The sequence below is a fragment of the Candoia aspera genome, chromosome 3 (genome assembly GCF_035149785.1).
Source record: "Candoia aspera isolate rCanAsp1 chromosome 3, rCanAsp1.hap2, whole genome shotgun sequence".
NCBI lineage: Eukaryota > Metazoa > Chordata > Lepidosauria > Squamata > Boidae > Candoia > Candoia aspera.
In genome coordinates this window covers 136815422-136886365 of record NC_086155.1, presented here as the reverse complement: position 1 = coordinate 136886365, position 70944 = coordinate 136815422, and the positions used below count along the sequence as shown (strand labels likewise).

The 70944-nt window shown below is 41.8% G+C and overlaps 4 protein-coding genes across 4 annotated transcripts in view; 2 read left to right on the top strand and 2 right to left on the bottom strand.

Annotated features, from left to right (window-relative positions):
- Window positions 1-4602, top strand: part of LOC134493975 (tubulin beta-2 chain) — a 4790-nt gene extending 188 nt beyond the window's left edge. Inside the window, exons 2-4 of the mRNA XM_063298827.1 lie at window positions 1572-1680; window positions 2005-2115; window positions 3316-4602. Of these exons, the coding sequence (XP_063154897.1) occupies window positions 1572-1680; window positions 2005-2115; window positions 3316-4376 (1281 nt within the window). The 3' untranslated portion in view covers window positions 4377-4602. The remainder of the gene's footprint in view (window positions 1-1571; window positions 1681-2004; window positions 2116-3315) is intronic.
- Window positions 4603-12107: 7505 nt separating this feature from the next.
- TUBB2A (tubulin beta 2A class IIa) lies at window positions 12108-18948 on the top strand. Its single transcript, XM_063298828.1, has 4 exons — window positions 12108-12242; window positions 13232-13340; window positions 15697-15807; window positions 16501-18948. Exons 1-4 carry the CDS (start codon window positions 12186-12188, stop codon window positions 17559-17561), a joined length of 1338 nt encoding a protein of 445 aa, XP_063154898.1. The 5' UTR covers window positions 12108-12185; the 3' UTR covers window positions 17562-18948.
- A 100-nt stretch (window positions 18949-19048) lies between these two features.
- On the bottom strand, window positions 19049-36891 carry BPHL (biphenyl hydrolase like). The gene is made up of 7 exons (XM_063298826.1): window positions 36763-36891; window positions 32715-32818; window positions 30938-31104; window positions 28226-28379; window positions 24392-24523; window positions 20400-20523; window positions 19049-19236 (listed from the first exon to the last, which is right to left on the bottom strand). The coding sequence occupies exons 1-7, from the start codon at window positions 36867-36869 to the stop codon at window positions 19149-19151; spliced, it is 876 nt and encodes a 291-aa protein (XP_063154896.1). The 5' UTR covers window positions 36870-36891; the 3' UTR covers window positions 19049-19148.
- A 2410-nt stretch (window positions 36892-39301) lies between these two features.
- RIPK1 (receptor interacting serine/threonine kinase 1) lies at window positions 39302-65307 on the bottom strand. The gene is made up of 12 exons (XM_063298825.1): window positions 65208-65307; window positions 54502-54699; window positions 53125-53278; window positions 52057-52197; window positions 48215-48440; window positions 47965-48114; window positions 46882-46958; window positions 46659-46749; window positions 44273-44854; window positions 43139-43204; window positions 42160-42306; window positions 39302-41181 (listed from the first exon to the last, which is right to left on the bottom strand). Exons 2-12 carry the CDS (start codon window positions 54651-54653, stop codon window positions 40877-40879), a joined length of 2091 nt encoding a protein of 696 aa, XP_063154895.1. The 5' UTR covers window positions 54654-54699; window positions 65208-65307; the 3' UTR covers window positions 39302-40876.
- Between the last annotated feature and the right edge of the window lie 5637 nt (window positions 65308-70944).

Here is a 70944-nt window from a genome sequence, read left to right as displayed (position 1 = left end):
CGAGGCGGGGAAGGGGCTCCCTCCGCTGTCGGAGGCTTCGCGGCGGCTGGGAGACAACAAGTGCCCTCGGGTGCTTCTGCAGCTGCGGGCGGGGGAATAGTTTCCCTCGACATACAGCAAACGGGGCAAAGCCGCTCGGAAATCCAAGATTTCTCTCTCTGAATAATGAAAAAAGTGAGGGCGTTCGCCATCAGTTGCACCCTTTTCCTTTGTTCTTCACACGGAGGGGAGGGAAGACCACTTGCTGGCTTTCATAGCCAGATTCACCGCTTTGGCGAAAAAAGGCGTGTCTGTTCCCGCTGCCTCGTTGCGCGCGGTGGAAAAGTGATGCCGGCTTTGGGCGTCTGAAGCGAGAGAGCCGCCGCCGCATCTCATGGTCAGGATTCTGTTTGAACCAAGTACGGAGAACTTGGCCACACCCTTCCCCCCTCCCATTAGTGCATACATTTTATTGTATATTAATGTGGAGGTAGACTCGATAAGCTAAAGGACTAACTACATCGAGTTTAGTTGGAACCGAACTCCGGAATTTATTGTTTTGGTTTCAGATAAAGACACGGGATTTTGCTTCTGCAGTCACGTAGGTGGAACCCTGCATTTCTAATATTTTGGCTTTTCATAAGGCTGGTAAGATGATCAGGTTAGAACGGCGAAAATCCGGATAGCTCTTGGAGGCAGCGAAGCGATAGAAAAAAATCTAACTCTTCGCTGCCATCTAGGCAGATCTGGTTGGTGGAACCCATTGTTGGTGCTTTGACACCATGCCGAGGCAGAGTCAGTAGCCTCCTGGGAACTCTCGGACCCGAATATTAGCTGCTCTGAAGGTTGGAAATACGATCAATCCAGCCAGGGCGGTGTTAAGCCTTCTGCAGCCCCACCCATCTAAGACAGTCAGAAAATGTTCAGCAAACATTCCGTAGATATGAAATATACTAAAGATCACTTAGGAGGGTTCCTCTGTTTAGGAACCTCAATCAGATGAAGTCAAATGTGGACTTAGAATTTGTTTTATATCTCAGAGAAGGAAGATGATTCTTTTGTAACCGAGTGTGGGAACCTCACAATCCTACCTCTTCCATTATTCTAATGTGGAGGACAGAGTACATAATGGGCAAAATATTTTTTTCTCTTCCTAGAAACAGCTGTAGTAAAGCCTCTTTTCTAATGTAAATTTTATTTTCATAGAGAACATTGAACATAAGAAAAACACTTTCACAAGACTGTAGTTTTAATTAAAACATATGTGAAAATAATAACAAGCAGGAACAGTTGCTGTCTTTCATTTATGGCCCCCACTCCCTTCCTCTGCAAGAATACAGAGAAATATTTTTAGAATTACTGACAAGTCATTTGCAGATAGAACCTCTTTCTGCCTTATTGTGTTGCATTGTAACTGTACCATTTCTTATACTTTAAGCACCTTGCTTTGACAGAGCTGCCTTGATTTTTGTTGGGACAGTGGCAGCTCTGACAGCAGAATTAGACAGGGTGTGCCTGCAGAAGCACGTGCTAGTGCAGCTTCCTGGCATTTTGAAAGCAGTTGCTAACAGCTCTCAAAATTCCCATTCCAGTTCTGGGAGGTCATCAGCGATGAGCATGGCATTGACCCCACCGGCAGCTACCACGGAGACAGTGACCTGCAGCTGGAGAGGATCAATGTCTACTACAATGAAGCAACTGGTAACTGAAAAGAAAAATCTGTAATATCTTGTGCCTGAATTTTACACTAGAGGAATACAGCCACTGAGAGCAGAGTGTGACAAATCATTGATAAGCCAGTCTGGTTAAATCCTTGGCAAAGCATTAATGCCTACTTGAAATTCCAGTCCTTGTTTCATTGGACTGGCCCTTTTAAATCTACACCCCTTCTATCTGTCTGGAGAGTAGCTGTGTTTCTCCAATGAATAGCAATGAGTTACAAAAGGCATGGGAGCAGCTTTGTATTTCTTTTTTAAAAATTTGCTGATGGCAGGTCAGTAATGCTGGGTTTTGTCTTTTCTACAGGTAACAAGTATGTTCCCCGCGCAATCCTGGTTGACTTGGAGCCTGGCACAATGGACTCGGTCAGATCTGGACCTTTTGGCCAGATCTTTAGGCCTGATAATTTTGTCTTTGGTGTGTAGCCGTTCTACCATGGCTTCTCTAAAATAATCAATTGTGGCTGAAAAGCAGATTGGAAACTGCCAGTGGAGAATAATTGGGTGTTCTTTTCCTTTGCACAAAAACAGGAATTGGCATTCAGTGGTCCTCCAAAAATCTTTGAATAATGACTTCCCACAGTCCTGAGCAGCATGGCCAATGATGAGGGATGCCAGGTGCTGTAGCTTCCATGAACTGCAAAGAACTAGCCTAGTTGTAAATCATTTGAATTCAGCATGTATAAAGAATATATGTAAAGGACATACTACTGACCCTTTTAAATCAACTCCACCTGCCTGGGACAAAGCCTTTGTCACTCTTTATTGAAGGTAGACCAAAAAAGAGTCAAGAATCTCTAGGCAAGAAAAACTTGGGGCTAAAAAAAAATGGTGCTTTAGTCTTGTAGCCTTGGAGAAATTAGTTTCCTAGACTAGGCTGCAGTAGAGAAATCAGTAGAGATATCTATCCTACTTACTTATAATAGATGGTGACTGGGTTCAGACATAGTCTATTGAATAAACCACAGGGGCTGGATTTGTATCATATGCCAAGCTAAGAACAAAAGACAGTACATTTTGACTTAGTATTATGTGTGAACCATATTTAAACCATAACCATATTTAAATGATACAGCTATGGAATGCTCAAATTCAAGGGAGATAAAATGGTTTGGTATGTGCAAGGGCACTCACATTGTATATGTGGGTAGCTCCTTAAAATGGCTGCATTTTTTCCTCTGATCACAGGGGTATACAGGCAATCCTCATTTAGACTGATTGGGACCAGCAATTTAGTCATTAAGTGAAGTGGTCGCTAAGCAAAACATCACAATTTTACTATTTACTATTATACTTCAGCTTTCCTTTGCTTTACAGGCCTGCAAAGGTCTGTATATGTGATGATTGGTCACGAAGTTACTAGTTCATCACTGTCATAACTGCAAATGGTCACTAAACAAGGACTACCTGTAAAATATTAATATGTAATACATCTCCTGCATGTATAACAGGGGGCATGGTCATTTAAAGAGCTGTTTTCAGAATTGATGAGAGTATAGCTGAAATATGTATTACTTTGCACCATGCATGTGTTTCTAGACATGCATGGTGCAAAGTAATACTTGTAAAATAGTTGTTAACTAATCTATTTTCTTCTGGGTATTTTTTTTTCTTTTAGGCCAGAGTGGTGCTGGGAACAACTGGGCCAAGGGCCACTACACAGAGGGAGCAGAGCTAGTGGACTCTGTGCTGGATGTAGTAAGGAAGGAGTCTGAAAGCTGCGATTGCTTGCAGGGCTTCCAACTCACCCACTCGTTGGGTGGTGGCACTGGATCTGGCATGGGAACGCTTCTCATCAGCAAGATTAGGGAGGAATATCCTGATAGGATCATGAACACCTTCAGTGTAATGCCATCACCAAAGGTCTCAGACACAGTGGTTGAGCCATACAACGCCACCCTCTCTGTCCACCAACTGGTGGAGAACACGGATGAAACCTACTGTATTGACAATGAGGCTCTATATGACATCTGCTTCCGCACACTGAAACTCACAACTCCAACCTACGGGGATCTCAACCACTTGGTGTCTGCCACCATGAGTGGTGTGACCACCTGCCTCCGGTTCCCTGGCCAACTGAATGCAGACCTTCGCAAGCTGGCGGTCAACATGGTGCCTTTCCCTCGCCTGCACTTCTTCATGCCTGGCTTTGCTCCCTTGACGAGCCGTGGCAGCCAACAGTATCGTGCCCTGACCGTCCCGGAGCTGACTCAGCAGATGTTTGATTCCAAAAACATGATGGCGGCCTGTGACCCCCGCCACGGCCGATACCTGACGGTGGCAGCCATCTTCCGGGGCAGAATGTCCATGAAGGAGGTGGATGAGCAGATGCTGAACGTCCAGAACAAGAACAGCAGCTACTTTGTGGAATGGATTCCCAACAACGTGAAGACGGCGGTGTGTGACATTCCACCCCGAGGCCTGAAGATGTCTGCCACCTTCATCGGCAACAGCACCGCCATCCAGGAGCTGTTCAAGAGAATCTCCGAGCAGTTCACGGCCATGTTCCGGCGGAAGGCCTTCTTGCACTGGTACACCGGCGAAGGCATGGATGAGATGGAGTTCACGGAAGCCGAGAGCAATATGAATGACCTGGTGTCTGAGTACCAGCAATATCAAGATGCTACAGCAGATGAGCAAGGGGAGTTTGAGGAGGAAGGAGAGGAGGATGAGGCTTAGAGGTTGAGTAGGGTTAGTCCATAGGCAAGTGTCCAAGGTGAGAGCTGTTCAGCTGTACCAGTGCATGCTTTTCCAGTTATTCTTGGTGCTTTTCACTGTTGCCTCTGTCAGCAGTTTTTGTAACTTCACCCTTTATGTAACACTAGTTGCAAAAGACTTCTGGAAAAAAAAAAGTCTTCTGTTTCAATGTCTGATCTCAAACATAAAAGGCATTTGTGTTTCTCAATGGTGTCTTGATTCTTTTCTTACAAAATGGCAGAAAGCATTTACAGCTAATTTAAGGAATATGGCAAGCTGATAATTTATTTTTTGCTCCTTCAGTGTGAACTGCCAGTAAAGAGAGTATGAATATTGTTTATTAAAAGACATTGTAGAAATCCATATTTTTCCCTGTTAATAACAATGGCTGTTGGTAAGGAATTTTGAACAAGTAATCATTAATTCTTCACTGGGGTAGCCCTTCACTGGGGTAGCATAATATTGGGAAAATAAATTTATGGGGCTTTGTCATGATTGTTTGAAAAATTGTAGCTTGCCAGCCAGGTTTTAATGCTGCCCTCCTGTCCCGGCACCCCGCAGTCAATAGGACCAACAATTCCAGCCCTTTTTTTGCATTGTGGAGCCTTGTAAGAGTTAAAAAGCAAAATGAATGCCTTAAACTGCAAAAAGGTAATTGGAGAGGGATTTGTGACATGCTATTCAAATCCTGGGGTGGTCCATAAGTCATTAGAAGTTGGATACCCTTCTTGTAAGGCAAAAGACGGGTGGGGGAAGCATAATTTTTGAAATGAAGAGATTTGAAATGGCATGGTTGAAAATTGTGCATCTAGCAATTAAATTCCCCTGCTATCTTCCCTCCAAAGTGAAATCTAAGGGCAATAACTATTTTTAACTTGTCCCAATGCACAGCAGTGCAGTTATAGCAAAATCATTCATGCATACTGACTTGAAACAACTGGTATTTCCCTACTCCTTCCATGTTCATTTCATGAGCATTCAAGTTCCATTTTAAAAACCACATTAACTTTGCCTTCAAAGTGAAGAGCCAAGAACTCAGCCTGAAGCCAACTGGTGTTAAGAGAAGGGTGGATGTTGAGCCAAATCCAGAAGACAAGACTGAGCTTGCTCCTCAACTTCACAGTGAGAAAGAATATTTAAGGTATGGTTTGGATCTTCCATTAAATCACTACAAATATTTTGAAATCATGGCGTGAAAGAGGATGTTTTGCTAGGGTAAAATGTGACAACTAGTGATGAAGATACAGGAGACTAAATCCCTGTTTAACTGAAACTTGCTCAATTACTTTAGCCAGTAATTCTCTCAGCCCTACCTTATTTATTTATGCTTTGAAATAAAATAGGGACAAAGGCCAACTTGAGTTTTTGAAGAACAATAATATATCCAATTAAATAGGAATAATTCTCCTCCATAGAGAGTTTGTTCTTAATTTATTGTAGGGTTAACCAGCTTCTAAGGAAAATACTTCATGTGATTACCTTATCCCAGGGCCTCTGTTATAGAAAACAAGATCTAAGATTGAAGAAATTCAGTTGATTCCAAATCATAATTTAAGTGTTTTTAAGGTAGAAAGAATACAGTTGTTTTCAGGAACAGTATTAGACTTATTGAATATATTCATTTGAGGAAAATGTACCATGATTGTAGCTTAAGCTACAAAGTCCTTGGTAGTTTCAGGGCTCTAATAATGGAGTATTCTCCTGACCCTTTGTAGTTACAACAGCCTCTCCCTGTTTAGGTATAGGGAGAAAGGCATATTAAGGCAAATCCATTTGGCAGACAGACTTGATACAAGAAAAAGCTTTGCAGCTGACATGAATGCTTATGAGGATACTTCAAATGACCTCATACCACATTTTGCATTTGCGTCCAAATAATCTGAATGACATCTGTCATGCATTGTGTGAAGGGACATCAAGCACAGAACTGGGTTGTACAAATGCATCCCTGCCCTCCCAGTGTCCACATATTTGGAAATCCTCAAAAGAAAACCCACAGGCTTTTTTTCTGAAGCATCCATGCTTGACTTCTAGGTTCAGGCTAGAAGCCCAGCCCTGTTCTGTGAATAATGCATTTTCATATGATATATGGATGAGGGAATGGATTTAAGTGATGTGAATTTGTGCTGCAGACAGTTCTGTTGCTTTACCCCAGCAAGAATATTATAGAACTGGAAGACAGCAGAAAAGAAGAAACAAAATGAACAGCTAATGGGAGTACTTTCTCTGTTTGCTGATGAGAAAGGAGATAGAGTACATCTACCTTCTGTCCTAGTACTGGGCCTCACACTTCCAGAGAAATGGACTGTCTTTCCCCTAAGTTAAATTAAAAGAGAGGTACTGAACATAATCAGAATGTTCACAGCAACAGGCAAGTGCTCTGAGCTGGGGGTATGGCACCTGTACAGTAAATACTGTACATACCAGGCATCCATAGTGGGGCATGAGAGGGCAAATGATGAAATGCGTGTTGTGATATAACAGCACAAACCATATGATTTATGTATGTGTGATGGCTGCAAAATACAAGTGCAAAAGCCTGAAGTTTGCAATGTGATATTGTGATGTACATTTCATTATTTTTCATCATCGTGGTTTGTACCAGATGCCTAAAGCCAGATGTTTCCCCAATCCTGTTTTTGTCCCCAGAGGTTGGTAAAAATAAACAGGGAGGACTCTGCCTTAACTACAGTTTGATTCCTGATATGGGTTTGGATAATAAGCTAGGTCAAACCATAACATGGCTCAGTGTGTCAGGCTAATAAAGTCAATCATTAATGATGATGTAGTAAGTTGGCTTCTGCATTCAGCCTAACTCACCACACAGGGTTGTTGTTGGAAAAACAGGAGGAGGAAGGGATATTAGGTATGTTCCCCGCCTTGAGTTATTTATAAAAATAATAAAGGCAGGATAAAAAAATCTGGAAAAAAAAACACCAATCTGGTTGGCCACCCTAGACAGCAATAGGTATGTGAGGTAGGGTCCAATCCAGTTCTTGTGTTCAGAGAGGAAGAGATTGAGGTTTGTTTTCTTTGAATGGTAGATTCCCATGCCATATTAGAAACTATTTTTAATGTGCCTAAGTAGTGTTTGGAGCCAGTTTGCTGTAGGTACCAGGCTAGAAACTGGGAAACTGAGAATTCTTGTCCTGCCTTAGGCATGAAGCCAGCTGGGTGACCTTGGGCCAGTTACACTCTCTCAGCCCTAGGAAGGAGGCAATGGCAAACCACTTCTGAAATCTTGCCAAGAAAACTGCAGGGACTAGTTCAGGCAGTTGCCAGGAATCAACACTGACTTGAAGGCACCAAAAAAAAAAAAAGCGGTGTTAAATGGGAAAGGGCTGCTCTTTGAGACAAACAAGTACAAAGCCGCCTCAAGTCTGTACAATGTATTTTTAGGGGGGATTTTTTGGTGGGTGGAGTGCAAAATAGTGACTGTCCAGAATAGAACCAAAATGGTGGCTCAGGTGGGAGACAATGCCTATCATTTGCCAGCTATTGTTGCATAATTGACTAATCCTTGGTTAATTGAACCAAGATACGCAACACAGGACTCTGGATTCACACAATACAGTGAACCATAAGCTAACTATACTGGCTAGGTTAGCACCACCTCCAGGATCAGACGTTGGCTACTTCATGGTTCAGGATGCTGTGAACATCACCATTGTACGTCAGGCCACTGGGCAGTCTGAGACAAAGCAGAAATAATGGCAACCCTTTCTGCTGGCCAACAGAGCCAACGTGCACTGCAAGGTCACGTTGCACCACTCAGAACACTCTTCCTAGTTTTGCCTGGGAAGAAAGGAGAAAACATCCCATCATGAAATACTTGGACTTCAACAGGAAACAAAATTGGACTGCTTCTGGAACATTTAAAAGGGACTTGCCTCAAGGTCAGACCACTGCCAGCACACTCAAATTGATTTTAAGGTTCAACCACTTCTGCAACACTCAGAACGGCCTTTTTTGAGATCAGAATACTCTATGGAAGAAGTTTTTGCATATCTAATACCCCCACCCCCCTTTTCCAATATCTCAACATCTCTAACACATGTGTTCTAGCACCAATTATTTTGTGGGAGCATGTGGGTGGGTGTTCATTTATTTATATTAATTCCTCATGAGGGTAATCAAAATCTGTGCTACCTCTGACATGCATCTATTTATGAAGGCACAGTATTGCAGTGTGGACAGAGTGCAATCAATTACAGATAGTCCTCATTTAGCAACCACAATTGGGACTGGCAACTCAGTTGTTAAGCAAAGCAGCCGCTAAGTGAAACCATGACTGCTTACAATCTTATTTCAGCTTTCCTTTGCTTTACAGACCTGTGAAGGTCGTAAATGAAAGGATTGGTTGAAAAGTTACTTTTTCATCACCGTTGTAACTGCAGTCACTAAATGAGGCAGTTGTTAAATGAGGACTACCTGTACTAGATCACCAATTGGAAGAAACTGGGAAACTAGGTGCAAGGAGATATGAATGTTGCATTGTCATAAAGAGATATCTGAGTAAACTGCCTTACTTGTGTAGATGCTCAGAATGCAGACAACACTGTATTTTTGGTTGCGAGTCACATGGCAAAGCCCATTAGTATGAATAAAGAAGTCAGGATCCTTGCAACAGTTGCCTTGGCCTTTATTGCTAGACCTGCCCCCTTCATTTATGGAAAGACTCCAGAAGGCATGCTGAATGTCACATGCTAAATAGCTTTGGAATACAACTGATTGAATTGCCATGTATAAGATCAAGATGGAATCTCCCTCCCTTATGTTTGAAGAGCTCTGAAAACCAGTTAACAATCCTTTAGCTGGTTCACTTATGCAAATTTGCTTCACTAATTTATTCCTGAGAAGCAGCTGAACTGGATTGTGTTCTTTGTCTCTCCCTCTTATACACACTCCCCACTTTCTGCAGAATAACACTATGCACTATACTTATTTTAAATTTGGCCTTTTTTTGGCCACTGAATCAAGTTAACAATTCAATAACAAACGATCTTAGAAGTGTTTGGTGCTCTCTTTAATGAGCTGTTTGGCTTTAATGATTTGTTAGGCTTTTTGTTTGCTGAAATTGCCAGGAGATGAAATGCTCCTGGGAGAGATCACCCCACAGTCCCTTCTACCCAAGGGGCATTACTTTGAAGATCTGTTTGTATTTTTGCATTATCCTCTCCTGGATATTGTGTGCATTTTTCCCCATTTTGGACCGAAGGACAAGAATGTCACCATTCTTTGCACCAATAAGTACACCTCATTTCTCACAGTAATCAGTATCATTTAGGGTACATAGGTTTTTTTCCCCATACATTTGCTTTCTGATCAAGTAGGTCTTTTTTCAAAGTTAGCTTACTGAGAACATACATTTTAAAATGTGAAGTAGAGATGTTTTCATTATTTCAAATAGTCTCTTTTGCAATCAATGTATTATTTCTTTATTGCATATCTGAATAGGCCAGATTTGCCTAGAAACCTTGTTCTGGCACAAGGCTAGTAATTGCCACATAGAGCTCACCTAATTAACTGAAACTTTGCATACTAACCGGGGTAAAACATTCACATCACTCAGATGTGTTAGGCCAGAACTGGGAAAATGGAGATGGAAATCCCACAAACTTTATCTTCATCCAGTTTTTCTGTCCAGTTCTGCAAGGTTGTTATGAAAATGAAAGGGTAAGGTGGAATTGAAAGAATATATAAATAAATGAATATAAATAAATACGTAACATAGACATTAAGTGTGGCAATAGAAAGTTGTTTGCCTGAGTTGCACTTTGGGCCCCAGCTCATGGCTTTTGGGTAGATGTTTATCTTAGGAGGAAAGACAAGGAATACATGCCCTGGATGTATTCATCATAAAATATTTTCCCTCCACCATCGCCACCGATGACAATGCATTTAATTAACCAGCCAGGTTGTAAACCAGTTCAGCAAGGGCTCTATAAACCTTAGGTTTATAAGGACTGCTAATGAGCAAAAATTCTGAGATTGAAAACAGTAGTTCTAATAAATCTGTGAGAAAAAACTTTTAGTACCCTGCAAGCCTGTAGCCCACTGATCCAAAATACTCATTCATCAAGAAAAAATTGAAATGACATTCCAGAATGGAATTATTCAATGAAGCTGTTTGTTGGACACACCAAACCACAAACCAACTAACTGCAGTTTAGCTCAGTTTGTTATGCAAGCTCAGCCCACATACCTAGTTAATGATTTGTTCATAAACCTGGGTTGTAAACCATGATTCAGTAAACTATGGGTTAAAGCATCCTATGTATACAGTCTTAAGATTTGTCAATAAGCTTTAATGCGATCAGTCAAGACTCAATCAAGACATTTGGCTATTCTACATGATGATAAATTAGCAGAGCAAAGCTGTGATTGACAATTACTGTTGCTCTTACCTGTACCCTTGTGAACTTGTAAAGAAATGTTGCAGAATCTATGGCTCTGTTGTTTACCATGTTCTCTATACTAATGATTATCCTTGTGCAACTCTGTGTCTGTGTCTGTATATTGTAATATAATGACATACTGAGGATAACCTTTGATGAAGCAGGATGTAATCTACAAATTATGTCACAATTAATGCTAAAGAAGATCCTATCCCTCCTCTCTCTGAGAACTGGAGTAGAAGAGGCCAACCAGAAGCGGCCTCTTACAGAACGTGTGAGACAGTTCAGACCGAATTTGACCAGTGCCCCAAACTGAAAAGCCAGCCATTCTAGACCTCTACCAAGCAGCAGGTAGAGGATCCCTAGTACTGCCTGCTAGTAAAAAAAACAAAAAAAGGTGTACTTTTATTCCTTTTGTTCTCAATCGATGTCGTATGGGGAGGAATGATTGCAAATGAAAGACAGGAATGCACCCGGATAGAGGCAGGGCACTGGCACAATTGTCTTATTTTTAATCACGGGGTCTTTAAATTTTAAAAATACCAACATCACTTGCATATGAAACGGCTGCTTTCTTAGGACCTAGGACTGAATTCACCCATTTATTCCCGAGATCGTTTTGGGGTGCTGTGAATTACTGGGACACCTTACACAGGCCATTCTCAGTCACTGAGAGAATGTGCGTGTGAATAATCGCCCGAGCAGTAATTTACTGAACCGAATTAATTTCTCGGGCCTTCCCTGCTTGCCTAACAATTCAGCGTTCCGTACTGACGGGGCTGAAAGCTTGTGAGCCACGAAGAACCGGCGGGGGAGGAAAGGGGCATCTCATGGAGAAAGCCGGGAGCCGCAGCGGACTTCCCCAATTGCAGGTCCTCCCTTCAGCTCTCACGCTCTTTCTATCGGGGCTTCCGACTTTGCACAGGAGGGTGGTGCAACGTGTATCAAAATGGTCTCTGTTTCAGGCAGATCCAAGTGAAGAGGAGCGAATGGGGGCTGAGAAGCCAGCCAGCGCTGCCTGGGCCCCTCTAGAAAATGTAAATCGCGTGCCGGATCGCCCCCAAAGGATAATCTTCCTGGTGGGCGGGCTCCTGCTGCAGCTTCCCCGCCCTCTTTCTCCTGGGAGGACAGGTTGGGGTAGGACTGCGAATTTTCCTCCTCACTTTGCAAGAGAGAATGAACTCGTGCGACTCCTTTAATCCCGCCCCGTTCCGACTAGGCCAGGAGACCTGTGGCGGCGCCCTTTGTGAATGGAAGGGGCGGAGCCACGCGGAGCCCAGTATAAGAAAGCCGCAGGAGAGGCGCGCCCCGTTGCCAGCTGCTGATGCTCGGAAGGTAGAGTTGCTGTCCTGAAGGTAGTCAGTGGGTGGGAGCCCGAAGCGAAGCCGCAGCCATGCGTGAGATCGTGCATATCCAAGCCGGCCAATGCGGGAACCAGATCGGAGCCAAGGTATCAGATGGCGCGGGGCGAACTTCCATTGTTGTCAGATTGCCTTCTCTAACCTGGTGCTTTTAAGATGTGCTGAGTAATAGCCCTGTTGTCATTAGCCAGTGAGCTGGGGGTGATGGGAGTTGTAGTCCAACGCTTCTGGAGTGAAATAGGTTGGAGGTCGCCTTGTCAATTCTGGGCGTGGGACCCAGTAGGTCTCTCTCCCTTTTCGGAAACGAGACAGACGGGGGGGGGGGGGGGCGCTTCTAATAAAATCCTGTCGAGTGCCACCTTTAACCCAGAGAATGAGAAAAAAATTTAATCCGAAAAACAAGCTAATCCAACCACCACCCCATCAGGGCCGTGGTGATGCTTCTTTATGATTTTTGCAAAATCTCGGAGGCTCCTGTCCTGCTCGCCTCTCTCCCTCCCTGCCACCTCTTAGTGCAAGTGCGTCTGCTTGGAAACAAAGAGGGCCCCCATTTCTCCCACACCGGAAAAAAGCAATCCTTTTATTAGTGAAATTCTCTACTCTCCCTCTCACCCCCTGGTTCTAGTAATTCATGCCTTAGCTGGTAGCCTGATTCAATTTTAATAGCAGCCTTTGATTGCCTCACCCATTTGCAGAGGATGAAACCTGGATAAGAGGCGGCCTGCACGATGGGTGTGGGTTTGCAGACAAATGGTATTGCCAGATTCTCTCCTCCATAAAGGAAGAAAACAAAAAAGCCAAACCACCCAAGTATAGCCTTAATTCCTTGGTCAGGGTTAATGATGCAGTTCTCCAGTGGCTTCTAGCCATTGCCACAACTGTAGTGCTGCAAATACCTGTTGTAACAGCCAGCTTTAGTAAGGTTAGGGCTTCACTTATACATCTGACCAAGGCAACCTCAGCAGGGAGGTGGGCACGGCTGCAGAATGCAGCTAAGGCGTGGCTGTAGCATGTGCTGGTGCAGCCTTCTTGGTGTTTCAAAGGAAGTGGCTAACAGCTCTCAAAATTCCCATTCCAGTTCTGGGAGGTCATCAGCGACGAGCATGGCATTGACCCCACCGGCAGCTACCACGGAGACAGTGACCTGCAGCTGGAGAGGATCAACGTCTACTACAATGAAGCGGCTGGTAACCCCTTCAGTCACTTGCTATATAAGGCGGTAGAAATCAAGAAAGCAAACCTACATGGGGTGGTTCCAGAGCAGAAAAACCACCTTATCTGAATTGTATACCTTGGGAAGAAGAAAGGGCAGAATTGTGATTCTGCTTTTAGATTACTCTTCTTTTAAGTTATCACTGCTTCTGGATGTATTGGGGGAAATAGGGATATGAAGCTTTTGGGATGGGAATAGGGGTAGGTTAAAACTGATGAATTAATGGAAAGAGAATTACCTTGTCAACCATTATGGGAAAGCCAAAACTATATTGGGCATTGATGGGCAGAAGTCCCTTTGACTTCCTCCTTTTAAAAGCTTTAAAATCCTATTTCTGTATCACTGCCTCTTGTCTGCCTTCAACATATTTGCCAATCCTTTTCTGCTTGTCTCTATGTTTATCTTAGATGTTGGTGCAGAGGGTGGTAATGGGCATTCTGGATTACCCCTCTCTCTGAAGAGCCGTAGGATTGCAGTTTCACTAGAGCCAGTTTGGTCTAGTGGTTAAGGCAATGGGCTAGAAACCAGGAGGCTGTGGGTTCTAGTCCCACCTTAGGCATGAAAGCCGGCTGGGTGACCTTGGACCAGTCACTCCCTCTCAGCCCAACTCACCTCACAGGGCTGTTGTTGTGGGGAAAATAGGAGGAAGATTAGGTATGATCCCCGCCTTGAGCTATATGGTGTATGCATTATGGATGTTCTGTTTTATGTATCTAAATGGTAATAAGCTCTAGGATATTTTAAAACTAGACTAGGCTTTAGTATAGCCAGAATTCCAGATGCATCTCCAGAGCACCAGGCTGGGCAAACATGATATTTTTGTGTGTGCTTTTGAGTCAGTGTTGACTCCTAGCAACTGCCTGGACAAGTCCCTGCAGTTTTCTTGGCAAGATTTCAGAAGTGGTTTGCCATTGCCTTATTCCAAGGGCTGAGAAAGGGTGACTGGCCCAGGGTCACCCAGCTGGCTTTCCTCCTAAGGAAAGACTAGAACTCAGTCTCCCGGTTTCTAGCCTGGTGCCTTAACCACTAGACCACACTGGCTCTCAAAGTTGACTTAGCAGTTTTAATAATGTTAGCTGTTCCATGCAGACACTGAAAATTATGTGGTAGTGGAGTTAGAAATTCTAAAAGAATTCTTGGCAACTTGGTGAATGTTTGTTCATAGAGTTCCATAAAAATTTAGAAGCATGAGATATTGCATTTCTGTATGCATCAAGGGAAAAATGTGGATGTTATTATTTGACTGGGTTGTGGACAAAGGCCAAACCTCAGCAGTACAGCACATGGTTAGTTTAAGACTTTCCTTCACATCTCCTCTTGTGAAGTTGAGGTAATAGGGACAAAGAATGCTGTTTGAGTCTCTGGAGAGCTATAGCTAGCTAGCCAGTACTCAGCTGTTGTAACAGATTGCCTGAATTAATATGAAACAGCTTCCTTTGTATTGTGTGAGCCCCCAGTTGGAGAGCTTATTATAGAACTAGTTCGTCCATTAAACTATGAGCCACCAGTCAAACCATGTGAATATGTCCCAAGATCTGTCTTTAAATAGGGCCTAGTTATCTTGCACATTGGATAAAGCAGTATTATCTGTGTCTGGTCTAGGCCATTTTAGATGAGAGATGAGGACTTGGATAAAAGGAACATTTATTTATTTATTCAAATTTGATTACTGCCCATCTCCCCCAAAAGAGGGACTCTGGGTGGGGGAGAGGGCATTATTTCATACCAGAAAACACGAAGTTCATAGGGAAAATTATCACCAAGAATAATTTTAGCCTTCTAGGTCTTCTATACAGTATGTCAGCATTTTCATGGAGGAGGATTTAATCACTGTCTATGTGCTTCAACCCTTGTACGCGAGACTGGGATCTGCTGAACCTGTCCTTCCAGACTGTCACACTTCTGCCAGCATTTGAGATTTCACCATTGTGAATAAGCAGCTCTTTTGAACCCACCTGCCTTCCTTTCCCAGTCAAGTAGGAGCTTTTTCTCCCTTTTCCAATGGAGAGGGAGAAGGTGAAAGATTCTCCCATTTCAAGCACTCTGGAGATGCAGTTTTGCTTCTCTGCATGTACAGATATCCATCTGAGTCAAGACACAGAGGCCATAGCATGATGCAAGCTGGTGCAGGAAACTTAAGAGAATATTAATCATGCCTGATCTGTTTCAGACATGCTATTTGTTGTACTTTCAGAGTGAGTTTTAAAAACTCTGTTCCAGAAAGGATTATTTAATGCCATCCTTTAAAAGGTTGAGGTTGCCAAGGGCACTGTAGTCAGGAGGTACTTTATAAAGCTATTAGGTAAGGCTAGCTTTTGTTCTTCCCACAGGAAATAAGTATGTTCCCCGTGCAATCCTCGTTGACCTGGAGCCGGGCACAATGGACTCAGTCAGGTCTGGACCTTTCGGACAGATCTTTAGACCTGATAACTTTGTCTTTGGTATGTAATACTGATTCTATTGTTCTCTGATTGTATTGTAAATAACTATGGCATAATTACTGCTATTTAACTCATTCCAAATCAACGGTAGGTAATATCTGGACTTAGATGTTGCAAAATTACAAATTCCAGCAGTCCCCATCATTGCCCACAGCTGCTGGGAACTATAGTTCAGCAGCGCCTGGAGGCTTACCCTTCCATTACATACCTCTTACAGTTCTACATGAAGTATAAAAAATTGTACTGTTTGTAAGATCCTATTGATCAGCTCAGCCTCTGTATGACCATAACTGAAATGAGAGTTAAGAATAGTTAAGCATCACTGCCTACGTAACAAGAAGATGGCATAGCTACAGGCTGACTTAACATGATCTCCACATTTGCTATCTGGCTGAAAAATCTCCCTGATCCATCTCTAATCTTCTTGCCTCAAATTACTGAATGGGGGAGGTCTCCAGAATCTTGTCTTTTGGACCAATGGCCTCCACTCTATTCTCTTTGATTGGGATGCAGTCATTTCCCATCTCTCCATGCTATAGATGTAGGGACAAATAACTGTTATTAGGACAGATGACAAATTTACTTGGATTGAATTTGGATTCGGTCTATAGATCAAATATGAAAATAATTTTAGAATTACTGGCATGTAAATGACTTTGTGAGTATCTCCTGTCTTTCTAATTATTCCTTTAGGCCAGAGTGGTGCTGGGAACAACTGGGCCAAGGGCCACTACACAGAGGGAGCAGAGCTAGTGGACTCTGTGCTGGATGTAGTAAGGAAGGAGTCTGAAAGCTGCGATTGCTTGCAGGGCTTCCAACTCACCCACTCGTTGGGTGGTGGCACTGGATCTGGCATGGGAACGCTTCTCATCAGCAAGATTAGGGAGGAATATCCTGATAGGATCATGAACACCTTCAGTGTAATGCCATCACCAAAGGTCTCAGACACAGTGGTTGAGCCATACAACGCCACCCTCTCTGTCCACCAGCTGGTGGAGAACACGGATGAAACCTACTCTATTGACAATGAGGCTCTATATGACATCTGCTTCCGCACACTGAAACTCACAACTCCAACCTACGGGGATCTCAACCACTTGGTGTCTGCCACCATGAGTGGTGTGACCACCTGCCTCCGGTTCCCTGGCCAACTGAATGCAGACCTTCGCAAGCTGGCGGTCAACATGGTGCCTTTCCCTCGCCTGCACTTCTTCATGCCTGGCTTTGCTCCCTTGACGAGCCGTGGCAGCCAACAGTATCGTGCCCTGACCGTCCCGGAGCTGACTCAGCAGATGTTTGATTCCAAAAACATGATGGCGGCCTGTGACCCCCGCCACGGCCGATACCTGACGGTGGCAGCCATCTTCCGGGGCAGAATGTCCATGAAGGAGGTGGATGAGCAGATGCTGAACGTCCAGAACAAGAACAGCAGCTACTTTGTGGAATGGATTCCCAACAACGTGAAGACGGCGGTGTGTGACATTCCACCCCGAGGCCTGAAGATGTCTGCCACCTTCATCGGCAACAGCACCGCCATCCAGGAGCTGTTCAAGAGAATCTCCGAGCAGTTCACAGCCATGTTCCGGCGGAAGGCCTTCTTGCACTGGTACACCGGTGAAGGCATGGATGAGATGGAGTTCACGGAAGCCGAGAGCAATATGAATGACCTGGTGTCTGAGTACCAGCAATATCAAGATGCTACAGCAGATGAGCAAGGGGAGTTTGAGGAGGAAGGAGAGGAGGATGAGGCTTAGAGGTTGAGTAGGGTTAGTCCATAGGCAAGTGTCCAAGGTGAGAGCTGTTCAGCTGTACCAGTGCATGCTTTTCCAGTTATTCTTGGTGCTTTTCACTGTTGCCTCTGTCAGCAGTTTTTGTGACCCTGCTCTATTACTTCAATATTTATAAATTGGCAAAATTATTTAATTAGGGAGATCCAAGTCATACAAATCCCATTAAAATTCAAGTGCTATGAAGCTGAACTGTTCATCAACTGTGCTGGTGGTAGGACCAGCTTTACATTGTGTATTGAAATCTTAAGAATAACTTGCTTCTAAGTTTATGCAGCTATAGGTTCTGCACCTCTAATTGGTACTTAAGATAATTCTCAAGGAAAATTACTGCAGGGATTAAAGTTTTATTAAAGAGATGTTAATAGTTTATCTAAACCAAGGAGGAGATTTATTGAGTGCTGTACAAACAAAGCTTCTCTAGGTTTGTACTTTTTAGATATGTTGTAACTTGCAACTCCCAGATTTTCCAGCCAGCACAGATTTTTCTTTCCTGGAAACAGTTGGCGCTACAGCCCCAACACTTCTGGAGGGTGTTACATTGGAGAAGACTTGTGTTCCCATCATTACTGACCATTGATCTTGATTCCACTGGAAAGGCAGTAACCAAGAAATACTGGCTTACAGAGCCCAATTAGAGTAAGCAGAAATCTTTTTTCTTCTACCCCATGAAATAATTTTGCACATGCTAAAGAATATTCTACACAATTGCAGAGGCATATGGCAAACTTATTTTGATTACTTTTTCCTCATCTTGTGTTATCACAATACACAAGGTAGAAATGTGTATAGTTGTGATTAGAATTCCATGTGTAGCTTAGAACATTTTAGTTGTGATTTGAACTGATCATTTCCAACTGTTGGGATTGGGCTCCTGAAAACATGCAGGTATTGCAACAACTGGATTCTAAAACTATTTTTTAATAGAGGAGAGGATTGTTATCATTGGCTTGTATAGTTAGGAGCTTATTCCCTCTTACTCTAATAACTAAGATGTATTTTTTAATATTCAGAGTCATTGTTCAAAATCAAGTCTGCCAGCATTTCTTAAAAAAAATAACCCTTAAGACTGTTGGGCAGAAATGGGCACAATCGCAACTAGAACACTAGTAGAGCAGGCATGAATTCAAACAGCTGGTATTGAGCATGTTTTCTGTGGCACTGTCTTACGTTGGCTTTCTTTTGTGTGTTGTGTAAACTCATCAAAGATGTCTGCTGTACAATTAAATTCTACAATGGCTTTTGTGTGGTGTTTAATGTTGAGGACTCTGTATCAAGGCATGCATTCTGGATAACGGCTTCTGTTTGTGCTTTTCAAGATGAATCTGGGCAATAAAGTATTTATTGAAACTTATGTGGCTCCCTTAACATTTGTACAAAGCTGTTGAGCAACAAAACATTCCTGCACTTAGTTCTTTTTTTCATCTTTATTAAATGATTAAAGACTGCTATGTCAAACTATGTCCCTTGTCACACCTTCCCCCTTAAGAGTACAGTTCACTATTGCCAGTTTCAGCTAAATGATACCAGTCTCTCAGCAAAGAAGTAGGTGCTTCACAGAAGAAAGTCTTCTACCATTTTGTTAAACTCTCCTGCAAACCGTAGGTGCAAATTATGTTTCCCTTCAGGCATAAAACGCAACCTGCAATGACAAAGGTTGAATAGGTTAAAGTATGCAAGGAACTGGTATCAGTCTTCCTTAACTTACTGTCCTCCAAGTGATATTGGGACTAGAAATGGCAGCCCACACAGCCAATGGAAATCCTGCTTTTTCATTCTAGGGCAGTTTTCTCAACCTTGGCAACTTTAAGAATTCTGTGAATTGAAGTTCACCCATCTTAAAGTTGCCACAGTTGAGAAACACCGTTCTAGGGGTTGGAGTTCCAGCACATCAAGGGAACATTGGGTTGGTAAAGACTACTGTACTACTGTTTAGGGAGGGAGAAATATGCTGATGCAATAGAAATAAATCAGTAGAAGAACGGAAATATATGACCTGAAGCCAAATCAGCCATATTATAATTGTATGCTCTTTGCACTAAGACAAGATAATTTCTTTAGGCCTTTGTAAGTACAGGCATAGTAATAGAACTGATCTGTTTATTTGAAGGACCTAAATGAGATGTGCTTCTTACTGATTTTAGCTCCTTCCAAAGGAAACACTGAATGAAAAAAATGTTGCCTTCTCTTTGGTTATGCTGGCTGGGGCATTATGGAAGCTGAAATCTAAAGCATCTACAAGCAACATAAATGGAGGCATGGCTTGGTCCTACAAAAGTTTTCTTGGAAATGTGTCTGTGTTCAGTGAAAGAAGGCTTTGCCTTGTCACTACCAAAAGCACACGGTCTGCTTCCTAAGAAACAATCCTTGAAGTTTCTTCCTGCAGATACCTGTCTTGGAACATAAGTGCCAACCTTTTGACTAGTGAGACATAAAGGTTTTCCAATGAATGACCTGGCCCTGGCAGTGTCTGTGTTGCCTGAATAAGAGTTAACCTGGTTAACATTTCATCTTAATGCTGCTGACTCCAAATGCATTCCCAAGCAGAATAATAGAAATTTGTGCTTCAGGGAAACTGCAAGGTGAACCTAATGTGCAAATCTGCTTAATTCCTTAGGAATTGTGGACACATTTGTGTATCTCTGTAGTAAGGCTACATGTGGAAGAACTCTTACCAACTTCATAGCACCTGAAGTCACCTATAACAAAAGCATGACATGGGAAGTGGTTAATCCTTTTACAAATTGATAAATATTCATTGCAGCAGACCATCTTCTTACCTCACCAGTAAAGTATGAGACTTACTGTGACCCTTTGATATGCTTGTGGAGGTATTCTGGATGAAAACGGGGTACCAATGGATCTTTCTCACCATGTATTATTAGTGTTGGGCATTTAATATTAGGCAGCAGAGGCCGACAGATGCTACCTGGGGAGGAACAAAATGAACTAAAACCAATATTTTTGTTTTTGAAAGAAACATACAGAAATACAGAAAGCTGTATTTCTTGAACATAAACATCATTGACAGGAGCAATTTGGAATAGCAAATGAGAGCAGTTGGCCAAGAACAAAATTTTGCATGGTTTCAATCACAGCTGCAACATTTTTTCTTTTTTGTTCCCTCCACATCCCCCCCCTCCTAATGAACACTCCAGTTAATCAAATGCAGATAATGTTGTATGAGAGAGCCCATTCCATTTAATGCAATGGCATTTTATATCAATAGGGTGATCTTCATTTTTCTTCTTTTGCTACCTACCCAAAGCTTTAATAAATCTAGGAGAGAAATGCAAACAAAATATATTGCAGTTGATATAGGCATGGCATTGCATCGCCTGCACATAAAGACAAATCCTGCTATTGCACTCATGTCCTGTTTATGGGTTGTCCAAAGACATCTGGTTGATCTTCATGGAAACTGAAGGTTAGATTATTCAGGCTTCAGGATGATTCAGTGCAGCTCTTAGTTCCTTAAAGTAACCCACATTCATCTGATAGAGTAACTGAGCTCTGTGATCAGCATAAATATAATTTGCAAAAAGTTAAATAAACCCAAGTAAACTACTATTGTTTCATTCTGTATATCTTATTTCACTATTTCTATATATGAGAAGGGAAAATAAGCAGCACCTCTGGTTTGTATATCATTAAACATTGCCTGCACAATTAAAAGATACGCTTGTAATATGGTTCATGCTGCATCTGCCACCCCTCCCCAGGAATATATCCTGAAGATTAAATCTTGACTGTGCTCTTTCTTCATACATGGAATAACAGTATCCACATCTATGTCCTGATCTAAGCACAGGAACAAAAAGAAATACCTACATGAGACACTGCATGGGTTTTTGAACAAGACAAGTATGCCATGACCATAATGAAGAATCTGTTAGGTAAACCCAAAGATTTCATCTGATCTTTGAAATCACTGCAGATTAGTATTTCAAGTGGAACTACCATTCAAAGGTGTTCTTGTTGGGCATATATGAAAACTGGAAGTTATCAAAACATTAAACAGAGGGTAGTAATTAAGTCTGCTGAGTTCATTTCCTACCCTAGATGCTAATTCTGTACCCTTCCCCTAATTTAACCTTTCTGTCCTTGGTACATTGAACAACAGTTACAATGCAGAAAGTACTTACTGGAAAAACCCAACCAGGTGGTAATTAGTTTTAAACAATTATTGCTTTTAAACTCCAACTGGCAATGATTGACTTGGCTCGAGAATCAAAAGTGGGTAAAGTTAATATGTACTGTATTTAGAATGGAAGCAGAACAACAGAAACGCAATAAAGTAATTTCTTGTTCTCCGCTGCATTCCAATCAAAGGTCATGGGGGCAGGTTATTTTAGGATGTTTAAAAATGAAGTTTTCTTTTAAACCAACACACTTCTGTAAGTAAACAGAATATTGCTACAGGTTAAGAATGAATTAGAATAATTAGAACCACACCTGTGTTGTTCTTACAGTCCAGCCTGGAATTAAGAAGCAGAAACCAATTCTGGGCTTATATCATGTGCTTTGCCAAATATAGTTGACCCAACAGAGGAGGAGTGAAATAGGAGCATTTCAACTACTGTTTGCTGGCCTCCAAAACTCTTTTGTTCCATTCAGGTAACATGACACATTACTATCCTTGGCAATTTTTAAAAAAAATTAATCTTTAAGGGAAGGTAAGATGTTAGTCTGTGAAAAATGCTGTCCTTCAGAGAACTGTTTACACAGCTGAGCCCTACTATCTGCCATGGAAGGCAACCATTGTGTGTGAAAGCTAATCCATCGTCAGTAAAAGGAAAACCTCATCTGCGCTCTGTGAATTTACTTGGAAGATTGAGTTGAATAATCTATTTCACTAAAGGTTGGGTTTCCTCTGCTAGAGCCTGGCCCCCCAGAACCATCAGAATGAAGTAATTTTGATTGCAGGGATTTTCTTTTAGAGTTCCAGAACTGTAATGAGCTCAAAATCTTTCCATACAAAAATCTATTTCTGGATGTCCTAAGTTTTCTTTATTTTAGCAATGCAACGAGGCAGGAGAAAACTTATTTTGGTGCTGCCAGTATCAAGTATTTGGCAGTCAGAAACACTTGTGAAGATCTGCTAGAAATCATCCAGAGATCTCCCAGTATATCTACATCTCCTTTCTGACTTCTAATTTTCTGCATAATGGAACACATTCATAATTACTGTATCACGTCAGACATCACATTTATGCAGGCCTGCAACTAGGGTCTGTGTCACCTGGGGCACACATGGATTTCGCCCCCACCCCATAGGTTGGTGAGGGAGGTGTTAGCCGCCCCCCACCGCAGCACCCAGGGCACGTGCCCCGCTTGCCCCCCCCCGTTGTGGCCCAGTATTTATGATAACTTCGGTTAGATCCCACAAACATCAAAAAGCTATCACATCCTTCTTCCAACAAGTCCAGGGTGGTACGATGATGTTTAACAGTACGTCATTCTGAGAAGCAGGTTCTCAATTGAAGGAGACTATCTGCTAAGTTTCACGTCAGAGTGAACATTTGAACTGAATCTTGCCAATATAAATCCAGCAGTATTAATATTCTGTTCTGTGTGAAGATATATTAAATCAATAATAACTCTCCTCCTCCACCCTATAATCCAAGGGTTTTTGTGCTTTGGATGGCTATACAAAGAGGGAATATCAATAGATATTGAACCTTGAATTTTATAATATAACTTTATATATATATATATATATATATATATATATAATATTTTGTATATATATTTTATGTAGAGAATATATATATTTAGAATTTTATATATATTATATTATAATTTTATATTATAACATTGCCATCTTGAATTTTATATATTTTACATTTTTACATTTATATATTTACATTGATACTGTATTGTTTTGATTGTATTTTATTCTTCTATTTTCACTGTAAACTGCTCAGAGTCGTTGTAATACGAGATGGGTGGTAAAGAAGTGTGGCAAATAGATAGATAAATAAATAAATAAAATAAACCCAAAGAGCTGGGAAAAAATGCATTTACCCCAGTTCCTTCAGCTGTGCTACTGGCAAAGGCCCAAGAGGTTTCAGGATGAAAGATGATAGTACGCTCTGAAGACCCACACCCACTACTCCCCACCCAAAAAAAGTTATCTACTTTTTTTTTTTTTTAAATTGAGTATTCCTCCCTTCCTATCTCTTGTCTCTACTCTGTATTTTCAGCAGAACTTTTCACAAGCCACCCAGATTGTGCCTTCCTTACACTGGACATCAGTAAGTACTCCACTCTTTCCCACTTCACATTGTCCACTCAGAGAAAAGGAGGACAAAGAAGGGTTAATTACAAGGTTACAAGGCTTTACTGTTAAGGGCAGCTCCTCTAATCTGATGGCCTCCAGGGACATTAAACTGCGACACCATAACTCAGCTAGTGCGGGTGGAGGGCATGCTCACTGAGGATGATGGAATTTATAGTTTAACACCTCTTGAAGACATCAGGCTGGAGGACACTTTTCTATTCATTCCCAGCCTCTACAGCTGGGTCCATCTGTCCCTCATTTATGGATGTAAAGTACTTGACTGAGCTCGTTCAACTTCATCAAGCATAGCAGTATGATCTTATGAAAGCAACTATGATGCAGATCCCCCCCCCTTTCATATAGATCTCTTTATGAAAATGGCATCAAGAGAAAGTTAGCAAGAAGAAGTTGCAGCAAACCCAAGAGAGAATGTATTTGGGGTATGGGAAACACATGATTATTACTTTTTTAATGAATGAGACAAAACAAAGTGGGGGCAGTTCCAGGTCCTTACCATCTGACTTGTGCATGAACTGGGAGATTCCATCCACCCAAGCTGAACAGGTTTTGCTGAAATATTCATGTCCATACATTTCTTCCATTGGCTTTCTCGCTCTTTCACTCCATTTTGAAACATCACGGATAGCTGCATGTAATGATAAAATGAATATAGTACCCCCTTCCAATTCTATCTCTGACCTTGTATGCAATTTTTAAATGCCTGTCTGAGCATTCTGAAACCAAGTTAACACAGGGACATTTTTCAAATGATTTGAGTTGCTGGAAAATAATCAGAGATTCTTTCAATGCACCTCACTATATTCCTATGTTGGCTACAAAGCTGCAGAAGCAAGATTTTTATATTATTCTTAAAGTATATATTCTGCTCCATTCACCTCTGAGGAACTGAGTCAATCTATGAATCATTTGAAGGGGTTTGATGCAAAGATCTCCTTATTCAATTTGGATTATCCAATTAATATACTTTATGGCCTTCAGGATATCATCTGATCACATGGGTTTGATCCATAAAAGCTTATAATATACTTTAGTAAGACTTTGGCTAGTCTCAAAGTTGCTACAAATCTCTCTGGAGGTTATTGCTGCTGCTGCTGCAAAACATGACTACCTCTTTGGAAATACTTGCATTGGAAATGTGTTCATAATAGGCAGAAAGGTTTAACAAACTTCTAGATTATCGAGAACCATGATAAGGCAACTTTTCTGATGAACTGAGTTGGATGAACTCAATTGCCACTGTATATCTTCTAGGTAAATATGCAATGGAAGCACAGAGATGGTGGACCTGTAATGCAAGCCCCTAACATCCTTCACACATATGTATTATAGGTTAGAAGAGGGCTTTGGATTTTATACTTTTAAAAATGAGGGATCAATTACTGTATGTTTTCTCATAACAGAAATCCTGGGTACAAAATGAAATCTACCTATTGGAATGTATGTTGCCTCCTGTCACTTTCTACCTTAAGACTGTAAATGAACATGTAACTGTCTTTTTCTTTCCACCCATAAGCATCTGCAAGGGAACACTAAAACATGCATTGTGACATCACAATGGAAACCATGTGACCTACTTATGTCTGACTTCAGGGTTAGCATTGTGATATTTCATTATTTTTGGATCATTGTGGTTTGTACAGATGCCTATACAGTATTCTCATCCATACCCCATTTTATTCATTTCATCTAATGAATAGTTCTAAGGAACTCAAAAGCTGCTTTTACACTTTTTTATGATAGTTTGGTTGGTGGTGTAATATATTGTCCAAATCTAGATGTAACTTTTTTCAGGATTCCATACTGAAAGCATTAGGCAGCTTCAGAAAAGATGTTTGGATCCCTTTGCTTTAACTCTTTGACCTGGAAAATGTTGCCTAGATCCTTCCCAGCCATCCAGTAAATTGTGAGAAAATGTCCTTACATATAACAGTGTTGAACAGAATGTACACAGGAAACTATATGAAACTCATGTTCTCCAAGTGCGTCTGAATCATCACAAGAACAAGTCAGTTTGGTCTAGTGGTTAAGGTTCTGGGCTAGAAACCAGGAGTCTGTGAGTTCTAGTCCCACCTTAGGCATGAAAGCCAGCTGGATGACCTTGGGCCAGTCACTCTCTCTCAGCCCAACTCGGTGCAATGTAGACTAGCCTCCTCGTGGTGCACCCTGGGCAACGTGACTTGTCACGGCTAAATATATACTTCTGGCTGCTGGACCTCACAAGGATTTCCCAGCAAGAAAAAGCAGCACGAACACCAAACTGCTATGCCATACGATTAAAAAAAATAAAAAATCACAAGGACACATTTGAACTCAAAGGATGCATAATAGGGTAGTTGTTCAAACTGAACACTTCCTCAGAGAATGTAATCAACATTTGGGCTGTTCTCACACCCAGTGTCTTTAGCAGCTACTGCAGCCCATTAACTCATCACCTTCAGATGCTCTAAGCAATACTGGAACTTTGTCTTACGATTCCATTTCAGAAATCTTAGCTCCTATACTTCCCTTTTTACCAAGAAAGGAATATGTTCTATTTAAGTGGCATTTGCTGGGGGGGAGCGGGGAGCAGAAAATGTACAATTATTCTTGTGTTTAATCGGATTCTTTTCTTCTGCAATGTTAACTGTTATTTAAAGATTGTAGCTGCTTGTATTCCTTCTGCCTACTAACCTCTTTCTCATTAAGTGAATCTCTTTTTTTTTTAACACAAAGCTTTAATGGTTGTTTTTGTATGCCATTTGTTAACCATATACCAGGCCACTTAATTAAGTGAAAGTATCTGTTTGGTTTGCTGGGTCTAATCTAGCTAAGTCTGGAACAAGGACCAAATGAAAATTTCTCATTCAGTTAAATGCAGCTGAGAGTCAAAGCAAAAAGGCAAAATAGATAATTTATTTTTGATTATGTTTTCAATCAAAAATTTTTCAATTTCTTTAAAAATATACTCATAACATATGACAATAATAAATATTTATATATGCCTATTTTTATATGTATAAAAGAGAGTTGAAGCCCAGGACACTGCATATTGTGCCTTCAAGCTCACAAATGGTGTAGCTCATCTCACAGAGAATGTCTACTTCATCATCATCTAAGACTCAAATGCCTCCCAGGTGACACTGCAGGATATTACCCCTATCCACTCTTCTAATCTGACCAGTTGGCTGCCAACGCTAAACAAATGTGAATAATTTTATCCGCCAAATGCCTTGCTAAAAGGTTGCACCGCCCTCTAGTGGTTCTTCCACCTTATTCTTCCCTGATAGGGTCCTGGTCGTTCTAAAAAGGGTTGCTGGATAGCACTCACTGGATAAGTGCAGAGAAGTTACAATGTAACAGAGCAACCCTCCAAAAACCCATGAGAACCATCACTTGTTTAGGGTGGACCGCTCTAACTGATCTTCCCTTTCTGCAGAGATTGGTGGTGCCAGTTAACCCCATGGGTGATCATTCCACAGCAATGTACTGACTTCAACGTCCTCCACTTCTGAGTTGCTCCAGAACATGAATTAGATCTGACATGTGGCCTCCTCTGTGTGTAGGGCCTATGATGACCTCAGACAGGCCCATGGTTGTCATAGTAACCATGAAATCTGAAGCCTCTTCACTCCATCATCCCCAGGGAAGGAAGACTGAAATCACCAAAGTACTAACAGTCTGGGAGACTCAACCACCAGCCCACCATAATATGTTTCAGTTGAAAATGCTGAAATCTCACAAGATTTTGGCAGTTTTGTGTGAAATCACACAAGATCTAGGGCAATTTTTACTTATTTATTTATTAATGCTAGTGCCCAGACCATTGCACAAGATCACACAAATACTGGGTGATATACCACCAGTGGTATAAATTATGGTATTATACTAACATATTATAATAGTGTGAAATGTTGTAATTTAAATGCTGTATGGACATAATGCATTAATATCATATTGGTGCATCTAGCACCTGAATATGCTTTCTTTCAGTGTCTATATGCTTTAATGTAACTTCTCATTATTATTAATTTAAATTTATTATGGCTGCCCAACTCCAGTGGACTCAGCAACAACACCCCACCCCACAAAAAAATATCCATAAAAACAGATGAAACCTAAAACCACACAGACAGCCCAGAGTAGGTCAGACAAGAGATATCTCACCCCACAGAAGGAATGGGGTGGAGAAGGGGCCCTCCCCAGTTCTCTGGAAAGCAAAAGCAAGGCAGGGGGAGCTGCTTTCAGACTTGCAAGATTCTGTTGCTGTGACCTCCCAATAAAGGTAGCTTTACTACTCATGGTTTTGGTTGCCTGTCTGGACTACCTCGAAGGGCTGACAGATACATACCATTGTAAAGTTTCAAATCCTCCTCTGTAACGCTGGCATTGGTTCCCCACACCACCATTTTGTGGATCAGATCTGGGTGTTTTGCAGCGGCAACGAGTGCGATTATTCCACCATCACTCCATCCCAGCAAAGAGAACTTTTGAAACTTCAGTGCCTGGTTTAGCATAAGGAAACAGATTGGAAATAATTCATTTTCATGGATGAGGGGCTTGGCCTAAAGTTAGCTGATTCTTCTGAAGCAACACCTTCTTACTGAAATCAAAAGGATTTAAAGTGGCTAAGTTGTGGCTGCAATGAGGCCCACTAAATTTATTAAATAATAATATTAAATTATATTATATAGTAATATATAATAATATTAAATAATAATAACAACCACAGCAAGGACTAGCAGTGTTGTTTAGGTTGCAATGACCACTGGGCATTGAAATAATGTGTGAGATCCACTATATTCAGGCCCCAGCAACAGAAACTTGGTAACAATCCATTACAGGAAAGAAAAGTTCTTTAATTGGTTACAGCAGTAAGCGTCTCCAGATTGAAGTTGTGAATGCAAATTTTGGTGCGCAGGTGCTAATTAGAGCATTCCTCAGGCAATGGGTGAAAACCCTGCTTCAGTCAAATGCAACCCTTCCCCCTCCCCGCTAGTCTCCACCATCTCCAGCTGGCAGCATTCCTTGTGATGACCTTGGCTCTCCCGCTCCCGCTGCTGTCTTGGAATGCACCGCTCCCTTACTGCTTCGCAGCCACCTTGGCACACATCGACCATCCTGAGGACTCTGTCAGGTCACAGCAGTCAGCTGCACTATGTCCATCTGATTGCAGGGATCTGACATAATGGCAGGAGCCTTGTACCTAAATAAGTCTGCCCAGTTTGCACAAGAATGCAATTTGAAATGGTCACTTGATGCTAGTATTTACAGCAGTTCCTCAGCAAGGCTAAGAGGTCAGAAAGAAGTCTGTCTGGAAGCAGCAGTGAAAGGGAGGACCACGCGTAAGAAGAGAGCATCACCTCTTTCACTGCCCTTGCAATAATTCTCTTGCCACGCTTCGGTCCATGTGAATCGGTAGAACAATGCCAATCGTTACCAATGCAGTAGCATATCCTCTAGAGAGCCAGTTTGGTGTACAGGTAGTCCTCGACTCACAACAGCTATTGGGGCCGTAATTTCTGTCACTAAGCGATGCAGTTGTAAAGTGCGACTGCATCGCTTAGCAATGGCAATCCCTGCAGTCCCAGTTGCCATTGTTAACTGAATCCCATGGTCGTTAGGCAAGGCAACTTCCTGCCAGCTTCCCACAACCAAAGTCAATGGGGAAGCCGGCAGGAACTTGCAAGTCCCAGATGGCAGGCAGGTAACTGGCTGCTGCTGGGTGGGGAAGCGAGGAGATGTGAGAGGGTGCATGAGAGGCGCAGGTGCATGAGGGTGCGGCGTGGGTCAGGGAGGGTGAGCAAGGGTGCGAAGGGGTGTGTGAGAGGCGTGGTGCGGGGAGGGTGCGCAGAAGTGTGGCACAGGTCGGGGAGGGTACACAAATGGCTGGCGCGGCACAAGAGCAGAGGGGCTAAGGATGGTGCATCAGTGAGGGAGACTTATCTCAGGGACTTGCCACCTTCGACTTTCCGGGGAAGCTGGCAGGGAAGGTTGCAAATAGGGATCGCATGATTGTGGGGTGCTGCAACAGGTCATAAGTGCAAACTGGTCACCAAACTCCCAGATCGTGATCACGTGACCGCAGGGGTGCTAAGATGTTGGAACTCTGAGGACTGGTCATAATCCCCATTCGTTCAGCACTGTCGTAGGATAAGGTAGCAGGCTAGAAACCAGGAGACCATGAGTTCTAGTCCTGCCTTAGACACAAAGCCAGCTGGGTGACCTTGGGCCAGTCACTCTCTCTCAGCCCTAGGAAGGAGGTAATGGCAAGACACTTCTGAAATATAGGTGGTCCTCTCTTAATGACTACTTGTTCAGAGACCATTCAAACTTGCAACAGTGCTGAATGAGTGGTGCTTATGACTGGTCCTTGGAGTTCTGGCCGTCACAGCGGTCATGCAATTGTGATCCGGGTGCTTGGTGCCCAGCTCGTGATCACAACATTGGAGTGTTCCGCAATCATGTGGTTGCTATTTGTGACTTTCTTTGCTGGCTTCCAACAAGCAAAGTCAATGGGGATGCTGGCAGGAGGTCGCAAATGGCAACCACGTGATGTCCTTGCTTAATGACCCTCAGTGATTTGCTTAATGATGGCAACCGGGACTACTGGAATTGCCATTGCTAAGCGGTGCAGTCACGTGACATTGCTCTTTATGACCATGTTGCTTAGCAACAGCAATTCCAGTCCCAGTTGCCATCGTTAACCAAGGACTACCTGTATTGCCAAGAAAACTGCAGGGACTTGTTCAGGCAGTTGCCAGGAGTCAACACTGTCAAAGGCACTTAAAAAAATGTCCTCTAGGTTGCAACACTTCATTCTTCTTTTTATTTCTGAATAAGAATGATGAGGACTTTTACCTGAATGGAATCAGGTAAGCAAAAACTGGAAAAGGCTACTATAGAAACATTCTGCTTCTGAGTGGGTGCAGGTCTTCCTTCTCATAAAGTTTCAAAGGCACAAACTTGGAGGTTTGACTTGCTTGTTTATTCCCAAAACCCTCAGAAGTCAAAGGTAAGCATTTCTCAGAACTGGGTTTCACAGAAGCCAGAATGTATTTACCTGCATCAAGTCAACAGCATCTTTTGCATCTCTTTCAAAACAGTCTGGAGGAAAATCTCGAACTGGGGGGATTGATTTTCCATATCCTCGAGGATCCCAGGCAACAACAGTAAAAATCTGTTTGTTCATATACTTCAGCTGTGGTTCAAAATCAGTCTGACCACTGCCTAAACCAACACACAAAAACAAGCTACAAATCATCATTCCAAGAGAGAAACTTATTTTACACATGTTCATATATGTAAAAGAAAAACTCAGTCTGAAAAGCATTATCAAATTCATTATCTTTATGTCTCTTTTTAAACTATTAACAATACTAACAGATCTTCCTCTTCTGTCGCACCATGATCAATTTCATTTGCAAGCTATTCCCCAAGCATTGTAAAACTAACCAATTTTTCCTTGGCTTTCTCCTCACCAACTCACTACCACTGGCTGAGTGACTATAAAACATCAGTCTCTCCAGAGGAAAATTAAGCAATGTTCTGCCTGATGCACCTGGTATGAGAGCAGGAGGGAAAATGCTGGTTTCTTGAGCTGGATGCCGGGAGAACCATTGGAGGGGTGTTTTTGATGCTTGCAATGTGCAATTGATGGAAGTGGAGGACAGTACTAGATGAGGGAAGATTTCATACACCATGCTTGTTTGGGTTATCCAAAATCTTACAGAACCCTGTGAACACTTTCAAACTAATCAAGACTCTTTGATTAAATGGTAAAGTAAAGGGGGTGGTATTGAAATCATCCGATTTGCATATAAAGACAGTATCTCCCTTAAATCAAGTTCACTTCTAGTCAAAGCATAAATGTGTCCAAGTTGTTTAAACATGATTTGAAATCTGAACCACTGAAAGTTGCCATCTGGAAAGAGTTGCTGAAAGGATTGTAGGTTGCCTATTCCTGGTGCAGAGGATTTTTCATTCCTTTGCTGAGTATTATTTCCCCAAAAGTCCCCTCCAATGTTAGAATTCTATGATCTCCAGCTAGTTCAGTGGGAGTTGCAGTCAAGCACATTTTGAGGATCCTAGATTGGGAAATCTAGGATTTAATCTAATCTAATGAAAACTATCTAATCTAATGAGATCTATCGAGCATCGTGTGGCACAGAATGGTAGGTGGCAGCATTGCAACCGAAACTCTCCCCACGACCTGAGTTCGATCCCAGTGGAAGCTGGATTCTCAGGTAGCCGGCTCAAGTCGACTCAGCCTTCCATCCTCCCGAGGTCGGTAAAATGAGGACCCAGCTTGCTGGGGAAGGTGACAACTGGGGAAGGCAATGGCAAACCACCCCGCTATAGTCTGCCAAGAAAACATCATGAAAGCGGCATCCCCGCCAAAGGGTCAGACATGACTCGGTGCTTGCACAGGGGACCTTTCACCTTTCACTTTCACTGCCTGGGAAAGGCTGATTCTGGGTCAAACGTAACCACAGTAATTAATATTTCTACTTTATAGATGAAGAACACCAAGGCTGAGATTTAAGCAATAACTCCAAGGTCAATCAAGGCAGGTAGAATTTTTTTTACAATTTTACTTGCCCTCATTTAGGAAATAGTAGCCAGAAATCCTTGGAGATCTCCTGCTAATCATCCAGAAGTAAACCAATAAATCTTAACTCACTTTCTGTCTAATTTGGATAGTTAATTAGTCTCCTACACAATTATTTTAGAATGATGCACTACTATAAAACTCCTCCAACAAATGTATTAATATACTCATTTTGCATATACTGTACAGTCCAATTCAGTAGCAGTGTACAAAGAGAATAGATCCACACCTAACATGCCAGGGAGTAGCAGGACAACATGATTCCCATTTCCAGTTTTTTGGTAGTGCAGGTGGACGCCATTCACTTTTACTTTAGCTGAGGTCACTGCAGTGCTAGAAGAAAAAGCTTAAGTTGTTCAATATATTCATATTCTATCTTTTCTCCCAATAGCATACCTAGTTCTCCCCTCTTCCCATTATATCTGCACGATAAGGCAACGTACGTGGCTCTTCTCCCTCCTAATGATATCCTCACAAAAATCTAGTGAGGTAGGTTCAACTGAGCTATAGTTTCGTGACTAAGTTCTAGTCCAACTTTCCAACTCAGTTTTTTCCAAAAAGGTAGATGTCAGATGTGTTTCAACTATGCTTCCCAAAATTCCCAATCAGCAAACCCAACAGGAATTTTTGAGTTGCAATTCCAACACATTTTGTGGACATTAGGTTAGGAAAGGGTATTTTAACCACAGTAATATACAGATTGATTGATTGACTGATTATGTGCCATCACGTTGGTGTTGACTGTTAGTGACTACATAGATAGACCCTTTCCTGGGTGTTCTGTCCCCAGCCTGGCCCTTCAGGTCTTCCAACAGTGCCCCCATTGCCACTGTAATTGAATTGCTGTAACCACTTTGCTGCTTGTCATTCTAGTCTTCTCTTTCCTTCTATATTTCCTGGGTTCCCCCAAGTCCTTCTATGCTGCCTCATTATGGCTGGCTGGGGCAGTGTTCCAGGGAGGGATGAGTAAAGAATGCTGGCAGTGTAGGCCAAGAGTATATGCTCTCAGCAGGGTCACCCAAGGTGTGAAGGTCATCTCATCTGGCCAGCTAAAGCAAGCAGTCACCTATATTGTGCAGCAACAATATAGGAAGATGCTGGTGGCAGTTGCTCACTTTAGTGACAATGGCAAAGACATTGACAGAGATATTGCTTATAGAAGTAAGCTTAGATCCACATGAACAGTACATGAATGCATGGAGAAAAATGATGCAAACAGAGAATTCAAGGTTCCTTCCTGCTGAAGAGAAATGCAAATCCCTTAGATAAAAGTTAGCAACTGGAATCACTGGCCAAGCTTCCTGCTGTGCACACTGGTTTCTGCTGTGTGCGCACTATGGAACTTTGGACATTGCCTCTCAAGGGTAGAAACTAAGTCCCAGCCACTACACTCATGCTGGAAAAGGCCCCAATATTCCATCTTTTTCAAGCAAGAACTGTCTTGTTCTAAAGATCTGCATTTGGTCACACTAGGTTTTCTCAAGTAAACTTGCTGACAAATTTCTTCCATGCTGTTAAAAAAATCAAGCACAAGCAGTAGAATCACATAATTTTCTCTCAAAGCTCAATTCTTTCTCTCTCTGGTTACAAATATTCCTTCCTAAATCAAGATTCAAAACCATCTTCAAAATCCGATTTCAGATACTGAACAAGTAGAAATTTATTAATTTTCATTGATTTGAATGGAAAATTCCAGAAACTGTTCTGAGGAATGATAATGCAAAACAGAACAAAACCCCCCAAGGCTCATGTGTAAGTAGTTTTAGTAAATATTTCAAGATCCCTTTGCTTTTAAGAAGTTCAGTACTTATTCAACTGGAAAACCCTTCCTCAAATGAACTGAAATTGTCCTAGTTCAACCTAGAGTGTACCCACTGAAATGAATGGAGCACAAGCAAATTAAATCTCATCAATTGCAATGATTGACTAAACAGACTGAGTCCGGACCTGCAGATTGGCATAAAATGAAACTTTATTTGCTTAATTTCTACTAATATTACTCAATGTTGATCTTCGCTCCTTCTTTCCCTACAAATTCCTAACCTTAATCCTTTTTTTTCCCACTCTGCTGAAGGAGCTTCAGAGTATAATTTTATTTCATGATATATACGAAGGTCACTAGTGTGGTGCAAAACAGAAGATAAAGAATACTCTCCTCTTATCTGGGATTAAATGAACACAACTAGAAAAATGTATTTAATCATCCTCTAATAGCTTCATGCATGCATGTACCTGCTCTCGCTTTCTCTCTCCACATAGACACACACACAAACTGCAGACAGTTCAGTTCCAGGTTTTATTAGGTGAAAATAACATGACATTTCTTTCTACAAAGTGCATGTATTTTTAATACAAAAGATCTGAGGGAAAAAACCCTTCATCCACATTTGATCTAGAAACTCCTCCTACACAGATCAATTTACAGGGCCTACTTAGAGCTATCAACCCCATGTCTTTAACAAAAGTATTGCTGTTTTAAATATTTTTAGTTATAGAAAATAATGCAACACTGAAACCATCTACTGTCGCCTTCTCCTTTCTGATCCCCCCTCAGTACAATTAATTGTTGAGAAGGGTGAGACCTGTAGTTTAAATCATAAGGAGGGATCCAGGTTGGGGAGGTGTGATGGGATATATAGCAGACCCTGGAAACATGTAGGAAGTGGTAGGTCCATTTCAGAAAAGGTTCTTTAGTCCAGGGGAGAGGTGGAAGCATGAGAAAGAGACTCAGAGTAATTCTGCCTTCAACACGCTAGGAGAATTGTTTTGGCAAACTTTCATGGTTGTTATTCTATGCTACTAGCAAGAAAGGTCATTCCAGAGATCCAAGCGGTTCTTATGTCCCAAGTTTCCAGTTCAAAACCCCCAGGGCCAAAGAGAGAAGAGACCAATTATGACTCTGTCTGCTCTATAGGGGGAGAGAACTATTCTCCCATTCAATTCAATGTTGACTGACTTTTGGAGGGAAGAGCAGGATTGTGTTGGCTAGCCTTGCCTTCCTCAAACAAAGGAATGAATAGAGCCTTCAGTACCTAAACTTCATGCCTGTTTCCAGGTGCAGTGAAGAGTTTATCTATATGCCCACAAATTCCTGCTCAGCACAACACACTTAAGCAGGTGCAGGTAAGACCTAACAGAGGCATTTGTTAATACTGTACCCAGGTTAAGCGTTTTGTGGGAACTGGTTGTGCTTCATGCAGTTCTCCTTGCACTGGAGGAAGAGATTGAAGAGAAGACTTTTGTGATTTACCCTTTCCCCTAAACCTCCTATATGCAAATATTGTCTGTATAACAGGTCTAACCTGCCATCTAAGAGCCAAACTAAGTTGCGCATGGCTACACCATGGAGAAAATCCACCTTACTTTTTTGTTAGGATTTTGCAAACAGTGTAAGACATTTCTGAAAAGCATCCTGGTTTAATCTGGTGTGGGAAGTACCAAAAAGTCTTGTATATGGAAGCCGATTTTAATTGCAAACAATTTTCCAGTCCATCTGCAAAGAAAGGAATCCTACTGATTTCTATAGAACTTGCTTCCAAATAATTATGCACAGGTGCATAGCCTAGAGTATTTTTCAAAACAACTATTTCAGCTTGATTATTATTATAATAAATGGGCCAAAGGTAGGCCCGAAGGCTGTCATTTCTCCGAATTTTATTAACTCGTTCAGAATTTTATTCTCCTAGACAGCTGCTTGCATAAAAGATGGGGGGGGGGGAGAAAAATAGATGCTGCTGTTCTTCCCCCACCTTTCCACCAAACATTCCTGCAGTCTTTGCGGGTGCTTTTCCCTCTTACCAATATATTTTTTAATTTCACTCTTTAAAACGTGAGTTTTACCCTCCGTTAAATGAAAGGATGTCTAGCGCATTAAGGCCTTAGATGATCTGATCTGATTCATATTATCAGACTTCCTTCCATTCAAGAGAAAGCCGGCGCGGGATCACAAGCAGTTAAGTCCGAAAAGACATACAAAAATTAACACATACACATCCCATGGCAAGACTGCTAGGTGCTTCAGTTGGACACAAACTCTTTCTAGCCGTGCAATTAAGCCCTGCGTTCTCCTCGGGCCCTCTAACTTTATGGGCAAAGCCCCCTAACTTTACCATTGCACTCCCCCGCCCAACAGCCTCATCGATGTTTCGCCCCGCCATTAGGCATTCACGCCTTTTGCGACTAACCGCGCGTGCGCACTGTGGGTTCAGCCCCCTCGCTTATGCTACGACCCTTGTGGCTGTTTCCTCGCCTCTCTGCCCTGTCTCGCGGGCATTTACCTATAGAAAGCCGTCGATCTCGGGACCGCTGGCAGCTCCGCAGAGCGGGAGAGCTGCGAGAAGAGGTGCTGCAGCCGCCAAAACTCTAGGCCTGCGGGTCGAGTCATTTTCCTTCCTATGTTGCGGCTCCGCCTTCGTGCCGCTCTTTATTCGCTCCCGGGGAAGGTGGCTGCAAGGGGCGGAATCGCAATTGGGTTAATATTTTCACTCAACGCAAGGGAGCCCTCCTTATTGTCCAGGGGGCAGACGGGCCGCAGTCGTTGACTTGGGAGAAAGAGGGCCGCATTCTTCCTTTCTGTCATCTTCCTGAAGTTCCAGGGCATTCTGCCACAAACTCGGGGCACAGAACCAAAGAAAATACTCAGCACAACACAAGTTGGTTTGCATTGGCACCGATTTAGCAGGAGCCCCATCAATCAGTGGAACCTCCATATCCAAATATGGAAGGCCTGTTTCTGGAGTGCCACCTGTTCTAGTGAGGATTTCTAAACTATGGAAACAGAATGTTGCGAGTTGGTGGATCTTTGGTGTACTCTACCATTTTTCTTCTTTATGTTCTTACCAGTGCTTACCAACAAATGCTTATTTGTAGCCCCATGGATAAATGTAACAACTCCAGTAGCAGGTACACGATACAGTGCACACAGTGCTAATGATCCCCATGCTCATAGGCACCTGCAGCTTGACGTGATGATTGGAAAAATGACGCGCGTGCAGCAAATAGTATTACAAACCTCACCCTTTCGTACCTGGACCCCAGCGCTGGATGCAAGTACAGGTAGTCCTTGTCTAGTGACCACAATTGGGACTGGCAACTTAGTTGCAAAGTGAAACCACGACTGTGCTTATGATTTCCTTAAGCTTTCCTTTGTTTTACAGACCTGCAAAGGTCATAAATGTGAGGATTGGTCAAAAGTTACTTCTTCATCAGTGTGGTAACTGAACAGTTGCTAAATGAGCCAGTCGCTAAATGAGGACTACTTGTATGTAAGTTGCTGGTTTTGCATTGTGGCATCACAATGCATTTTATCATCTGCCCCTCCCGTGGAAGTCTGTGCCTATGCTCTCAGGGGAATGAGCAAGGAGTAACATAAGCCCTAAAAAATAGCGTCCCAAAGAAGTACCATGGGAATCCATGTGAGTAGGTAGAACACCACCAATCTTTACCAATGCAGTAGCATATCCTCTAGAGCAGTGGTCCCCAACCTTTTTGGCACCAGGGAATGGTTTCATGGAAGACAATTTTTCCATGGACCGCGGGGGGATGGTTTCAGGATTTTTCCACAGACCAGGGGTGGTGGTGGTTATTTTTCCATGGACCGGGAGGGGGGATGGTTTTGGGTTGATTCAAGCACTGGAGCTAGGGCGGTAATGCAAGCAATGGGGAGCGGCTGTAAATACAGATGAAGCTTCGCTCACTTGCCCACTGCTCACCTCCTGCTGTGTGGCCCAGTTCCTAACAGGCCATGGGCTGGTACCAGTCCGCAGCCTGTGGGTTGGGGATTCCTGCTCTAGAGCAGCCTTTCTCAATCTTATGACCCTTGAGGAACCCTTGAAATATTTCTCAGGCCTCGGGGAACTCCTGCACATTGAGCCTCAAATATAGGCCAGAGGTTACAAAATTATTAAATTTGTTTTATGTGTAGGCCTGTATATATGCATTAACAGTGTTCTTAAACTAAAAATACAGAACGAAACTTGCCTCTTTAATGTGAAGGTGCCCAAATTTAAAATAAAATTTTAAATAAATAGTGATCCACAGAACCCTGGTTGAGAAACCCTGCTCTAGAGAGCCACTTTGGTGTAGTGGTTAAGGCATCAGACTAGAAACCAGGAGACTGTGAGTTCTAGTTCCGCCTTAGGCATGAAGTCAACTGGATGACCCTGGGCCAGTCACTCCCTCTCTGCCCTAGGAAGCAGGCAGTGGCAAACCACTTCTGAAAATCTTGCCAAGAAAACTGCAGGGACTTTTCTGTGGAGTCACCAAGAGTCAAAACTAAATTGAAGGTGTGCACACGGGCATACACACACATGACAAGACTTGCTTCTGCTTGGGCATTAGGCCACAGAACTAATTTCTTTACTCTGTTGCAGTTTCTTCCAATACATCTTCCTTTTGCATCAAGCCTTCCAAATTTCCTTTGCCATTTCAGAACAAAAAGGGAAAAAATTCCTTGCTTCAATGCAAAAGCAATGCTTTCCAAAATATGCTTTACACTTGTGTTTGATAATTGGAGGAATATTAATGCTCTTCTTTTTTTTTTCTTCTGAGTAGCAATATCCATTCCCATTCCTTATGTTCTGCCTTTATATATATGGAAATTACATGTGATCCTCTACTGTTCGTCCTTGCTAAGATGGTTGCTGAATCAGATGCTCATCAGCTCTTGCCAAACTGTCATATTCCCAGTCTACTGAGTTTCCCAGTCTACTGATAGCAGTGGCAGATATTTACACACCTGAAGGAAAATGATAATCCAGTACTGATTTTTGTTTTTGAGAAGAGATTCTGGTTTATAATAGGACTAGGAGAACAGCCTTATGCCCATTTTCTGTACTTTTAAAAAATTAAAATTGTACAAATCCATTCAAAACCTGACATACAGGTAGTCCTCAAGTTACGAATGCAATTGGGACTGGTATTGCCATCGCTAAGCGATGTGGTTGTAAAGTACGATGTCATGTAACCGCATGCTTAGCAACAGCAATCCAGGCAGTCCTGATTGTCATCGTAACCCAAGATACACAGGTCATTAAGCAGAAAGCAGAGGGAGTCCCAGGCAAGGAGTGCAGGGGTGTCATGGGGCTGTGGGAGGCCCAGCACAGGCTGTGCACAAGTTGGGGGAGGGACAAGCTCAGAAAGGCTGTGGAAAAAGGGCGCGGGTTGTGTGATCGCAGGGAGGCCAAGGAAAGAGGATGCAGGGTGCATGTGTGCATGCAAGCACAAGGAAGCCGAGAAAAGAGGGTGCAGGGTATGTGCAGGCATGTGTACGATTGCAGGGAGGCCAGGGAAGGAGGGCATGGGGTATGTACATGCATGTGTGCAATTGCAGGGAGGCTGTGGAAAGAGAGTGTGGGGGGCATATGTGTGTGAAAGTGCAGGGAGGCCAGAGAAAGAGGGCACAGGGTATGTGTGAATGAAGGGGGGAAGGAGGGTGTGGTGTGTGCGAGCAAAGAAAGGCAGGGGAAGACTTTCCCGAGCGACTTGTTACCTTCCTTGCAGGCTTCCCATTGACTTTGCTTGGGGGAAGCTGGCAGGGAAGGTTGCAAATGAAGATCTCGTGACCATGGGAAGCTGCAATTAGTCGTAAGTGTGAGCTGGTTGCGAGGCACCTGAATTTTGTTCATGTCACCATGTCCCTTAGTTTAGCACTGAAAAAAATACTGCATTTTGAACCTAGAAAAAAGACCATAGCACTCCAGAAGTTCTGATGTACCATTTCAGGCTAGCCATGGTTTGGCAGAACCCAGACCCAGAACATTCTGATTGTCCTGGATTTAGATGAAACAAATCCAGAAAGGCAAGTGGGGCAAAGTGGGTATCACTTCTTCTCTCCCATCATCAATCCCCAAATTGGTATATCCCACTGGCCTGCCCCACCAATCTTCCCTTCTCTTCCCTTCCCTTCCCCCCCATCAGCTACCACCATTGCCACTAATGGCCCAGAGTAGCGTACACCAAAATCTTGCCCATCTGCTCTGCAGCCTTCCCAGGGCTCACCATCCGTCCCTCTGCTCAGCCACTGCTGCTGATATCCTTCCCCACCTGTCACCCACTTCCTCTGTGGAAGAAACACATTGTGGTTCGTGTACAGAACAAAAGAGCCCCATTTTGTTCCATGCACGGAGTAAAATACCCAAATTGTGCATGTTCTGTATGTCCCTACTGTAAAGCATAATGTTAAATTTGTAGCTTTTTTGGCATGAGGAATGGCTGCTATGAAAACTTCCCCTGAGACTGGCTATCAATACCTCTTTACCTCCCCCTATTCTGCTTGCACATAGTAGCAGTCTGCTGGCAGCATTTGTAATGACCACCCACTTCTTGTAATACAAAGTGTCTTGTAGAAAACTTTCCAACCCAACCAAAGTCTCCAGCAATTTGTTTGACTTCTTATCTGTTACTACTTTCAGAGTCCTGGCTTATTTTGACAAAGCTGTTGAGGAGGTCTATCCGCTTGCAAGCACAGAGGGCTTTGGCCAGCTTCCCCACTGTTGCCCTTTTGCTGCCTTCCTTCATCATCCACCTCTGGAACATCTGGTAAACTTTTTCTTTGAGTCCATCCCGTTCATAGTCATGGTCAATTTCATCCAGCTCTGGGTCACTGAAACCCAGTTTACGAGCACAGTGTTTCCACTGTCTGGACAAGTTGTCTCTCACAAGGTTTAGGTGAACATCCGAAACTAGAGCAGTGCTCTCTGATGGTAGAAAAAAGAAAAACAAACTATTTATAGGTCTTTACAGAGAGATGTTCTTTGAGACAGTGGGTCCTACTGAAACTCCTTGATGGGTAAAACAATGATTGAGCAGGCCACTGAGGACTAGTTAGATGCCTGTTGCTAATGTTCAGTTTGGTGAGAAAATTTCTCTATATGTGCAGTAATAGAATTGCCTCCTATATCTCCACACAAAAAAGAACCCCAAGCCAGTCATGAATTCCCATCAAGTGGAGATGCCTTCTGAAACATACATCAGAATCTGTGTGAAGACCCTTCACGTGATGATTAAGTAAGATGGTTGGTAAGACGTGTAGCATGCAAACATGCTTTCATGGCTAGCTGGTGCGACCAAGGCTCCCTTCACATGCTTTGAAGCTGAAAAGAGTGTTTTCCAAACTTTTCTGGTGATAGAACAATTTTGGTATGGTTTACTAAATTTTGGGTTACCAGATCAGGGCTGCAAAATTCCAGATGACTGTAGATTATAGAAGGAAGGCAGAATCTTTTGTATCTTTTTACCATCATCTTGTGGTCATTGGGACTTTGCAGGCCAGACAGGGCAGCCCTACTAATTCTGAATCATGGCCTGCCTGCAAGGACTGCAGGATGGCTTACATGGTATTATCCCATTAACCATTCCAACAGGGCTACAAAGAAGGGTAGTGTAGAGTTTCATCTCCATGACTAATAGCATTTGAATCTAAGTTCCTCCATTCAAATCTACTCTAACACTTCCTCTGCTTCACTATATTAAAGCTGTATTTTGCTTACCTTGGAGTAAACTCAACTAATGGAAATACTTTTGAGTGGATCTTTATAGGACTTTAGTGCAACTTTCTCCAATTCATCTATTATAAATAACTGGACATGAAATCTTTGTAAACATGATCAGCAAAATTGAAATATCAATGGAGAGTGATTCTCTTAAGGAAGAAAAAGGTTTACTTTTCTACTTACCAAATAATTTCTGGTAATCTTCTGTACCATAATCAGGACTTGCTGGAGGATTGTTTCCTCGAATATCTTGACTTTTAATTTCTAAGTAGTTGTAGGAGCCTATTTGAATTCCAGTACTATTATATATGTTGTAGTGTGCAGGTTCTTCTGATTATCAGGAAATGTTAAAAAAAAACCAAGTGTAAAGTCACAGAGACAGAAACATAAGGGGGCAATAGGAATAAATAAATATCAAGCTGTATGTTAACAGATATTTGGAATTTAAAATAGTATTTTTGCATTATTATTTTAAGTGACAAAGGTGTAAGTTCTTCTCCTGAACTCTAAGGGCAGACTCTCTTTGTCTTTTAAGGGAGTTGATTAGCATTATCAGTATGCCAATGGTTTACCAACATGTGTTGAAATCATCACATATTTGAAGGCTTAATTTATAATTCTCATGTTTTCAAAGGGTGTATCAATGGCTCCACCTTCCACCTGAATAAGTATTTCAAAAAAGCCTTTGAGGCATCCATGCCCATCATGCTGTTCCCTTCCAGGGTAGGCAAAGTTATGCACAACAGAAAAGGAGTAAGAAATAGTAAGCCAAAGAAATTAAAAGCATGAGATTAAAAAAATATATATATAGCCAAATCTAATTTACACCAACACCATTCATTATACCTCTCTAGCCTTTCTATTCTATTTTAGCCTTGTTCCATCACGTCCATGCACTCCTTCATACACTGCCTTTTATTCTTGAAACTTCCCACATCTCTCTCTCTCAGGATCCCATTAATTCCATCCACCCCCTATTTTCTCAGTCTCCCCCTTCTTCTTGGCACTTTTGTTCTTCCTTCCTTCAGTTGTTTAGTGATGCAATTCTCATTCATTCTCTCCATATGGTAACCCTGTCTGTCAGTCGTTTTGCAGCCCAGACACGGTATGAACACTATTAAAAGAACACATCTGAAGAAAACATTTTACTTGTTTGTTTTACCTGTAGGTATTCTGCCCCTAGGATGTGCAAAGTTGTATTTTCTAAAAGGAACCGACTCCACAGGACCTAAATAATTATATAAATTGTTTCAGAATTATGCCATTATTGCAGTGCTTGACATCTATAACCTTTAAGGGTATAAAATACAGCTATTCTTATGATTAACCAAGTGAAAATCTGAGTGATGGTAATGGTACTCTGACCTTTAGTGGGATGGTAAAAAATGACTCTTCCCAATGGGGCAATCTAGGTTTCCAGTGGTATATATGCAAGATTGACTGTTACAGAGTCCCGTTTCCAGTTCTCTACTTGGCCAGAGAATCTTCTGTGATGCATTTGGTCTCTGCAGTGTTTTAGAATCAATTTCAAAAATATGCTTTGAAGCACACAAGAGTGCCAACACAGCATCCATCTGCCACACTTTAAAGCAGACACTTCGTTCACCCTCCCACATGCTCCAAAGCACCTTTTGGAGAACAAATCCAAAATTCTGTATAGCCCTATCATGCTTCAGAGTTGTAAAAATCCAGCATTTTGGCCATCTGTGGCAAGTAAGCTTTACTTCAATATGATTAAGGAAAAAATCTTTACCAAACATAGTTCATTTTTAAAAGAAAATATTAGTGCAATTTTTAAATCACTAAGATAGCCAAGCCTGGGCCAGACCACAGTACTTTTTCACTAGGAACCTGAATCTTGAACTTCAGTTCACTTGCATCTATTCAAATTTGGACTAACAGCTTCTATTCTTCATCAAGCCAATGATGCAACCATGTGTTTTGTATGTGTTGGACTACAATACTTATAATTTGCAGCAAGTATGGGTGGGCATTAGATTACACAAAGTTGTATTACAGTGCTGGACTAGGATTTGAGTCCAGATGCAAACTACTATACAAGCAAAGAATTTCACTCAGGCCAGTTACTATTACCATTTAAATTACTCTAACAACCTCAGAAATTAAGATGAAGATAAAGTGGCTAAAGCTGGCTAACGTTGTTAGGGTGGGTTGCAACTGGACTTTGGTTCTGCCACCCCCCCCCTCCACTAATGGATGCTGTTAAAATAGTGGGCATGACTGTGATGCAAACAGAAATAAGCAAATCTCCAAACTGCCACATTAGCTTACTTACCAGTTTCAGGGTTGAAGGTTTTGGAAAACTGATATGGCTTGGACTGACTGTTCACGCCAGATTCTGGAACTGGTGGTTTGCTGAAATTAAAGGGAGTGGTGGAGGATGCTCCATAGAGATCTTGTGCACTTAGCAGCCTTGTGCGATTTGTAGTTTCTGCCCCCAAAAAACCATTCGGATCTATTGCTCCTGTTGGTGTTGGGGGCCATGGATGATTTGAATGGGCCGTACTGATATTGTTGTGACTAACACTTGATTCAATATTTTGAGCTCTTGGGTAAATCTTTGGTGTTTGAGGTGCAGCTGGTGCTCTGGCAAATGGGTTGTAGGATACCTTCTTCTTCCTCTCTTCTTCCTGCATTTCAGCCCTATATGCAGCAGAATGATTTCCCGGCCTATCCATCCGGCTGCCATATAAATGGTAATTCAGTTCATCCTGTAATTTTCTTTGCAAGGTTGCTGGAGGCTCAGAGACATTTTCACAGCTTTCTACAGGTTCATTTTCTGGATATGGTGCAAACATGGCTTCATCTATGGTGTTAGCGGTGAGCCCTTGAGAACTGTGTAAAGAACCAGGTTGATCTGCAGGACAGATTAGAGATTTGATTTACTATCAAAGGTCTCATGGAAAAATTCCAGTTGCTTTGTGAGATATCTGACCCTATTGAATGCAAGATTAAGATTTCAACCCAATACACCAGCCTTCCTTAACCTGGTGCCCTTTAGAACATTGGGATTACAACTCCCAACATTCCCTGCCATCAAGCTATTTCCCACATCTTGGAATAAGTTCCAGTGAATGTAGTAAATCTTATTAGTAAACAGATAATCATCTCTTCGATATTGCCCCTGCTTCATAGTTCTTCTACCAGTTCAGTCAGCTTGGCTCAGGCAGAGATCTTCAGCATTGTCTGTTCTTTTGATGGTTTCTCACTCTAGTTTAACTTAACCTAGACCTCTAAATATTATATATCTGCTGTACCATGGAAGAACTCTACTCTTTGTTATAGAGTTTTTGTCATTAGGATAATTCACAGAAGTTTGGCAGTTAAAATGTTTACAATGCCTGCTCCCTTATGTGCCAGCTCATCAAGAAAGATCTGAAGATGGCCCTTTCCAGGGCACTGCTTCTGAAATCGACTGGTATGGGGCAAACTGCAAGAGGGCATTCTCAATTAAAATGTCCCAGTCTTCAAATTTCTTCCATTTTAAGTTGTCATTACAAACTTGGAATGTAACTCTTTCCAGGAATTTTGATACTGTGGCTTTTGATCTTTTGATCTGTATCTCTTGATACAGACAGACAAGATTGTCCTGTATCATGATTTTCAAGGTATCGATGGTTGTATGTTTGTTATTTTCAGAGTGTTTGTGAATTGTTTGGCTGGGCACTCAGTGCCCCACAGCCCTTTCCTTATATCTGTTAGCCTCACTGTTTTCCCAGGTGGACACCTTTAAGTGTGAGCACATTGGTTGAGGAACAGCTGTTCTTTGTAGGGTTTAACAAAATATTGTTTAAATATTTTTAAAAAGGGCTTGAAAATACAGTAGCAGCCAATGCGACTAGCAACTCATTCCCACCTTGCTCAGGCAGATGCATTTTGCTCCAGCTGAAGATTTGGGGAGGAGTGGGTAGGAAATGAGAAGCAGTCACAGTGGTGTTACATAGGAACCATGCCTAGGAACATTAGCAAACACAGAGATTCCTGCCAATCAGTCAGAGGCTCTGAATAACAGTAGCCAGTAATGAGGCATAAGAATAATGATTGAAAAAGCTCTAGGTGGCTCTGCAGTGAAACTGCAGCTGCGTAGTGCAGGGTCCCTATCCCATTCTAGTCAGAAATAGTAGGGGTACTGGATTCTGCACTAAAACTGCTTTCCCCATGTGTATATTGTTATTGTGTAATACATATTAAGTTCTGAATAGGTATACTCCGAATATGATAAACTCTAAATTTGTGGTTTCAGTGGTTATGAATCTGCTAGAGATTTTGCACCTGTGAGTGTCCATGCTATCATAAAAAATGGGAATGATCAAAAGATGAGTCAGTAAGCAACCAAAATGAGTTAGTCACACCAGCCTGTGCATGCATTTTATCTTCTACTGAACTTGTTCTTTAAGAGTATGCCATGACAGAAGTGTGCTATGTAAAATAAAAGGAGGGGCTTTACTGGAGGGGATGTGTGATAGCATCTTCTAATTAGTGACTATTTTATAATCTTGTAGGTGCAAAACTGTTCATTTTCCTAGGCATTTAAAGTTGCATCTTGAGTCTCTAATATAGTTTTTAGTTGTAATGCCATGGCTGTTATTATCAGGCATCGCTGCCCCTGGAATGTGTTGGACCAACAATAATGTAAACAGGGTATAAATAAAGTTAAATACCTGATCGAGCTCTGCTGGGATGTCCTGACACAGCATCTATTTGGAGAGACTCCATCCGTTTTATAACTTCAGTTGGTTCAGGATATATTTCCTATTATACAGAACAAGAATAACAAAAAAAGATGAGATTGTAGGAAGAACGTAGCTTTTATAGGTATATACCTTAGGGTGCCTTCCAAAGGTAATCCGTATGGATTGTACAGCTACATGTTTGGTAACTTACTTTTAATTTTCTCACATGGTCTTCCACATACTCTTCAAAGTTTTGTTCATAATATGGTTTGTAAATCAAATTGATTTCTACAATAAAAGAATTAGTAAAATGATTGAAATAAAGATCAGTAACACTGACAGTAGGAATGAGAGATACGATTATGTTTATTTAAGTTTGCATCATTTTTATGGTTAGAATTAAGTTGCTTTAGACTAGCATTGTTCCTTGAGTTCTGTAAAACAAAGGTTCTGGCATACTAGTTTTTCCCTAAAATTATTTTAGTCCTAATAGTTACACAGGTATGCTAAATAATAGCCTGGCCTCTGTGATCCATAGAGTTATGTTTAATATGAAGATTTAGCCACACACACCTTATGTATTTGTAGATCATTTAAATCAAAATGTCTTGATACAGTTATTGAGGGGTGGGTGGATCCATGTGGGGAAACCCTTCAATTCTCCCTAAAAATAGGCTAAGTAGTAATGGAATGAGAAAAACAGAGTCACTGTATGTATCTTGTTATGTAGATTCTTATTTTTTGGGCTTTTAGCAGAAATAATCAGTGTATGTAGAATCCTCATTATGTCACTAGGCTGCATTAGATTTACTCAAGGTAGAGTTGTTCCTATATGTCGTTTTCAAGCTTTATGTTATATACTCAAAAGGTGGATGTAACACTGTGGTGGAGAAACTACTTAGATACAAACATGATTTATGAGTTATGATATGGTGCATGAAAACCAGCTCTCACAGATTTTAGAAACCAGGAAATCTATACAATTCCTTTCTACTAAGTTTTTAGAAGGTATGTAAAGTCTTTTTCAGTCCTAGTTCAGAAAGTCTTTGATCTCTTGATATTTGTATTGTGTTTGCTTTAATAAGTATAGTATATATTTATATTTTACTGTATTTCGAGTTGTGTGGCATGAATCACAATGCTGTATAGAAATAAAGTATGGAGGAGTTCCATGTGCCATCTTGCCTTGTTTCATTCTGTTGCATATAGAAATCAATTCCAACTTTTCCATCTGTCCAGCTGTCCATCCCCTTTTGGTCTGTTATAAATGGTTAACAGAAGTATCTTGTATTACCTGCAAAGGCTGGCCGATCATTTGGCTGTTGTTGCCAAGACTGTTCCATTAAAGTAACAATCTCATCTGGACAACTGTTTTCCACCTCTTTGATAGGTGGCCTGTTCCCTGCTGAGATGCAGATACACAGATGTGTAGCACTGACAGCGTCTGGATGAGGAAGGGAGAGAATTGGGCATCATTAAAATGATGCTGACTACATGCAGTGCAATATTTTAGCCAGTAGAGATACTTGATTGTAAACCCTTACTCTCATAAGGTTCTTTGTCAGCAAAAATGGCCCATAAGATGATGCCAAAGCTGTAAACGTCTGATTTTTCCACAGGCATTGTATTGATGTCCTGCAAACGCTCTGGGGCCATGTAGGAAAGGGTGCCAGCATCACTCTTGGATTGCTGCCTGATTTTCCTCTGTCGGCTGGTCTCCTCTTTAGACAGCCTGCCCCAGTTTTTGGAACAAGCTACATCAAGGTCTATCTACAAGACAGATGACAGAAGAGTTTTGGTGAGAAGAGGAGAAAGCAGAGTTGTCTGCAGGGGGTAGGGTCGGGGTGGGGCAAATGCTGAAAGAAGCATTGTGTCATAGTGACGTCTGATCTGCCCCTTTTGTGTTTGTGTCATGATGTTGCACATACAGAAGGGCCAGAGGTTTTGTCACAATGAGCGACATTGTTTCCATCACTTTGACAAAAGCTTCTTATCCTCTGGATGTCTCTGAATGTGGCCTGGCTGAAAGCAAACAATACTCGGGCAGGTGGCATGCTTAATTTATTAAGTGTTTCCAATATATTTTTGGTATGTCATCAAATATGGCAGATTTCTCCGATCAGCAAAGCAAAGGCAGTATTCTGATGTAAACAAATTATAAAGGCTTGCAATACCATACGAATGTGGCTTAGCCTGACTTCCAGAGGAGGCATGGTGAACTGAAGATGTCTCTGCAAAAGTGGAGCTGATGACTGTGGCAAAGACCAAAAAACTGGTCTGTAGACCAGTTCTTTGGAACCTCTCCAGATAAGGAGAGGATAGGAGATCACCCACATGTGTTCCAGACAGCTACTCCTCACAAGGAGACTGCAGGACAGCAGTCTTCCATGGGTTTAAGCACCAGGAGACGACAGGATTAGCCATCTTGCTCACAACTGCAGTTGAGCCTTTTAAAGAACACTAAGTTTGCAAGCCTTACTTTCTAATCATTTTCATAGATTGCCTATTAACCATCTTAAAGCTATTAGAGACCTTCAGAACAACAAGTTTGAAAAGTCACCAGGTGAGATTAGCTTCAACTCTGAACAAAAGAAAAATTAATTACTATCTTAAGAACTTAAATAATTTGAAATAAACAGCAAAAAGCTAAATAAGATTTTGATCTAAGAAAGTTACAAATGGATTAAAGGTCCAGTTAACTTTAAAATAAATAGCTTCTTGTGGGAACCAGAGTTATTTCAGCTATCTTGGCTCATAACAAATATAAGTGACTCTTTGATTTTAAAAACTGGACATTAGAGGGGAGTAAAGATTCTAAGTAGAAGAAAAAAAAATACAAGCCAGCTTATGGTGTTGGTTAATTGGGACTTACAAAATGACACAAATCATAACATTGGAAATATTAAAGGAGATCTTTGAATAATGGAGCCAGAAATTAGTAGCTACAATATCAACTGCATTAGTAATGATGCAGTCTGATTCTATGGATAGATTATGTCCATATGGCAGGATGGGTTATGCCCATATTGCAAGCACCTGGGATTGCTTTCCTCCCTTTGTTACTCCTACATAAGGACGGCGGGGCTGCTATTATAAAGCCCTGTGTTTGGAACAGCTGGATGTGTGTGTGGAGGAGAGAAGGAGGTAAGAGGCAGCGAGGGAAAAAGGAGTAAAAGCAGTAAATTTTACAGAAATGGAAGAGAGAAAGAACAGGAGATTCTGTCCTCTGAAAGGAATATTGTGTTCAGGAGCAGAATTGTAGTAAAAGTGTTAGTGTGTAGTAGCTATTGCAGTAGAGTTTAGTAGTTATAGTAACAGGGTATTAAAGAAACAGTCATAGTTTAGTGATATACTGTATTAGGAATAAGCACTGCTTAGAGTAGTTGTAGTAATAGAAATACAGGTCAGGAGATAGGAAGTCATATAATGTATTAGTTGGTCACTTAGATAGGCAGAGCACTTTTATACTACAAATAGTTGGTTACAAGTAAAGTACCCCCCAATATAAAAGAGGAGAACCAAAGTTCTCATGTGTAGTGTCTTATTGGGGACTGTCTTGGGTGAGTCTGAATAAACAATCCCTTGGGTATCAAACGAACCTGTGACAGTCCAAAACATGTCAATGAGAGAATGACAGACTGAGCGAATTTTGTCTGACAAGACAGAGGAAGTACCGAAAAATCTTGTAAATGATGTTTGTAACCTTACAGTGGGTGAAGAGTTACTAAATTTGTCTATACTTGTTATTATGAAGGTTGGAAGTCATTTCTTTATATATTTTCTTTTTCTTTATCATATTTTTTCTTTTTTCTTGCATTTTTTATTCTTACTATTCTTTTTTCTTTATTTGTTTAGTTTGTATTAGTTTTTAGTACTGTAATCAAAATCCTTAATAAAAAATTATAATAAAAAAAGGAATGTGGCTTAGCTTGTGGTACAAGGAAAGAAAAGCAAAATATCCAGGAAGATTGGCCACTGTGCATTGCCATTTTCATTAATGTCTATGGAATGCTAGCATCATGATGAACTATTTAAGTCCTACGAGTGAATAAGGCTTCTCTCCCATAAATGATCCAGCTCTTCAGACTTCTGTGTTGCATTGAGCACCCTACTGGTTCTTGTTACCTCTTCTCTCCTATTGAGTTCTTCCTGTGTTGCTGTGTAATGGCCAGAAGTGTGTCTTTGGATTTAGATGGGCACTGGTGTAATTTTGTTGACCTGCTTCTTAGCCTTATGATTGGACAGGAAGTCACTGGCTTCTTCCTTTCTGAACAAGACAGTCATAAGCCAGGAATTGTTTTTGTCTTTTGATTCATGCCTTTTTTTTTTCAATAAAACAGAACTACAATGACATACAACCTAATAGCATCCAGAGTGATCCCCACCCTCTTTCAGCTAATCTTGTGTTTTTTAAGTTTTTAATAATTGTTTTTATATATTTTTTAGCCTTGTTGTATGCCACCCAGAGTCACTTGTTTGTGAGATGGGCAACCATTTAATTTTGACAAATAAAATAAATAGACCCCAAAGACTGTGTTGCTAAAAATCCCCCATCCTCTGGTGCTATCTTAGTCTTGTCCAATGTGATCCCCACTCCTGAAACTCTTAAAAACTAGTATCCCCAGGCCGCCAAAAATGCTGCTGACCTGACTACAGGAAGAGGCTGATCTGGCAGAATGCAAATCCAGATTAACAGTACAGCTGAGAAGCTATGATGGTGCCTTTTGTGACCAGCACTTCATTTTCTTAGTCTCATTCTAGAAACCCTATGAAATACTCCAAAAAGTTCCAAAATTTTGAGGAAGTATGCAGGTAAGCACTACTACTGTTGCTTCTTCCCTCTTCCATCCCAGTTCCTTTTCCTTTAAAGTCATACCTCTTAAATCAGAGGTGGCATGTGATTTTCAGCTCCCCTTTTGGTTGCCTTGGAATCACCATAGATCATCACTGCTGAAAACTGGCAAGAAACTCATGAAAAATGTGGTGCAAATCCTAAAATAGGTATGCTACAGTTCACCTGTAAAGAAAATTGGCCCTCATTTCATCCCTAACTGTATGTGACACCACCCATTCTATGACCCTCAGACTCCTTCACCCTAACCTGGAGTGAGTTTTCTGTGTGAAGAAAGCCCTTTGCATACCTCATGGTGTCTTTTCCCTTGCCCACCTCAAAAAACTTGAAATGATAATGCAGGAAGACTTAAGGGAAAGAGTAAACAATGAGGGACGGTGAGGAAAGAGAACGGAGTTCCTGTTACTGCATAATCCATCTAGTGAAAGTTAAACCTTCCCACCCCCCGTTATAACCTAACAGACAAGCATACGTTTAACAAATACTTGTGGTTCTGATTTTACTGGAAGACTGAAGATGTGTGTGTGTTCATGCTACCTTGATGTGAAAATCTTCATCCACAAGAATATTTTCTGGTTTTAGATCCTTGTGCACTAAACCCTGCTCTGTTACATAGAGCATTCCTTCAATGATCTCCTGAATGAAGCGTCCTTTCACAGGCAAAGGAATGGAGGTCTGTAAAAAACAAAACAAAATAGACCTCCAGCAAAATATTGGTTAAACTGAGTCTAGATACGTATAAAACTGAATTTACCAGTTCAGATACCAGGTCATTAAAAGAAATCCTGAGTTACTCAGACCCATTAATACAGGATATTGATTAGGCATGATGGGTATTCTAATCCAACACATTTGGAGGGCATTCACTTGGGGGAAGGTTTTCAAATCGTGTGTATAAAGGAATTTGGATGGATGACTTCTAGCATCCCTCCAGCTATGACTGCTTCCTAGGCAAGCAAAAGATACACATCTGGACTTAGCCAGTTTATGAGAAACACATCATTAGCAGAAAACAACACATAACCCACCATTATGAAGACAATGGATGGCAAAGTCTGGATGGCAAAGGAAGTCAGGCAGTTGACAAGGTTCAAGCAATTGATAAGGGTCCCTATACTGGGAAGACTCACTATCACATAGGAGTTTGAATGATTTCCAAACGGAGTTCTGGGAGGTTTCATCTGCATGGTTTAGCATCAATATTCTTCCTCCCATTTCACCTTTCAAATGTTTAATATCTGGGAAGTAAAAATAGGTAACGAAACATACATTGCACAAGCTCAGCTCAGCTTGTGCAATTATGACTTCGGTACTAGGGGCTTCCTACTTCTTCCTCCCATGCACAGCCAGCAGCTCAGGACCTGTATTTCCAATTGTCTTAACTCCTTATGTTGCAGTTTCCCCATCGTTCAGCAATCCCATATACTAGCCCTTTAAGCGCACTCCAATCCACTGTTTGGAAATCGAAATCAAAACCATCTCCATGGCAACACAAAAACATCACTAGCAAACCTAAGATTTGAATAGCATCCCCTAGTTTTTAGGTGCTTTCTCCAAAATGACCAGTGGATTATTCTGCAAGTTATCAATCTCTCTACTCACTGCTTGTAGAACAGACATAAGGTCTCCTCTGCGTGCGTATTCAATAACAAGGGAGTAGTTTCCATCTTCCAGGATGACACCCAGCAGTTTCACCACACGATCATGATTTAGTTTGTGCATCATCATACCTTCCTCTAGAAGGGAAGAGTTACATCTGGAAAATAAATGCTATAGCATTACCATTGTGTGGCATTATCAGAAGGAGAGAATTGGAGAGCTAATATTCTAAAATCTATACTCAAGTGGTGATCTTCAGATTTTAAGCCTGGAATAGGCAACCTGGTATCTTCCAGATATATTGGGTTTCTTCTCCAGCCAGCACAATCAGTAGCAAGACTTCAAGAGCATTATAATCCAGAATATCTGGAGGGCACCAGGTTGCCTACCCCTGCTTTAGTTCTATTCATCTGAACTTGCTGAAATGATAGATTAAATTGTTGCATGATGACAACAGGCACAGCTAAAGACACACCATAATCCCCAGTGCCACTATATCTGTTGCACTACAACTCTCACAAACCCTAATCAACTGTGATGCTTGAGATGTGGTTGAACACATCTGAAGAGCATCACACTGCAGAAAACTGGCATAATGAAACTGCAAATACCGCAAGTGGATGAATGAAAAGTCTTGCATATGAGTGGCAATTCCTATTATTACCAGCGGTGTATCCTATTGTTTTCATAGCATCAGGAATACTAAAGGACCCAGGGTTCATTCTTGTTGGCTCTTCGATTATTTCTCACATTCCAGTAAGTATCTGGGTCTGGGGAAGAGCTGCATTTTAATCTCCACAATGCATTGGTAAAGGGCGTTATGGGAAATTGAAATGCCTCCTACCATTGGCATCACACAAAACAAGAAAGGACCCCTTGAAGTATGTGGGGCATACCACAGGCAGATACCTGAAGGGACCCTCAACGGTGCCTGTTGCAGAGCCAGGAGTAATGAACCACTTGCAGCAAAAATTAGCTGAAGGGTTGAAAGATCAAGAACACACACAGCAACTACCTTCCTCTGTGGTTCTGAGCTCAGTGAGACTTAAATTGTTTAATGTACTGTCAGCTGCAGGAGAACAAGACAAGAGCTATTGCCCTTGTGCCCTGCTTGCACAGTTTTCTCAAGGCAAATCTGGTTGATCACTGGGAGAAGCCAAATGTTGGATAAGATGGAGCAATGATCTGACCTAGCAGGGTTCCTTTTGATACACCACTGGGGAAGTCTTGCTTTAGTAATAATCTCTGGGTTTAAAAAATAGAGGAGGAATAAATTCAGCCCAAGGGCTGGCTCATCTGGTTGGAAATTAACCAGGATGCCAATGGCCAACAATTCTGTCCTGCCCTCTCCTGTCGGTGAAGAACATTTCTCTAACTTACTCTGTGCGTTGAGGCCCAGTGTACACAGTTTTTAACGCTACAAGCCCATGAATTTTGTGGTAGCATAATGAGACCATTCCAAATCCACCAGCATTCAGCTGTTTTTTTTGCAAAAAGTCCTCTGACTTCATCTGGATGTCAGCCAAGGCCATGATTGTGGTTCACAGAGCCCTTTAATTCACAGAGAAAATCCAGCGCCTGCAATGTTAAGGCAAAAGAGAAGGTGTTTTATGGTCCATCCCTCCATTCCCACTCTAGATTCTGGCCAAAGCAGGTACTTCTGTAACCTTATAAAAAGTTCTGAAGATGACTTCACCTGCCACACACCCATGCATATTCAGAAGTAAATGCCCAAGTGTTCAACGATCTGTACTTACAAACGCAACCCCAAAATAAGTTTCAATTTCCCTCACCCTGTTTAAATCAGAGGTAGGTACCTTGGCATTCTCCAGATGTTTTGGACCTCAATCTAACCTTGGTGATACTAGAGTTGATGGGAGTTATAGCTCAAAATACACAAAAAGCAATCAGCAGCCTACTCACTGGTTTAAAGGATTTGGCCTACCTTGTACCTGAGGGCAATAGGTAGCCAACTTTTTCAGCCTAGCAACTGGGTTACCTACTCTCCATGTTACCCAGGGACAGGATTCTGCATGGATGATACATAATATTATAATGAATTTACATACCAGTGTTCAATAAGTCTTTCTAGAACAACTCACATAAACAGAAACAAAATCAGGAAAAGAGTGAAACATTTTTTTTTAAAAAACCCACCACCAGCATAAAATACATTATTAGAAAAAGGCCTGAGAAAATAAGATGGTGGCAAAAACACATAAGCAAGCTGCCGCAACTGAAAAACTCTTCTGCAAAGGCTCAACTGCAGCTGCTGAAGAATATTAGCTGCAGAGCACTCTTGCATTTGTGGCATCTCAAAGGCATCTCCTTGGCCACTGGAGCATTGAATAATAGACTAGATGGACTTTTGACCTTTTTTAGGAAATTACCTTATTAATTAGATCATAGTTTCTTCTACTACCATAAGGATTACTGACTAGAGTTTAGGCAGAATTTTTTTCAGTCTTATCAGAAGATGCCAAGGATTGAATCTTGGACCTTTCCCTTGTGTAGAAAGCTTGTGGTCTATCAGCGACATCTCTTTCCCTAGAAACCTTTGGCACCCTCTAATAGAGATCTACATGCTTCAGAAAAGTTTCAGAAGAGATGGTTCAGAATGCACAGAAGCATAAGCATAGCATGTCTTCAGTTTTTTAAACTTCAAAAGATTAGGCTCCAGACATAATTCAAGAAGGGGTTTATTCAGAGAATATGGGAAAACACCCTAAAATCTAAGGTGGCCATTTTAACATCAACTTTGGTTATACAATTAAGCGAAGCACATATGAATTGTAAACAAGGCATTCAAAAAACTGGGTGTTTTAATAAGCATGGCCTGGAAGTCAGCACCAGCATTTTAAACTGATAATGCTCCTGAAGACTCAACCAATGCAGGGATTGACAAAAAGAAGAGATGGGTGTGTATCACGACGGATGAAAACCCACACAAACTGCACTAGTCTAGGCATGAACCTAGTAGGCAGAGGGTAGAATCAGGAACACCTGCCAACAGAGTGTTACAGAAATCCAGGCAGGACACAGCTAAGGCATGGCTAATGGTTTAACTGTTTCTGGAGTAAGATATGAACAAATTCTCCAGTATTTAGAAGGAGGGAAGAAGCCTGGAACATATCAATTTTGCCCAAAAAGTATCTTCCAAAATTAGCAGGTTTAAGAGAAGAACTTTCAGCAGAAGCTTATGGCAAAGGTAGAGGTAAGAGAGACTTGAATTTAGCAAAAGGAAGTCTAAATATAAATTAAATTAAATTAGGAAAATAGCATTGCTTGACTTGTTCCAGGATTGATGTATGTATGTACTGTATGTATGAATATTAATAGCTTTATGAAAGGAATCCCTATTACTGACTGATGGAATATTTCTGTATTTCCTTTCTAGTTTATGGCCATAAATATGAATCTTTGGTAGCTCCATAATTATCAGTGGTCATGAATTCCTTTTAAATGCAAACTTTTCAGAAGCTGGAACCAAAGATCTAGTGGGCTCAAGTAGCAAAATCCAAGTCAGTTGTCAATGTCTCAGGAGTACCTTGGTATCTCACAATCACATGGGAACCACAATGAAGAGGCAAGGAAGACAGCAACATCAAGTACCATCAAAAGATAAGATAGGTCCTGAAGAGCCAGCTCAATGGGAAGAACAAGATCCATGCCATCAACACATACATCCTGCAAGTCATCAGATACCCTGCTGGTATAGTGAGCTGGCCAAAGGAGGACACAGAGGCTGCTGATGTGAAGACCCAGAAGCTCCTCACAATGTATGGAGGGTTCCACCCCAAATCCAACACCCAGAAACTACACCAGCTGGAAAGAGTATATCCAGGAGTACATCAGTAAGATGGCACCCAAAGATGAACTGCTGAGAGAATGCCTGAGGCAGCAGCAGACGTGGGAGGAATATCAAGAAGAGAAAGTGCCATGGCAAGACAAGACCCTGCATGGGATATACAATTGACAGATAGCTGAGGTGGCTGACATTGGGAACTCCTACCAGTGGCTGGAAAGGGCTGAACTAAAAGACAGCACTGAGGCACTGATCATAGCAGCACAAGAACAGGCACTACCCACCGGATCTATAGAAGCAGGGTTCTACTACACTAGACAGGACCCAAGATGTAGACTGTGCAGAGAGGCCTCAGAGACACTCCAACACATAGTGGCAGGGTGTAAGATCCAGGCAGGAACAGCATACACTGAACAGCACAACCAAGTAGCTGGCATTGTGTATAGGAACATCTGTACAGTGTACAGTGCTAGACCCTCCCAAGTCCAGATGGGAGATTCCACAGAAGATTGTGGAGAATGACAGGGCTAAGAGCCTGTAGGACTTCCAGATCCAGACAGAAAGGCAGGTACTGGCCAATCAACCAGACATCGTGGTAGTAGACAAGGACAGAAGACAGCGTTGGTGATAGATGTAGCAGTGCCAAGTGACAGCAACATCAGGAAGAAGGAGTATGAGAAGCTGGAGAAGTACCAGGGCCTGAAAGAGGAACTAGAGAGGATGTGGAAAATGAAGGCCAAAGTGGTCCCAGTGGTGGTAGGACCACACAGGGCTGTGACTCCTAAGCTGGGAGAGTGGGTCGAACAGATCCCAGGAACAACATCAGAGCTCTCTGTCCAGAAGAGTGCAGAGCTAGGAAGAGCTAAGATACTGCACAGAACCCTCAAACTCCCAAGCCACTGGTAGAGGACCTGAGGCTGAGGAAGACACATACCACCCATAGGGGTGAGAAGGGATTTTTTTTTTTTAATGTATGTATGTATGTATGTATGTATGTATGTATGTATGTATGTATGTATATTAATGACTTTATGAAAGGAATCCCTATTACTGACTGATGTAATATTTCTATATTTCTGTTCTAGTTTATAAATATGAACCTTTGATAGGTCCAGAATCATCAATGGGCATGAATTCCTTTTAAATGCAAACTTTTCAGAAGCTGGAACCAAAGATATAATGGGCTTAAGTAGCAAAATCCAAGTCAGTTGTCAGTGTCTCAGGAGATAACATCAGATGAGGTCAATTGAGAGGAAAGAAAGGCAAAGCTGTATATGAGAATGAGTAATACACACAGAATGGTCAATCTAGTCAGGGCTTTTTGTTGAAATAAGAGAAGAAAGGGGCATACCCCGGAGAGAAAAATTTATAATGAAATGGCCTGATTGAGTGTCTTTAAATAAATTGCTACATATGGTTGCAAAATCCTAATCCAAATTAACTCAGGGGTGCTACCTTGTGAATATGTATGTGCATGGAATGGGGAATCTCTACAGCTTTTAGCAACTTCCTTATCAAGACTGGACAAAGTAACAGAGATATTAAAATCCCCAAGCAATGGTATCTGAATAATTGGCTCCACCAGAGACCAAAGCCACAAGGACAATTCTTTGACAAATTGACTATTAAAATCAGGTGATCAATATTTGATTAAAAGGAAAATGGAAATTTCATCTCAAATGTTAGGCATTCAAGAGAAATATTGGTAACTTCTGAAGGCAAATATCAAAATTTGCAAGCCTGGTTCAATAGTAAGGCCAAGCTGCCATCCAGTCCTGAAAGTCTAGGAACCTGTGCTAGTTGGAATTCATCTTGAAAAAGAGCTACACAGACACAGTATCATCAGTGCGTATCAGTTACAGCAGCAAATTAAATAGATTGCTCATTTAAATAATCAGATAAAAACAGATTCTAGTAATTGAGCAGGCATCCCATAACAAAGAGTGAAAAAGAACTTTAACAGATAAATCAGAACAAATTTAAATTAATATTAAAGTATTTCACTGAACAGTGGATGATTGCATCCAACTTTCTAAAATTACCAATCAGACAATAACCCACCAGGTTGGGGACAGGAAAAAACAGGATTTCAAGTTATTTCCAACAAGCACTTTGATAAGCGTATGGCAAAGGCAACAAAACCACCCTCACTTTAACAATATAAAGCTCAATAAAACCACAAGACTTAAGTTCATACACTTCATTGGTTAAGAAAGTAACCAATGCAAGTATAATACAAATACTGAGCCAGGAAGCAGACAAAGCAGCTTTAAAGAGTTGCATAAAGACACAACTGCCTTAATAAGCCAACTCCTTAAAGCTCACACAGAGGGGTGGGGATTCATTCAGCAGATCCAAAAATATCCTCCAACATGCTCTACCTCCAGCACTAGTTCTGGAATAAGAGGCCTTCAAAGAAAATGTGGTGCACCGCTGGCATAGCAACATTCTGCCTGATCTGAAATGGCCTCAGCCAGTCATCAGCAGCATTGGTCTAGGGCAGTGTTTTTCAAACTTGGCAACTTTAAGATGTGTGGGCTGGCTGGGGAATTCGGGGAGTTGAAGTCCACACATCTTAAAGTTGCCAAATTTGAAAAACAGTGCCCTAGGGCATTGTTTCTCAACCTCAGCAATTAAGATGTACGGACTCCAACTCAAGGGATTCCCCAGGCAGCATATCTCCTGTACATCTTGAAGGCATTGTTCAAAGCATTCTTGGTTTCAGATCCATTCAGTTTCTCTAGTCAAACAAATATCCCATCCAGGAATAAAGAGGAGATGCTGACAGAACTCTCTTTAGACATTACACTGAAAGTTGAAAACAGCTGTCCAACCACTCCAAAAAGAGATTTTGAATTAAAGTTCACAGAATCTATGAGCTTTTCAGTGAAGAAGTACTGAAGGTCCTACCTTGTTTTTCAACATGAAAGTGACTTTTCAGTGAAAGTGGATTTTCAGCACCCATTATAACCAAGACAAGTACCCAAATAGGCTGAATGTAATGTATTGCTAGCACTAAGACTTTCTCTTAAGCAAAGGATCGTTACCTTGTTGTGGTGCTGGAGCTTGAGCACCTCAATGATGCCATGAGCTAAACCGTGAAGGGCCACCCAAGACAGGAAGGTCATGACAGAGAGGTCAGACTAAATGTGATCCCTGGGGAAGGTAATGGCAACCCACCCCAGTATTCTTGCCGTGAAAACTAAATGGATCAGTACAACCAGAGATATGTCGGTATACCATCGGAAGATGAGACCCCCAGGTCGGAAGATGGTCAAAATGCTACTGGGGAGGAACAGAGGATGAGTTCAACTAGCCCCAGACGTGATGACGCAGCTAGCTCAAAGCTGAAAGGATGGCTAGCGGCCGACGGTGCTGGTGGTGAACGGCGAATCCGATGTTCTAAGGATCAACACACCATTGGAACCTGGAATGTAAGATCTATGAGCCAGGGCAAATTGGATGTGGTTATTGGTGAGATGTCAAGATTAAAGATAGACATTTTGGGTGTCAGTGAACTGACATGGACTGGAATGGGCCACTTCACATCAGATGACCACCAGATCTACTACTGTGGACAAGAGGACCACAGAAGAAATAGAGTAGCCTTCACAATTAATAGTAAAGTGGCTAAAGCAGTGCCTGGATACAATCCAAAAAATGATAGAATGATCTCAATTCGAATTCAGGGCAAGCCATCTAACATCACAGTGATCCAAATATATGCCCCAACCACAGATGCTGAAGAAGCTGAAGTAGAGCAGTTCTATGAGGATCTGCAGCACCTACTGGACAACACGCCTAAAAGAGATGTTATTTTCATCACGGGAGACTGGAATGCTAAGGTGGGCAGTCAAATGACTCCTGGAATTACAGGTAAGCATGGCCTGGGAGAACAAAACGAAGCAAGACATAGGCTGATAGAATTCTGCCAAGAAAACTCACTCTGCATAACAAACACTCTCTTCCAACAACCTAAGAGATGGCTTTATACGTGGACTTCACCAGATGGACAACACCGAAATCAGATTGACTACATCCTTTGCAGCCAAAGGTGGCGGACATCTATACAGTTGGTAAAAACAAGACCTGGAGCTGACTGTAGTTCAGATCACGAACTTCTTATTGCACAATTTAGGATCAGACTAAAGAGATTAGGGAAGACCCACAGATCAGCTAGATATGAGCTCACTAATATTCCTAAGGAATATGCAGTGGAGGTGAAGAATAGATTTAAGGGACTGGACTTAGTAGATACGGTCCCGGAAGAACTATAGACAGAAGTTCGCAACATCGTTCAGGAGGCGGCAACAAAATACATCCCAAAGAAAGAGAAAACCAAGAAGGCAAAATGGCTGTCTGCTGAGACACTAGAAGTAGCCCAAGAAAGAAGGAAAGCAAAAGGCAACAGTGATAGGGGGAGATATGCCCAATTAAATGCAAAATTCCAGAGGTTAGCCAGAAGAGATAAGGAATTATTTTTAAACAAACAATGCGTGGAAGTGGAAGAAGACAATAGAATAGGAAGGACAAGAGACCTCTTCCAGAAAATTAGAAACATTGGAGGTAAATTCCAGGCAAAAATGGGTATGATCAAAAACAAAGATGGCAAGGACCTAACAGAAGAAGAAGAGATCAAGAAAAGGTGGCAAGAATATACGGAAGACCTGTACAGGAAGGATAACAATATTGGGGATAGCTTTGACAGTGTGGTCAGTGAGTTAGAGCCAGACATCCTGAAGAGTGAGGTTGATTGGGCCTTAAGAAGCATTGCTAATAACAAGGCAGCAGGAGATGACGGCATCCCAGCTGAACTGTTTAAAATCTTGCAAGATGATGCTGTCAAGGTGATGCATTCCATATGCCAGCAAATTGGGAAAACACAAGAATGGCCATCAGACTGGAAAAAATCAACTTATATCCCCATACCAAAAAAAGGAAACACTAAAGAATGTTCAAACTATCAAACAGTGGCACTCATTTCACATGCCAGTAAGGTAATGCTCAAGATCCTGCAAGGTAGACTTCAGCAATTCATGGAGCGAGAATTGCCAGATGTACAAGCTGGGATTAGAAAAGGCAGAGGAACTAGGGACCAAATTGCCAATATCCGCTGGATAATGGAAAAAGCCAGGGAGTTTCAGAAAAACATCTATTTCTGTTTTATTGACTATTCCAAAGCCTTTGACTGTGTGGACCATAACAAATTGTGGCAAGTTCTTAGTGGTATGGGGATACCAAGTCATCTTGTATGCCTCTTGAAGAATCTGTATAATGACCAAGTAGCAACAGTAAGAACAGACCACGGAACAACGGACTGGTTTAAGATTGGGAAAGGAGTACGGCAGGGCTGTATCCTCTCACCCTACCTATTCAACTTGTACGCAGAACACATCATGCGACATGCTGGGCTTGAGGAATCCAAGGCTGGAGTTAAAATCTCTGGAAGAAACATTAACAAGATATGCAGATGATACCACTTTGATGGCTGAAAGCGAAGAGGAACTGAGGAGCCTTATGATGAAAGTGAAAGAAGGAAGTGCAAAAGCTGGCTTGCAGCTAAACCTCAAAAAAACCAAGATTATGGCAACCAGCTTGATTGATAACTGGCAAATAGAGGGAGAAAATGTAGAAGCAGTGAAAGACTTTGTATTTCTAGGTGCAAAGATTACTGCAGATGCTGACTGCAGTCAGGAAATCAGAAGACGCTTAATCCTTGGGAGAAGAGCAATGACCAATCTCGATAAAATAGTTAAGAGCAGAGACATCACACTGACAACAAAGGTCCACATAGTTAAAGCAATGGTGTTCCGCGTAGTAACATATGGCTGCGAGAGCTGGACCATAAGGAAGGCTGAGAGAAGGAAGATAGATGCTTTGGAACTGTGGTGTTGGAGGAAAATTCTGAGAGTGCCTTGGACTGCAAGAAGATCAAACCAGTCCATCCTCCAGGAAATCAAGCCAGACTGCTCACTTGAGGGAATGATATTAAAGGCAAAACTGAAATACTTTGGCCACATCATGAGAAGACAGGACACCCTGGAGAAGATGCTGATGCTAGGGAGAGTGGAGGGCAAAAGGAAGAGGGGCCGACCAAGGGCAAGGTGGATGGATGATATTCTAGAGGTGACGGACTCGTCCCTGGGGGAGCTGGGGGTGTTGACGACCAACAGGAAGCTCTGGCGAGGGCTGGTCCATGAAGTCACGAAGAGTTGGAAGCGACTAAACGAAGAAACACACAAGACTTTCTATCATAATACTCACTCCAGACAATAATGAAACATATCATATGCGAGAGCATCCTTCCCATTAAGATAACTGATGTATTGATATGTAAAGAAAAGTAAAGAATATGATTAAAACTGAATTAAAATTTCTCTTATCTCTCCCTCCCCCATTTTTAAAGAATGTTTTCACCAAGTTTTCTGATTTGCTTGCTAAGAAATTATAACTAATGATTTCGAGCTGTGTTAATTGTAACCCAAATAACTGTATAGTAGCCTCTTAAAAGGTAGCATAAACCAGTATTTCTTAAACTTCCCAGTCCCCAAAACACCAAATGCCAATATTTTTTAATAAAAAGCCCATTGTTTCTTTAAAAATGGGGGAGGGAGAGATAAGAGAAATTTTAATTCAGTTTTAATCATATTCTTTACTTTTCTTTACATATCAATACATCAGTTATCTTAATGGGAAGGATGCTCTCACATATGATGATATATTTCATTATTGTCTGGAGTGAGTATTACGATAGAAAGTCTTAGCGCTAGCAATACATTACATTCAGCCTATTTGGGTATTAAAAAATCAGATTCATTTTATATGTAAACCCCTTTGGAGCTCTTGAGTAAAAAAGATAGAGTAGATGTTGGGCATTAAACCAAGACCTCCAGATTTTCTTTTTTCTTTTTTAAAGCCATTCCTGGAGGAAAGAATTGATAGAAATCAAATAAATAAATAATGCTGAATTAACTAGATTCCATTACCAATAAATACCTGTGTGAAAGGTGAAAGGTCCCCTGTGCAAACACTGAGTCATGTCTGACCCTTTGGGGGGATGCCACTTTTGCGACGTTTTCTTGGCAGACTATAGCGGGGTGGTTTGCCATTGCCTTCCCCAGTCATCACCTTCCCCAGCAAGCTGGGTATTCATTTTACCGACCTCAGAAGGATGGAAAACTGAGTGGACCTGAGCCGGCTACCCAAGAATCCGGCTTCCGCTGGGATCGAACTCAGGTCGTGGGGAGAGTTTTGGTTGCAATACTGCCGACTACTAGACTGTGCCACCCGAGGCTCTTAACAAATATGTGTACCCTGGCCATACTGGCTGGAGGTGATGGAACTTCAATTTAACATATGCCAGGTTGGAGCATGTCGTTTCTAGCCTGAGAAATAGTTGTTAAACATACTTTATGTATTTTTATCCTGTCTTAAGAACTTTCAGAGGACTCCTCCTAGAACTGCCTACCCAAAGACACTGTGCTACAGTTATAAAATTTCTTAATAGATTCTGTCTGAAAAGGAAAACTGTTTCAGACGTGATGGGAAAACACAGATTTGGTTAACAATGGGGGCCACTATCATATACATCCCTCCTAAAATTCTAGGCATAAGGAAGGGGGATTGCTTAATACAAGCCTTTCCTGGAAGCACCTGATTTCTAATAATTTTGACTGCAGCTAAACAAACAAACAAACAAACCCCTGGGGGCACTAAGTTGCTTATGCGTTCTGCCAGCCTTTGGTAGCTTATTTTGATTCTCAAATCTGCAAAATCAGTTCAGTTCAGTTCCGTCCTACATCAGCGTTTCTCAACCACTTTTAGAGGTGTGGACTTCAACTCCCAGAATTCCCCAGCTAGCCGTCCCGTTGAAGTCCACGCCTCTTAAAAGCTGCTGAGGTTGAAAAGTACTGATCTAGACTGCAAACAGGAAGGAGGTATACCCTTCCCAGCTAAAGCGCGGACCTCACCAGCAGGCGGAAGGGCTTGTCCAAGGCTCCAGCTGTTCACCTACTTTCGGTTTCTGAAACCGCCCGCTCGCCCGCCGCCTCCCCCACCATTTCCCCCCACCTTCTGGATCATTGCAGAAGGAAATCAACCGCGAGTGGTTAACATCCCAACGGCTCTCTCCAGCCCCTTTAAGAGCCAGCGACCACACCTAATCGCCTTTTTTCTTCATCGGATGCCGGAAAAAGCAGAAGGAAATGCAGGGCGAACTTCAGAAGCACGATTTCTTCGGGTTAAAAAGAAACGTGGGAAAACCGACCCGATTCCCTTTTACCTATTCTTCTCCAGAGAGGGATCCGCCCGTTTGCGCGCTCCTGAAGTATGTGTGTGGGGGGTCCCTTCTTCCTAAATGCACCACGGTTCGGAACGCGCCCGCTTCCAAGTTTCTTCCTCCTTCGTGAACTTTTTCTGGGCGGAGTTAGACGGTGACAAAAGAGCACGCAAGCTCCCTTCAGCCTGCAAAACGCGCATCTTCCTCAGAGGGGCTGGTTTGGGAACGTGAAGCCTCGTAGGTGCCAAGTACAGGCTTCGGAAGCCAGAGGTTCTGATCTAGAACGTTGTCAGCCTTGTTAAGCTGAATGGGAAGATCCTCTCAATTGCTCAGCACTGTTACTGTTGTAGGCCATGGCTTATTTGAGCACCGTATCCCGTAGTATATCGTTCCCTGGGAGGTTGGATTCATGACATCTCTTAGCATCCTTAGAACCTTTTACTAATTGTGATAAGCAAAAAATCAGACCTGGCCAACTTCCTTCATGGCTGATTAACAGCACTTTTTTTTCCCCTCTTCAGCCCATGCCAAGCTTCTCCACTCCTGGAACTGAATGTGGCCTATAGGCTGACCATACATCCGTTTTGAAGAGGACAGTCCTGTTTTTTAACATTTCCTGACTGTCCGGTCATTTTAATATAAATGTCAATTTTGTCCCGTTTTTTAAAAAAATGGAGCCATTATTGGGAAAAGCAGGAAAAAATTGAAATTGAAATTGAAAAGGAGGCTGACTTGGCAGTAGTACTCAATCCAGCGGGAAACCTAGAGTGGGAACTGCAGGAACAGCTGATCAGTAGTGAGCAAGAGGACAGGTTGCTGCCGCCAATCAGTGCAGTGGAAGGTGGTTGGAAAAGCAGCCCAGCAGAAAAGAAGCTGATTGGCTGTTGGGCCAAAAGGGTGGGAAGAAAATAAAAGGGCGCACCAGAGAGGAACAGGTTGTTGGGGACAACTGTTCGCTAGACTCCTCCATTCCTGTCTTCCCGTCCCAGCTTGCTGCTGCCCTCAACCCTCCTGCACTTCTCCAGCCTCCTGCCACCTCATTCCTGCCTGCCCATCCCTGCTCGCCACCACCCTCAGCCCTCCTGCAACCTCTCCACCCAACGCCACCCCTGCACCAGCCTCTCTGGACCCAACCATTGCCGCATCTCTCCCTCCTGCACCTTCCTAGCTTACTGTCAATAACTTCTTATTGTCTTTTTCATGAATATGGAATATTACTTAAGTTTAAACCTGCCCCGTTTTGCAATCCCAATATCCCGTTTTTGTCTCAAGGAAATATGGTCAGCCTAGCTACTATGCATGTGCCATAAGATCCCTGGCCAAAAGTGCCATATATAGACATAGTTAAAAAAAAATAGAAAATTAATGAAATTTCTATTATTTCTCTTACTAGAAAGTGTGAAGTTGTCCTCACTATATGACTTAATGGGAATTTGCCTATGATTAAAATAGAAAGGATAGAAAGGGACTTTCAGGGGGAAAAATGAGAGAAACAGAAATAGACTATTTATTTATCAAATTTTGCCGCTGCCCATCTCCCTCCGAAAGTCTTTTTTTGAAAAATCAGTATACTGTGCTGATAAGAAAATGATTGGAAAGATTATCCCAAAACCAAAACTGTTGCGGAATTACAATGACTCATCCAGAAAATGATCAGGGGATTATTCAGTGAAATAGTGAAGAAGGTAGACCCGAACATAATCATAAGTATAGTAGACTTTAAATCTACTACTGGGGACAAGAGGACCACAGAAGAAATGGAGTAGCCTTCATAATTAATAGTCAAGTGGCTAAAGCAGTGCTTGGATACAATCCAAAAAACGATAGAATGATCACAATTTGAATTCAGGGCAAGCCATCTAACATCACAGTGATCCAAATATACGCCCCAACCACAGATGCTGAAGAAGCTGAAGTAGAGCAGTTCTATGAGGATCTGCAGCACCTACTGGACAACACGCCTAAAAGAGATGTTATTTTCATCACGGGAGACTGGAATGCTAAGGTGGGCAGTCAGATGACACCTGGAATTACAGGTAAGCATGGCCTGGGAGAACAAAACGAAGCAGGACATAGGCTGATAGAATTTTGCCAAGACAACTCACTCTGCATAACGAACACTCTCTTCCAACAACCTAAGAGACGGCTTTATACATGGACTTCACCAGATGGACAACACCGAAATCAGATTGACTACATCCTTTGCAGCCAAAGGTGGCGGTCATCTATACAGTCGGTAAAAACAAGACCTGGAGCTGACTGTAGTTCTGATCACGAACTTCTTATTGCACAATTTAGGATCAGACTAAAGAGATTAGGGAAGACCCACAGATCAGCTAGATATGAGCTCACTAATATCCCTCAGGAATATGCAGTGGAGGTAAAGAATCGATTTAAGGGACTGGACTTAGTAGATAGGGTCCCGGAAGAACTCTGGACAGAAGTTCGCAACATTGTTCAGGAGGCGGCAACAAAATACATCCCAAAGAAAGAGAAAACCAAGAAGGCAAAATGGCTGTCTGCTGAGACACTAGAAGTAGCCCAAGAAAGAAGGAAAGCAAAAGGCAACAGTGATAGGGGGAGATATGCCCAATTAAATGCAAAATTCCAGAGGTTAGCCAGAAGAGATAAGGAATTATTTTTAAACAAGCAATGCACGGAAGTGGAAGAAGACAATAGAATAGGAAGGACAAGAGACCTCTTCCAGAACATTAGAAACATTGGAGGTAAATTCCAGGCAAAAATGGGTATGATCAAAAACAAAGATGGCAAGGACCTAACAGAAGAAGAAGAGATCAAGAAAAGGTGGCAAGAATATACGGAAGATCTGTATAGGAAGGATAACAATATTGGGGATAGCTTTGATGGTGTGGTCAGTGAGCTAGAGCCAGACATCCTGAAGAGTGAGGTTGAGTGGGCCTTAAGAAGCATTGCTAATAACAAGGCAGCAGGAGACGACGGCATCCCAGCTGAACTGTTCAAAATCTTGCGAGATGATGCTGTCAAGGTAATGCATTCCATATGCCAGCAAATTTGGAAAACACAGGAATGGCCATCAGATTGGAAAAAATCAACTTACATCCCCATACCAAAAAAGGGAAACACTAAAGAATGTGCAAACTATTGAACAGTGGCACTCATTTCACATGCCAGTAAGGTAATGCTCAAGGTCCTGCAAGGTAGACTTCAGCAATTCATGGAGCGAGAATTGCCAGATGTACAAGCTGGGTTTAGAAAAGGCAGAGGAACTAGGGACCAAATTGCCAATATCCGCTGGATAATGGAAAAAGCCAGGGAGTTTCAGAAAAACATCTATTTCTGTTTTATTGACTATTCTAAAGCCTTTGACTGTGTGGACCATAACAAATTGTGGCAAGTTCTTAGCGGTATGGGGATACCAAGTCATCTTGTCTGCCTCCTGAAGAATCTGTATAACGACCAAGTAGCAACAGTAAGAACAGACCACGGAACAACGGACTGGTTTAAGATTGGGAAAGGAGTACGGCAGGGCTGTATCCTCTCACCCTACCTATTCAACTTGTACGCAGAACACATCATGCGACATGCTGGGCTTGAGGAATCCAAGGCTGGAGTTAAAATCGCTGGAAGAAACATTAACAATCTCAGATATGCAGTTGATACCACTTTGATGGCTGAAAGCGAAGAGGAACTGAGGAGCCTTATGATGAAGGTGAAAGAAGAAAGTGCAAAAGCTGGCTTGAAACTAAACCTCAAAAAAACCAAGATTATGGCAACCAGCTTGATCGATAACTGGCAAATAGAGGGAGAAAATGTAGAAGCAGTGAAAGACTTTGTATTTCTAGGTGCGAAGATTACTGCAGATGCTGACTGCAGTCAGGAAATCAGAAGACGCTTAATCCTTGGGAGAAGAGCAATGACAAATCTCGATAAAATAGTTAAGAGCAGAGACATCACACTGACAACAAAGGTCCGCATTGTTAAAGCAATGGTGTTCCCCGTAGTAACATATGGCTGCGAGAGCTGGACCATAAGGAAGGCTGAGAGAAGGAAGATCGATGCTTTGGAACTGTGGTGTTGGAGGAAAATTCTGAGAGTGCCTTGGACTGCAAGAAGATCAAACCAGTCCATCCTCCAGGAAATCAAGCCAGACTGCTCACTTGAGGGAATGATATTCAAGGCAAAACTGAAATACTTTGGCCACACAATGAGAAGACAGGACACCCTGGAGAAGATGCTGATGCTAGGAAGAGTGGAGGGCAAAAGGAAGAGGGGCTGACCAAGGGCAAGATGGATGGATGATATTCTAGAGGTGACGGACCTGTCCCTGGGGGAGCTGGAGGTGTTGACGACCGACAGGAAGCTCTGGCGTGGGCTGGTCCATGAAGTCATGAAGAGTCGGAAACGAATGAATGAATAAACAACAACAAAATAGTAGACTTTATTGATTGCAAATGATCTACTCAAAGTCTAATTCCAATTAATTTTAAAAAATCATGTTTTTATAAGGATGGATAACTATGATTGATATACTGTAAAGGACTCTATTTTAAGGGTAGACATTTCTTTTTTTTAAAAGACATTTTTGTACATTAAGTATTGAACTGCAACATATGAAAACTTCTGGCATAGGACATTTGTTAGTGTTTAAAATGCTGCAAAACTGTTTTTGCTCAAACATAGATGCTGCCCCTCTAGAAACTGTTGGTTTGTAAAATAAGGTTATGTTGACATTTAACATTTTTGCCACTGACATTTAAATAGATATTCCTTTTCCCTGTCCCTTTCCCTTCAAAGTTTAATAGGGAAAAGGAGAATTTCAAAGTGGTAGACAATACAAAACATCGGAAAAACACTGATAAACCATATGTATATCAATGTACATGTTTCTTCTTTTCACACTGAGCTGTCTGCAGTTATCTTAAATGAAATATGATGTGGAGTCAGGCAGGGGGAACACAGTTCCATGAATCATCAGGAAGCACCACGTGACTGGTTTCATCTTATTGGGACTTGTCAGAGGTGAGTAGCAAGATGTTATTCTATGGTCAAACCCTCTACTAGGAATTGAACTCACAGATCTTTGTACTTTTGATGATAGTGTCCTGTTGATGGGTGCATATGTATTTCTTATGGATTGGCTAATGCCCTTTGGCTGCTGAAATTCATGCTGGCTGGGGAATTCTGGGAGTTGAAGTCCACACATCTTCAAGTTGCCAAGGTTGAGAAACACTGATCCAGGGTATTTATACGTGCATTCCTGCTCAATCGTATCCCCATTAATCTGGCAATCATGAATGTTGTGACACGCTCATGCAAGTATCAGGACTTTAATTTTCTGATAAGGTATTACTATTTTTATTCTGAGCAAAACAAGGCCAAAGCTCTCATTGCCTTTCACATTCCCTCTTTGGAGACAGACAGTATGCTATCTGTTTATAGAAGAGCTGGATCCACTTGCCCTGTTAATACAGGGGAGGAATGAGTGGGGACACAGAGGATTTGGGATTATTGGGTTAAAAGTTAGAGGGCCTAAAATGCACCCTTGCTGGCCACATTCTACCTAGGGGTTGCACCTTTTACACCCTTCAGTTGGAGGAAAATAGTGCAAATTTGGGAAGGGATTGACAAACATTTTTCTGCTGCAATTAGCAGGGTGGCAATTATTTACTTGTAAGGTTCAATATTTGAATATAGTCCTTGTTTAACGACCACTCGTTCAGTGACCATTTGAAGTTACAATAGCACTGAACAAGTGGCA

Excerpts from the sequence above, each read along its gene's own strand:
- RIPK1 (XM_063298825.1), bottom strand. The coding sequence starts at position 54,653 with ATGGCCTTGGCTGACATCCAGATGAAGTCAGAGGACTTTTTGCAAAAA. Across the intron at positions 48,115-48,214 it reads TGACAAAGAACCTTATGAGA|ACGCTGTCAGTGCTACACAT; the intron begins GTAAGGGTTTAC and ends TTCCTCATCCAG. Across the intron at positions 41,182-42,159 it reads AGATTACCAGAAATTATTTG|AGAGCACTGCTCTAGTTTCG; the intron begins GTAAGTAGAAAA and ends TTCTACCATCAG.
- BPHL (XM_063298826.1), bottom strand. The coding sequence starts at position 36,869 with ATGACTCGACCCGCAGGCCTAGAGTTTTGGCGGCTGCAGCACCTCTTC. Across the intron at positions 28,380-30,937 it reads ATGCTGTTGACTTGATGCAG|GCACTGAAGTTTCAAAAGTT; the intron begins GTAAATACATTC and ends ATGCTAAACCAG. Across the intron at positions 19,237-20,399 it reads AAGCATATCAAAGGGTCACA|GTTGCGTTTTATGCCTGAAG; the intron begins GTAAGTCTCATA and ends TTGTCATTGCAG.
- TUBB2A (XM_063298828.1), top strand. The coding sequence starts at position 12,186 with ATGCGTGAGATCGTGCATATCCAAGCCGGCCAATGCGGGAACCAGATC. Across the intron at positions 12,243-13,231 it reads GGAACCAGATCGGAGCCAAG|TTCTGGGAGGTCATCAGCGA; the intron begins GTATCAGATGGC and ends TTCCCATTCCAG. Across the intron at positions 15,808-16,500 it reads ACCTGATAACTTTGTCTTTG|GCCAGAGTGGTGCTGGGAAC; the intron begins GTATGTAATACT and ends TTATTCCTTTAG.